This window comes from Coregonus lavaretus (genome assembly GCF_964263955.1).
Source record: "Coregonus lavaretus genome assembly, chromosome: 7".
In the NCBI taxonomy this organism is placed as follows: domain Eukaryota; kingdom Metazoa; phylum Chordata; class Actinopteri; order Salmoniformes; family Salmonidae; genus Coregonus; species Coregonus lavaretus.
The window spans coordinates 41,555,799-41,627,887 of record NC_139994.1 but is presented as its reverse complement, the minus strand read 5'-3'; the positions used below and the strand labels follow the sequence as shown (position 1 = coordinate 41,627,887).

Sequence of the window (72,089 nt, the reverse complement as noted above, 5' to 3'; positions counted from 1 at the left end):
GGAGACTGATGTAGTAATATTCAGTACCAGTCAAAAGTTTGGACACAACTACTCATTCAAGGCTTTTTCTTTATTTTTACAATTTTCTACATTGTAGAATAATAGTGAAGACATCAAAACAATGAAATAACACATATGGAATCATGTAGTAACCAAACAAGTGTTAAACAAATCAAAATATGTTTTATATTTGAGATTCTTCAAATAGCCACCATTTGCCTTTATGACAGCTTTTCACACTCTTGGCATTGTGTACTTTCCTCAGGGAAATCCACCACCATTTATACTGACTCACGCTATGCATGGGGGGTTGCTCATGATTTGGGTATTCTATGGAAAATTCGGGGGGGTTCTAACCAGTTCTGGCACCCCTATCTCAAATGGTGGCCGTATTGCAGCATTGTTGGATGCTATTATGCTGCTGTCGTATCGAGTGAGTGGTGGCAATTATTGCTGATAAACAAAGGAGTCCGCTCATACTGAATCCTTGATCATAAGTTTATTCAGATCACAAACTTCAGCATAAGTGACAGGTGACATGACACCCGGAGAGCGACGCCTCAGAATGGCTGCTCTGCCTCTCTTCTTCGTTTACCCCTATTTATAAACAATGCAAAAAGATGGGCTCCCTCTTCTGGCCAATCACCAGCCTCTCCTGTCTACAACCCACTTCCTGTCTGTTGTATGTGGCGTTACACTAAAACATTCCCTCTTGATACTAACATAAACAACATTCCATTTCTTCATGAAAAACATTTAACAAAGACATAATCTTCATATACGATATTCCCCCCTTCGAGACAAACTAAAAGTCTCGAAAACAAACAGAATAGGATTATGACAAGTAACAATTTATCTTATTGAGTATCTTTAACATTAAACCAAAAACATTCTCCTCTAGAGTGTAAATACCTTTCTATGAAATATGAACAACTGTTTATGAAGTGTGAATACATTACTATGACATATGAACAAATCTCTATGGAGTGTAAATACATTACTATGAAATATGAACAAATCTCTATGGAGTGTAAGAGCGAAAAACTGTCCGGCAACCTTCCATCCATCAATCAAGACAGTAAAATTCTCTCACGGTCCCTCTGCCCCAGGCAACCACCTTCGGTACTCCAGATAAACTCATAAACCATGTAAATGCATTTGAAACTATGATGCAATTAAATACACATGTAAGCCCCTGCAAACAAAATCCTATCCAATAAATATCCATTGTAAGGCTGGTCAACCCATTGGACCCTACAGTGAACCTCTCCCTGCCTAAATTCCCTGTCCCTAAACATCACCGAACTAAACAAAAACATCTAAGATCCTCACATGTATTCAATAACATCAAACATCATTCTACAAAAATTAATACCTAAGAATATGACACAATTATGTATTACACATGTCTATATTTCATTGCAGACACTGGAATGTTGTCCACTACACTTCATCTCCCCGTAGTCTCCTCTTCCAATGGACTGTTGATGATGGAATCGGCCACACCCTCCTTGTTTCATCTCCTCCAGTCATATTGTCCCTTCATATTGTCGTTGTTTGAGTATTTCATTCTCCATATGTTCCCCCAAATGCTTCTGAAAGAAAAGGAAAGACCAAACAGTATCTTTTGCAAAACAACACTTTCAAATTGACCATCAATATCAACTAAGAATATAAAAATGATATATAAATGATGTATGAATCACATTAACCTCTTCCCCCCTTGATTCATAAAATCATACCAACATCACCCTAATATAAAAAAAAAAAAAAAAAAAAAAAAAAAAAAAATCATCAAATAATCAAAAATGATATTTATCCATTCAGTTCTACTTGTCCATCTTCATCCAGATCAGGAACAGTCAACACCGGCATCTGAGTGTTGTCTCCAGGCATCACTCTCCAACCTATCTCAATATCATAGCTTTCTCAAAGGTCAGTAACAAATTACAAACATCACACAGTGTTATCAAAGCTGCCATTAAATGTAACCCATCACTGCCCCTACTGGCCTACCTGATCTTGCAACCAAATCCTCTCAGATCTCCCAAACGCATCCCTTATATTCTTCAATGCATATATAACCCTAGTGATAATATTTGAACTATCTGGACTCAAAGCATAACTAACCTTATGTTACACCATACCATGGAAAAAGTCCCCCCTTCTCCCTTAGATTTATCCTTCAATGATAGGCTTGAAGACTATGACATGTAGCCATGTCTCTTTTCATCCAATTTCAAATATAGCTTCAGATTTCTGTGTCCGGTGCTACCCCTCTTATAATGGTAGAAACCTCATATGGAAGCTTCAACGTTGACATGTAACAACATCCTGTCTATCCATAGGGTAAGAATATATATGCTTTATCACCACAAACCCTCCAAATATCTCTAAAATTCCCCATAGTCACATTGTCAGGCAAAAGCTAATCTTTTAACCATCAAAGTCCTGCTGTTCTTACTACCTGGTACATAAAAAGTAACATATTTCTCATTACTACCCTTAAGGTCATGCATACCCAAAGTTATCATATAACATCACAATCTGATATTCCCATAAACATACCCCTTACATCATATGTTTTATTAGAACAAAAACAACTTTTAGCCCTCAATGGTTACACCTCAAATGCTTCAGGGTTTGCTGTTACCTGATTTTCCTTCCCATCTAACAAATGCACACAAGTTAATTCACTTAACCTAATAACACCTAACCCTAGGCTTAAACAAATGTTTTGACAATGACATTATTTTATCTGTTACTGACTGTTGCTGATACCACAGTCATGACAACGCATAAGATTGACACATACTTGATAGAGGTCGAGCGACCGTCTCTAACATGTTTGTTGCTGGAATTCTCAACAGACATGGACCCTCAAGATTCCTCACTGATCTTCCAGAATGAGTTAACCGCTGGAACCAAAGATTCCTACCTGCCATCTATCTCTAATCTTCACAACAGAAGAATCAAACCACTCCCTTTAGTTTCTCTCTTCCCTAACGAGCGGTACTGATCAGATACCTCTCCTTGTCTGTCATTAAAATCAAAGACCTCATCCTGTACCTCCATGATGAATCTATATTCTCTCTACTACTATCTGTTCTCCTATTTTAACATAAACCCTTGAGTCCTTCTTGCTACCCCTTTAATTTCAGAAAAGTTGTTGTTGGTGTCATACTTCCTACATTTGCTATTGCCATCGTATCATTAATCCCTTCCAAAGTTACCATTAAAGTAGTTGATTTAATTGCTGTATCAACCTTAATTACTTCTAGTGCGAAAGTTCCCGTTATCCTCTGTGTATTATCTACTGTTGGAGTGGCTACTGTAATCTACTCCTCCTGAACTCCCTCAATGACTGTGGAGGCTACAACAGACCTCAACTCTTCCATTATAAGCGTTACTTTATGAATTACATAGCCTTTTAACCAATAATTCTTAACCGGAACAAATTTTAATGCTTGCACTAGATAAGTACACATATACTCTCCCTGACCTTTCTCTGTAACATTACGCCAAATAAGTGAACAGTCACTCCTAACCTCTTCCACTTCATATCGTTGTACAAACTATCCCTCCTTTGACTAGGGGACACCGCTTCTACATCTGGTCCTGATAACAATACTTATTCTCCATAATTATCTCTCCATATGGGAGGAACGTCCCCATCCTAACCCTAATAAGTATTTTTTCCCCTAAAATTGGTGATGGAGCTATTGGTTCCCTTATAATCAAATGCGATATATTTATGGCTTTAATAACTATCAATGTTGAAAGAGTTAAATTGCTTCTCACTGTTGTTTTAATAGACTGAAGTGTTAATGTCCTTAGTTACTTCTAGTTTCCCCAAAGAAAAGTTGTCTTTGCTTGTACTTCCATCTATCACCACTAGTGTCACTTTTTCCCAACTCTCAGTCCTATCTCTAATCCCTGACTTTCAAACTTTTGATTATAAAAAATACACCTATAATTACCTTGATCTCCCTGCTGGGAACTGTAACTATAGATACTCAATCACCCTCAATCTTCTCTTATCATTCAGCAACACATACTTTCTCAATGCATCTGCTCCTAACAGATCTAAACTCCTACCATATCTTCCCACTAAACTTTAAAATGTCCTTCACTACTGTTCTCTCTCTCTTACTACTAACTTTGAAACTTAGCTTACTGTCTTAGAGTTCCTTCAACCTAGTTCTCCTAACTTATTTTAATCTAATCTTTTCCTCCTAACCTTTAAAAACCTTTTCCACTGATTTATTCACAAAATCCCTTTACCACCAAATTTTTAGAATATGTGATTGGGAAAGTCCCCACCTGCTTCTGACTTTTTTTACACACAGACTTGGCAAACGACTAAACACCTTTTAGCCTAGCCTGAAATCTCTTGGTGTAAGAATGTAACCCAGAATAACAGTCACCCCTTTTAACTTTTTTCAGACAGATTGTCTAATAGGCAGTCTAACAGATTATCATCCTTCCTATGATATTATCTTTTTAAGCCAATATGATTCCCAAAAACCCTACTTTTTAAAATCTTCTACCAGACAGTCGTCTAGTGTACATCCTATTGTACAGTTCAATTTAAACAATGCATCTCTTCCCAACAATGCAATAGGTATATGCTCTAATATTAGTATCTTAAGAGTAATTAACTGTTTTACTACCTCAAATCCCTATCCTAATTAGTTAATTTTACATAGTGAGATGTTTAACCTCTTTAGGCTGAACACAGATACGTTTTTCCACTATTCACCATCACTTCTAATGGTCGGTTGTTTTTACTTCAATTGTTGGATATTTTGTCTTCTTCTCTAATCGGTGCTATCAGCTGGCACCCCCCTCGTATCTTCTAGGCACTCTAGAATCTTTAGGGTTCACCTGGAGAACAGGTGATCTTGAATTGCCCCTGTATCTTCCTTAAAAATGTTCTCTGTTTTTCCTCCTGACTTGTTGCACTCACAGGTAAAGTACCCAAACTGTCCATAATTATAACAGTCTTCTGAAAGTTGCTGGAAGTGTAGCTGAAATCTTCCTCCTCCTTCTAAGCCTTCTCGTCCTCTTCCTCTCCAATTCTGTGTCTGTCCAGAAACTGGCTGTGGATATGGAACATTTGGTACCCCCCTTGGCTAGTACAATTGCATTTGATATTGTTCAGTTGAAGCTGTAACAGTGATTGTTGATTTGGTTCACTCTGATTCTTCATAACCAAAACTTATTTTCTCCTTCTCCAATTCTTGGGATCCTTTTCTCAGCAGTTTCTCCTCTTCTGTATCTTCAGCTGTGTTACTTCTTCTAAACTATTTGCTTTATCCAGGCATGATAAACATCGGTATATATCTCTATTTCTTCTTTGCTAGTCATTGTAGGATAAAATCCTCTTGAACATAAAGCACCTTTAATCTCCAAATCTTCATCGCTTTCTTCATCTTTGCTTTCATCAGAGATCAAATCTCGTGTATCCTTCTTCCTTCAACTTCCATCAGAGATCAAATCTCTAGTATCCTTCTTCTTTCCTCTCTTGCCAACTTCCTTCTGATCACAGAGTCATATCCACCCATGACCTCTTCTCAATCACTCATCTTCATCATCCTCATCCTCTTTAAGTTCCATCCTCCTTAACCTCCCTCTTTTCTTCCAGACATCACATTTTCTTCCTTCTGGAGTTTTGATTCATCTTCATCGTCGTTTCTGCTTGTCCTCTATCTATTATTCATCTTCATCTCTAATGCAACAATCACCCTCCTGGATGATCCCTGGAAACTGAGGATAAACATCCCTAAGCTCTCCTTCCCTTCTCATAAGGTGGGTGTCATTTTGCTGAATCCGTATGTGAGAAAGGTGTACTAACTTCTGCCATTAGTTTTTCTAACCCTACTTTAGTTAAAGGATTACTATTTTTTCCCCTATATCAACCCTTCTATATTCCTTTATCGTGAATTATTTTATTTTAGACTATATAGCTTATGGCTTCCCCCCTTAAATTATTTAAATTAATCAATTAAAAGTCATGAATAATTAAAACCAATTTTTATTCCTATATCCTATGTCACCAATTTATCAATTAATGTTGGCTATCTTACCACAACCCATCAAATGCAAGTAAATGTAAATTAGTCAACTTCAAAGCAATCCCAAAAACAAAGCCTGTAACCCCTTGCTCTATAACCCCTAATTATCTTAAATTTACAGAATAATGTCAGTCCTCGATTCCCAACACAACTCCAATCAAACCCCAGTGATGCACAGAGCCTCCAAAATGCAATTTTTAATGAAATAGTATTTGCCAAGCCTATGTGAAATGGTCATAACATCAAATATTTTGTAAGGGATGATTTTGTGAACTAGCCTGATATCTGATCCTCTGCCTCTTCACACCTTGTCACGTGACGCACGTCAGTCACACGTTAGCCCCTCCTCTCTCCTGTCGTATCGTCCTATTGCTCCTCTCATATGACAGAAGAACAGAGACACAGAATAACATTTTAGTAGTTAATGCAATCACTGAGTTATTTCAAGCATATTCAATATTCCTTCGTTCATATTCGCTCTAAGACTTAATTTAATTCATTACGTATTTTATTTTAATCCGTCATTTAACTCAGGACTAAATAGATCGCTCAAAAACATTTTTATTTTATTTTAATCCGTCATTTAATTTAATTCATTATACTTCGCCAACATATATTTAATGTATAAATTCACTACATCTCAACAAATAGTTTCATGTTCAAACCCCAGCCACTTTACACTATAAGATTCGTGTTAAAATCTCTCCTCTTTGTTCCCACGTCTGTGTCTCCCTGTCTCCCCCTGCAGTGTAACAGATGTGTTGTTTAGTAAAATCCCACGCATGCGCGATACATTCAAAAATACTTTTTCATTCTTAGACCTCTCCCCAACCCAAATAGACGGTTTAACAGTCCGGCTGTAACTCCCGTTTCCCCCTCATAGTCAAACAACATTTAACGGCACTCACAAAACATAGAACCGAAATTCCACATACAAACATAATTTAAGAGGCTTTATTACCATCGCAGTGGACCTCTACGGTCACATGTTAGCATGCAGCATATTAGCATTTAGCCTTAGCATTTAGCCTTAGCCTGTATGCACCCTGTAGCATAAAAACAATGTACCCGACATTGCGTCTTTAATTACGTTTTCATTTGTCCTAAATTTAGGCTGCCGTGAGTATGGATATTTATATGAGCGGTCCCCCCCACGCAAATATCCCGTCGGACAGAGGATGGGCAAGCAACCCCCAAATAAATCTTCAACCAAACCCCAGTCTAAGACTGACCTGAAACCCATAACGCGTTCCCAGGATTTTATGGCCCACCATGCGGTCGCCCCGTTTGTCACGAGGGCTTATCAAATCCTGCAATGTCCTAACTTGTATACATATCTTGGCCCCGATTGTTCTTGACTTACTATTCAAGCAACACATCTCTATAAACAATCCATAAACTCTACCCACTTTTGCGCTGTTTTTAAAATTTTATAATGATTAGCCAGACCCCCCAGTCATCAGCAAAAACGCCACCCGAGGCACAGTCGTAATGGTACATTCCTCCAGTGTACAATCACATAGCATCCAAAACTAACAATCTCCAAAGCTGTGAGGAAAACTCACCCTTTTCTGGCACTTCAGACCGAAGTTAGCTTGGCGGCTACGAATGAGCAAAGGAGGATTGCAGACCAGCCCCACGTTGGGCGCCATTTGTCGTATCGAGTGAGTGGTGGCAATTATTGCTGATAAACAAAGGAGTCCGCTCATACTGAATCCTTGATCATAAGTTTATTCAGATCACAAACTTCAGCATAAGTGACAGGTGACATGACACCCGGAGAGCGACGCCTCAGAATGGCTGCTCTGCCTCTCTTCTTCGTTTACCCCTATTTATAAACAATGCAAAAAGATGGGCTCCCTCTTCTGGCCAATCACCAGCCTCTCCTGTCTACAACCCACTTCCTGTCTGTTGTATGTGGCGTTACACTAAAACATTCCCTCTTGATACTAACATAAACAACATTCCATTTCTTCATGAAAAACATTTAACAAAGACATAATCTTCATATATGATACTGCCTTGGCAGATTGCTATTGTAAAGTGTAAAGCTCACACTCAAGGACATGATGTTGATTCACAAGGCAATGCCAGAGCTGATGCAGCTTTTAAGACAGCTGCTCTGGCAAACCCTAGGGGGATGTGCCTACAGACAGTTTCTGTTCCTTTTCCTGACCTAATTTCTGTGAATGATGTGGCTCCCTTACAAGACGCTACTGATAATGAAGTGAAATTGTTGGGTTACCTTGGACGCATGTATCACGGGCGGCAGGTAGCTTAGTGGTTAAGAGCGTTGTGCCAGTAACCGAAAGGTCGCTGGTTCTAATCCCCGAGCCGACTAGGTGAAAAATCTGTTGATGTGCCCTTAAGCAAGGCACTTAACCCTAATTGCTCCTGTAAGTCGCTCTGGATAAGAGCGTCTGCTAAATGACGTAGATGTAGATGTATCCCGGTGTGTCGCATGTGTCCAAAGGGGTAATGATCACCGCACAAATATGTGCCCAATGTCTAATTTGTCAAGAACACAACTCAGGAAAGCAAGTACCGACCTCTTTGTCTAGCCTACCTGTCCCCTGGGGCCCTTTTGTAAATATGCAAATTATTCACATGCCTGCCTGTAAAATGAAAATATATATGTTGGTAATGGTTGACAGTTACTCCAAATGGATTGAAGCCTTCCCCACATCAAATGAGTAAGCCAAGACTGTGGCTAAGTGCCTGTTACAAGACATTGTTCCACGATTCGGTGTACCACAAAGTTTAGATAGCAATAGGGGGACACATTTCACCTCAAAGATAATGAAAGAACTGTGTGACATGATGCAAGTTAAGAGCAATTTACATGCACCATTTCACCCGGAAAGTTCTGGACTTGTAGAACGCTATAATGGTGTTCTGAAAGGCTCTGTCCAAATTAGGTACTGATGGCTCGTCCCATGAGGACCCCTGCGTCACAACCAGCTGCAGTCCCTGATCTCCATCTGTGGATGACACTATGATGAAGTACTGTATAGCTCTGACTAACTATATTCGAGCTGTTCACTCACAGGTCTCTGCTGCCCAAACTCCCCCAGACAACCGTCCTCATCACGATCTCCAGCCTGGAGATTCGGTAATGATCAGGAGGCACGATAGAGGTAAAGAACCTTTGAAACCAAGGTGGAAAGGACCACATTAGATAGCCCTCACCACCCCAACGGCGGTGAAGTGCTTGGGGAAAGACATCTGAATATGTACAGTGCCTTCGGAAAGTATTCAGACCCCTTGACTTTTTCTGCATTTTGTTACGTTGCAGCCTTATTCTAAAATGGATTAAATAAAAAAATGTCCTCTGCAATCTACACACAATAACCCATAATGACAAAGTGAAAAAAGGTTTTTAGAAATTTTAGCAAATGCATTAAAAATAAAAAACTGAAATACCTTATTTACATACGTTTTCAGACCCTTTGATATGAGACTGGAAATTGACCACAGGTGCATCCTGTTTCCATTGATCATCCTTGAGATGTTTCTACAACTAGATTGGAGTCCATCTGTGGTAAATTCTATTGATTGTACATGATTTGGAAAGGCACACACCTGTCTATATAAGGTCCCACAGTTAACATTGCATGTCAGAGCAAAAACCAAGCCATGACGTCGAAGGAATTGTCCGAGACAGGATTGTGTTGAGGCACAGATCTGGGGAAGGGTACCAAAAAATGTCTGCAGTATTGAAGGTCCCCAAGAACACAGTGGCCTCCATCATTCTTAAATGGAAGAAGTTTGGAACCACCAAGACTCTTCCTAGAGCTGGCCCCCCGGCCAAACTGAGCAATCGGGGGAGAAGGGCCTTGGTCAGGGAGGTGACCAAGAACCCGATGGTCACTGAGACGGGAGAACCTTCCAGAAGGACAACCATCTCTGAAGCACTCCACCAATCAGGCCTTTATGGTAGAAAGCCAGACGGAAGCCACTCCTCAGTAAAAGGCACATGACAGCCCGCTTGTAGTTTGCCAAAAGGCACCTAAAGACTATCAGACCATGAGATGAGAACCTAGATTCTCTGGTCTGACGAAACCAAGATTGAACTCTTTGGCCTGAATGCCAAGTGACACGTCTGGAGGAAACCTAGCACCATCTCTACAGTGGTGGCAGCATCATGGTGGTGGCAGCATCATGCTGTGGGGATGTTTTTCAGTGGCAGGGAGACTAGTCAGGATCGAGGCAAAGATGAACGGAGCAAAGTACAGAGAGATCAATGATGAAGTCCTGAGCTCTCTGGAGTAGGTTCTCAGACTGGGGTGAAGGTTCACCTTCCAACAGGACAACGACCCTAAGCACACAGCCAAGACAAAGCAGGAGTGGCTTCGGGACAAGTCTCTGAATGTCCTTGAGTGGCCCAGCCAGAGCCCGGACTTGAACCCGTTCGAGCATCTCTGGAGAGAACTGAAAATAGCTGTGCAGTCACGCTCCGCATCCAACCTGACAGAGCTTGAGAGGATCTGCAGAGAAGAATGGGAGAAACTCCCCAAATACAGATGTGCCAAGCTTGTAGCGTCATACCCAAGAAGACTCAAGGCTGTAATCGCTGCGAAAGGTGCTTCAACAAAGTACTGAGTAAACGGTCTAAATACTTATGTAAATGTAATATTTACTTCTTTTTTTTGGTGTGCAAAAATGTCTTAAAAACATGTTTTCGCTTTGTCATTATGGAGCATTGTGTGTAGATTGATGAGGAAAAAAAACAATTTAATAAATGTTTGAATAAAGATGTAACATAATAAAATGTGGAAAAAGTCAAGGGGACTGAATACTTTCCGAATGTACTGTAGCTTGGACTAAAAACAAACAAAAGAGAACTATTGTAAAATATACTGTGTCCATGTAATGTATATAATATGTATAAGTTGCAAGTAGAAGCCTATGTGTTGTTGTCAATTAGTTTACTCCAATTAGGGGAGGGGTGGTAGATTTAGGGGAAAATATTAAAGAAGGAAAATATATTTAAGCAATAACGTCCGAGGGGGTGTGGTATATGGCCAATATACCACGGCTAAAGGCTGTTCTTAAGCACGACGCAACGCGGAGTGCCTGGATACAGCCCTTAGCCGTGGTATATTGGCCACATACCACAAACCCCTGAGGTGCCTTATTGTGATTATAAACTGGTTACCAATGTAACTAGAGCAGTAAAGATATATGTTTTGTTATATCCGTGGTATACGGTCTGATATACAACGACTGTCAGCCAATCAGCATTCAGGGCTCAAACCACCCAGTTTATAATAAAAAAAATATATATTTTATATATACACTAACAGTCAAAAGTTTGGACACACCTACTCATTCAAGGGTTTATCTTTATTTTTTACTATTATTTACATTGTAGAATAATAGTGAAGACATCAAAACTATGAAATAACACATACGGAATCATGTAGTAACCAAAAAAGTGTTAAACAAATCAACATTATTTTATATTTGAGATTCTTCAAATAGCCACATTTTGCCTTGATGACTGCTTTGCACACGCTTGGCATTCTCTCAACCAGCTTCATGAAGTAGTCACCTGGAATGCATTTCAATTAACAGGTGTGCTTTCTTAAAAGTTAATTTGTGGAATTTCTTTCCTTCTTAATGCGTTTGAGCCAATCAGTTGTGTTATGTCAAGGTAGGGGAATGTATACAGAAGATAGCCCTATTTGGTGAAAGACAAAGTCCATATTATGGCAAGAACAGCTCAAATAAGCAAAGAGAAATGACAGTCCATCATTACTTTAAGACATGAAGGTCAGTCAATACGGAAAATGTCAAGAACTTTGAAAGTTTCTTCAAGTGCAGTCGCAAAAACCATCAAGCGCCACAGGAATGGAAGACCCAGAGTTACCCGTGCTGCAGAGGATAAGTTCATTAGAGTTACCAGCCTCAGAAATTGCAGCCCAAATAAAAGCTTCACAGAGTTCAAGTCACAGACACATCTCAACATCAACTGTTCAGAGTGGACTGTGTGAATCAGGCCTTCATGGTCAAATTGCTGCAAAGAAACCACTACTAAAGGACACTACTAATAAGAAGAGACCTGCTTGGGCCAAGAAACACGAGCAGTGGACATTTGTCCTTTGGTCTGGAGTCCAAATGTGAGATTTCTGGTTCCAACCGCCGTGTCTTTGTGAGATGCGGTATGGGTGAACGGATGATCTCCGCATGTGTAGTTCCCACCGTAAAGCATGGAGGAGGAGGTGTTATGGTGTGGGGGTGCTTTGCTGGTGACACTGTCTGTGATTTATTTACACTTAACCAGCATGGATACCAGAGCATTCTGCAGCGATACGCCATCCCATCTGGTTTGGGCTTAGTGGGACTATCATTAGTTTTTCAACAGGACAATGACCCAACACAACTCCAGGCTGTGTAAGGGCTATTTTACCAAGGAGAGTGATGGAGTGCTGCATCAGATGACCTGGCCTCCAGTCGGACCTCAGAGTGAAGGAACAGCAGCCAACAAGTGCTCAGCATATGTGAGAACTCCTTCAAGACTGTTGGAAAAGCATTCCAGGTGAAGCTGGTTGAGAGAATGCCAAGAGTGTGCAAAGCTGTCATCAAGGCAAAGGGTGGCTATTTGAAGAATCTGTTTAACACTTTTTGGGTTACTACATGATTCCATATGTGTTATTTCATAGTTTTGATGTCTTCACTATTATTCTACAATAAAGAAAATAGTAAAAATAAAGAAAAACTCTTGAATGAGTAGGTGTTCAAAACTTTTGACCGGTAGTGTATGTGTGTGTGTATATATATATATATATATATATATATATATATATATATATATATATATATATATATATATATATATATATATATTCACTTTGTCATTATGGGGTATTGTGTGTAGATGGGTGACAAAAAAATATATATATTTAATCAATTTTGAAATCAGGCTGTAACACAAAAATGTGGAATAAGTCAAGGAGTATGAATACTTTGTGAAGGAACTGTAGATGTAAAAAATAAAATACAATAAACATTTCTTAAAGAGATAACCTCATGACATGATGGAAGACAAACAGACACTAAAAAGGCACAAGGAAAGGAGGGGAAAATATTTTAATAGTGTCGACACAAAAAATATTTTCATAAAATGTTACATTTTAAAACATTGGTATTACTGCAGTAATTTGTAAACACGTAAACTTCTTTCTACACAGTAACATGATAGTTTAACCCTCACGCACCCTGAATGAACAGTTAGGCCGGGGTTCAATCCGAAACCGCGTTGTAGCACACTTTACATTTAAAGGCAATTTCCCATTGAGCCAACCTCTGCAGCGTTTACCGTGAATGCGATCTCTTGCAACATTGCCTTTAAAAGGATTGAATCCCGGCTATCTACATCTAACAACAGACCTCATTACAAAACAACCATTGGCCGCCGAAGCAAGCATAGTGAGACAAAGACAAAGGCTGTCCCAATGGCACCCTATTCCCTATATAGTGCACTACTTTTGACCATAGTGCACTAAATAGGGAATAGGGTGTCATTTGGGACAGAGACAGTGATACAAAGGACAATGAATAGTAAGTGGTGCTGTTCTAGAAAAGTAGTCACACAGATAGGAGACAAATGGTTAGGAAGAGATCGAGAGAAGAAATCTGACTGTCCAAGTACAGTGAAATACCTTTCTTGATTGCTCTTTTCCCACAATGCAGTAATCAATATCAGTAGTACTATAAAAAAAAAGTCGAAGTAGAACAAAAACACACAAGAAAGTAAGAAAGCTATGTACAGAGTCAGTTCCAGGGTCAGTGCCAAATCCCTTGAATGCGATCTCTGCAAACGCGGGGATATTACCTTTAAAAGCTGCATTGTCTACAAGCGGGATCGGATTGAATCCCCAGCCCAAGTCTCCTCAATAGAAAATAACATTCTTGGTTTCTAGTGAAGGCATGCAGAGGTTGCCTCAGGTATAAAACGTTTGACGGATGTATTGTTGTTCTTGTGCTTCTAGAAGATAGAAAGAAAAAGACGTGGTGAATGATGCTATATACAGTAGTGTGGGTTTGATGCTATATGTATATGTCCTACGCTGAGTGGGATTTATCAGTGTGTGTGTGTGTGTCTGTCTGTGTCTGTGTGTGCAAGCCATCTGATGCACATATTGGTTTTGTGTCCATCTCCATCATCCATATAACTCTCAGCCTTGCGTGTGTTCATCTGTGTTCGTATTTGTGTGTGTTCGTATGTGTGTTCTTGTGAATGTTTGCCTTCTGTCTTTTCATGTCTTTTCATGTGTTTTCGTGTGTGTGTGTGTGGGTGTGTGTGTGCGCGCAGACAGCACTGTGTCATCCATAACCCTGTATCACCTGTGTGTGATTAAGCTTACAGTAGTTATGTTGTTCTATTGTTCCTTTTGTACTACACAGTGTTTATTAGTGCGCATATTAATATGTGTGTGTATAGGAATATATTTGTGTGTTTTTGCGCATGCGCTGTGTGTGTGCGTGCATGCATGGGTGTGTATATAAAATATTAGGGGTGTAACGGTGGCGGTACAGGGACCTCGGTTCGCACTGTGAACCCGAATTAATACACTATTTTGTATTAAAAATAAATAAATAGGCTATGCCTACGCTGCGATGTATGCCTCGAGTAAACCTGTACTGAAAAAACATTTCAGGCTATTCCCTTAAAACAACTACAGCCTATGCGCACGTTGTAATCACATTTCAGATCTTAATTGGTGCATTTCAAAACTGTCCTTTTGTGAGGCTCAGCAGGGAACTAGTTGTGTACAATGGCGAGTGGTGGGGTCGATCAACCAGGAGGAAGCGCCATCATCGTTTATCTCTAGTTTGGGAAACGTTTTGGCTCCCCAGTAGATTACAACGGCGATGGACAGAAAGTTGTGGATAAAACGTTAACAGTATGTCGCCACTGCTCAAAGAGAATAGCCTATGCAGCTGCCAACACCTCAAACATGTTGACACATTCACAACGAAATCACCCCAGTATTCCTACCACTGGAGCAAGACTGGCAACACAAGGAAACAACACAACATCATCTCCCCTCTGCATTCAAGCATCCCTTCACAGCTGATATGACCGGGCCAAAGAAATTACAAGAGCGATAGGCGTTTATAGCGTGGATATGCACCCATTCTCGTGGTTGAGAATAGGGGGTATCAGCACCTTGTGAAAGTGCTTGCGCCACGTTACTAACTTCCCTCTCGCACCCATTTCAGCAAACAGGTAGAACCTGCTGTATATAATATCAGCAAGCCAAAGTCGAAGTTGTCAATGAATTGGCCAATTCACCCTGTGTTGTGCTTACTAGAGATGAATGGATCTCCAGGGCTACAGAGCTACTTAACAGTGACAGCCCATCACATTACCTCGGAGTGGGAGATGAGAAGTGCCCCCTTTATGAGAGTCACACAAGTGCACATCTTTTTCTCTTTGTAAGAAAAACATTATAGCTTAGGCCTATACAATGTCTGAGCCATGTTTACACATTGATTTCACACGCATTTTGCACTTTATTTTAATGTTGTTTTGATGAGTAATTGTGTGTTTTCACAATCAGGAATACCAACACCTTGTATTTTCTTAAATAAAAATAAAGTAACTACAGTAGGCTAACTGTTGGCATTTAATTTTCCCGCTGTACCGTAACCGAACTGTGACCCCAAAACTGCAATATATACACCGAACCGTGGGTTTGGTGAACCATTACACCCCTTGTGTGTACATTTCAATGTGTGTGTGAGCGTGTGCGCATGTGTGTGTGTTCAGAGCAGCCTGCCCAGTACCACTCCCTCTCTGTGTCGTGCCTCTCCTCTGATGATCTCCAGGAAGCCTAGTTTAGTCAGGAAGTCCAGCCTCATACGATCTGTAGGCTGCACCTCACAGAACACACCCTGAGAACCTGCAACACACACACACACCACACGTGCACACACACACACACAGAGAGACAAAGAGAGTGAATTAGATGATTGTTGATAGAAATATGAGAGCGAGCAGAGAAGATAAACTAGAACACGAGTCAAACTCATTCCACGGAGGAAAAACCAAAAACCTGCATACTCCGCCATCCGTGGAATGAGTATGACACCCCTGAACTAGAACAACCAGAAAGACAAAGGCTGCCTCCCAAATGGCACCCTATTCCCTACATAGTGCACTACTTTTAACCAGGGTGCTTATATTTGTCCTGTTTCACACAGTGTGTAACCTGTACAAGTGTGCGGTGTCTCGGAGAGTGGGGTCAAGGCCAGGAATCAGCCATTATTGACGCTGACCCTGGAGCATTTAGGGTTAAGTGCCTTGCTCAAGGGCAGGTCGACAGATTTTTCACCTAGTCTGCTCTGGGATTCAAACTAGCAACCTTTCGGTTACTGGCCCAACGCTCTAACCGCTAGTGTTTGTTTTATTATCTTTGACATAGAAGTGGAGGCTTTCTCCTTGAGGAAACCTACTGGAGAAATACTAAAAGAGCACATTTCCATAACTTGTAGGTAGGTAGGTAGGACTGGGGTCAATGCAGATAGTCCGGGTAGCTATTTGGTTAACTATTTAACTAAATATTTAGCAGTCTTTGACATGAAAAAGTCCCTCTTTGACATGAAAATGAACTTAATCCCCCAAAAACATTTCCACTGCATTTCAGCCCTGCCAAAAAAAGGACCAGCTGACATTGTTAGTGATTCTCTCATTAACACAGGTGAGAGTGTTGACGAGGACAAGGCTGGAGATCACTCGGTCATGCTGATTGAGTTAGAATAACAGACTGGAAGCTTTAAAAGGAGGGTGGTGCTTGAAATCATTGTTCTTCCTCTGTTAACCATGGTTACCTGCAAGGAAACACGTACCATCATCATTGCTTTGCACAAAAAGGGCTTCACAGGCAAGGATATTGCTGCTAGTAAGATTGCACCTAAATCAACCATTTATCGGATCATCAAGAACTTCAAGGAGAGAGGTTCAATTGTTGTGAAGAAGGCTTCAGGGCGCCCACAAAGTCCAGCAAGCTCCAGGACCGTCTCCTAAAGTTGATTCAGCTGCAGGATCGGGGCACCACCAGTGCAGAGCTTGCTCAGGAATGGCAGCAGGCAGGTGTGAGTGCATCTGCACGCACAGTGAGGCGAAGACTTTTGGAGGACGGCCTGGTGTCAAGAAGGGCAGTGAGGAAGCCACTTCTCTCCAGGAAAAACATCAGGGACAGTCCTGTGTCATGCCAACAGTAAAGCATCCTGAGACCATTCATGTGTGGGGTTGCTTCTCAGACAAGGGAGTGGGCTCACTCACAATACTTGTGTCATTCTCAACTTTTGACCACGACTGTACAGTACCAGTCAAAGGTTTGGACACACCTACTCATTGAAGGGTTTTTCTTTATTTTTTACATTGTAGAATAATAGTTCAGACATCAAAACTATGAAATAACACATATGGAATCATGTAGTAATAAAAAAAAGTGTTAAACAAATCTTAATATATTTTATATTTAAGATTCTTCAAATAGCCACCCTTTGCCTTGATACAGAATATAGCCCTATTTGGTAAAAGAGCAAGTCCATATTATGGCAAGAACAGCTCAAATAAGCAAAGAGAAACGACATTCCATCATTACTTTAAGACATGAAGGTCAGTCAATACAGAACATTTCAAGAACTTTTAAAGTTTCTTCAAGTGCAGTCACAAAAACCATCAAGCGCTATGATGAAATTGGCTCTCATGAGGACCTCCACAGGAATGGAAGACCCAGAGTTACCTCTGCTGCAGAGGATAAGTTCATTAGAGTAACCAGCCTCAGAAATTTAACTAATCAAACAGAGTTCAAGTCAAAGACACATCTCAAAATCAACAGCTATTTTCAGGTCTCTCCAGAGATGTTTGATTAGGTTCAAGTCCGGGCTCTGGCTGGGCCACTCAAGGACATTCATAGACTTGTCCCGAAGCCCTCCTGCATTGTCTTGGCTGTGTGCTTAGGGTCATTGTCCTGTTGCAAGGTGAACCTTAGCCCCAGTCTGAGGTCCTGAGCGCTCTGGAGCAGGTTTTCATCAAGGATCTCACTGTCCTTTGCTCCGTTCAGCAACTGGCTAGCCAGCAGTTCGTTCGTCTGTCCCTCGAGGATGATGACAAATCCGGTGAACCACAAAATTAAGAGAATAGTGAGTGAAAAGGAGCTGGCTACACTCATACTGTCCCTAACTAATAAACAAAAATCTGATTGAACAACAAACTTCAGTGTCTCAACACTCTTAGTGAACTCTATTGTTGTTCCCCAAGATCACCTCAGCCCAATCTGATCGTACCCCGCCAATATCCTTGGCACCACACCATACATGATGCGAACAGTTCCAGAATGCAGACATGAGCATTGCCACACAATAAACTAAACCCAGTCTTTACAGGGGGTTACACATGCACTACCGTTCAAAAGTTTGGGGTCACTTAGAAATGTCCTTGTTATCGAAAGAAAAGCAAATTTTTTGTCCATTAAAATAACATTGAATTGATCAGAAATACACTGTAGACATTGTTAATGTTGTAAATGGCTATTGTAGAGGGAAACTGCTAATTTTTTATGGAATATCTACATAGGCATACAGAGGCCCATTATCAGCAACCATCAGTCCTGTGTTCCAATGGCACGTTGTGTTTGCTAATCCAAGTTTATCATTTTAAAATGATAATTCATCATTAGAAAACCCTTTTGCAATTATGTTAGCACAGCTGAAAACTGTTGTGCTGATTAAAGAAGCAATAAAACTGGCCTTCTTGAGACTAGTTGAGTATCTGGAGCATCAGCAATTGTGGGTTCGATTACAGGCTCAAAATGGCCAGAAACAAATAACTTTCTTCTGAAACTCATCAGTCTATTCTTGTTCTGAGAAATGAAGGCTATTCCATGCGAGAAATTACCAAGAAACGCTGTGTACTACTCCCTTCACAGAACAGCGCAAACTGTCTCTAACCAGAATAGAAAGAGGAGTGGGAGGCCCCGGTGCACAACTGAGCAAGAGGACAAATACATTAGAGTGTCTAGTTTGAGAAATAGACGCCTCACAGGTCTTCAACTGGCAGCTTCATTAAATAGTACCCGCAAAACACCAGTCTCAACGTCAACAGTGAAGAGGCGACTCCGGGATGCAACAGGACAATGACCCAAAGCACAGCTCCAACCTATGCAATAACTATTTAGTGAAGAAGCAGTCAGCTGGTATTCTGTCTATAATGGAGTGGCCAGCACAGTCACCGGATCTCAACCTTATTGAGCTGTTGTGGGAGCAGCTTGACCGTATGGTATGTAAGAAGTGCCCATCAAGCCAATCCAACTTGTGGGAGGTGCTTCAGGAAGCATGGGGTGAAATTACATTTACATTTACGTCATTTAGCAGACGCTCTTATCCAGAGCGACTTACAAATAGATCTCTTCAGATTACCTCAACAAATTGACAACTAGAATGCCAAAGTTCTGCAAGGCTGTAATTGCTGCAAATGGAGGATTCTTTGACGAAAGCAAAGTTTGAAGGACACAATTATTATTTCAATTAAAAATCATTATTTCTAACCTTGTCAATGACTGCATTTCCTATTCATTTTGCTATATTTCCTATTCAAACTCATTTCATGTATGTTTTTATGGAAAACAAGGACATTTCAAGTGACCCCAAACTTTTGAACGGTAGTATACATATCTGTTTCACCGTTTAGAAATGAAAGCACTTTATGTATCTATTCCCTCCATTTGAAAGTGTCATGAGTATTTGGACAAATTCACTTATATCTGTATTAAAGTAGTCAAAAGTTTAGTATTTGGTCCCATATTCCTAGCATGCAATGAGTACATCAAGCTTGTGACTCTACATCTTGTTGGATGCATTTTCAGTTTGTTTTGGTTGTGTTTCAGATTATGTTGTGCCCTTTTATTGTAAATAAGAATAGAATATGTTTCTGAACACTTCTACATTAATGTGGATGCTACCATGATTACGTATAATCATGAATGAATCGTGTATAATGACGAGTGAGAAAGTTACAGAAGCAGAAAGATCACACTCCCAAGACATGCTAACCTCTCACCATTATCAATCACAGGGGAGGTTAGCATTTTTGGGGGGTATACTATTTATCTATGTGATGAAGTTGAATCAACGTGGAAAACTAATTGGATTTGCAAAATGTCATCAACGTAAGGGCATTTGATCTTTTTTTCACCCAACTTTTAAACCATATCCAATGAAATAGTGAAATGTTTTGTTGATTTCAAGTTGAATTCACATTAGTTGACAACTCAAACAAATGTAAATCAAAACTAGACGTTGAATTTACGTCTGTGCCCAGTGGGAAGCTTGATGTAGTCATTGAGTGCTAGGAATATGGGACCAAATACAACACTTTTGACTACTTTAATACACATTTATACCACAGCATTGTTGAATACTTGTTTCTGATTGGCTAGAAGGGCATTCTAGAATGGACATTAAAACCAGATAACGGGACAGTTGGAAAAGATATCGGGACACCTTGCAATCATGATCCAATATGCGCCTACTCATGCAGACTGTACTTGCTACAAAGTTACAATGAGGAAAAACGTAGCTAGCTAGCATTGATTTGTTTTTGAGCGTCTGATGACCTAAGATGGTGAGTGATGAACATGAATTTCTCTGGTCCCTACTGTTGCAGTCATGACGCAAGTGGGGCTTTGCTGTCAAATGTTTCTAGTTTGTAGTTTGACCAGCTGTTTTCAGCAACTGGTATTTTTTTATTTGGCAGTCATATTGGCAGGTTTGCTAGCAACAAACTATTTAGCTAGCTTCTAGCCTAGTGTTTGATATGCAATGCGATCTCCTCGTAATGAACAGTGTCGAGTGTCCTGACGAGAAGGCAAACTTTTCTAGCTAAGCCAGGCAAAATCGAGCATCAGCTCATTGTTATGGATGTATCCAAATGAATGTCAACAGAAAACCGCTTAAACAAACTCAAATGCAGCTACTTCGCTGTAATTCTGGCTGCAGAGGTGACTGTGTTAGCCGTAGCTAGTTGGCTAGCTAGGAAGCAAGGGTCAAGAACGTAACATATAGAATGAAAAACCATAAATATCAACGACTGGGTCGCTTCTCTAGCAACCAAAAGATGAGAAAGTATCAATTCTCTTATTAAAATGAAAATATCAACACAAAATGTTTATTTCTACCCGTAAATGTGTGCTTTAGTGTTGTTTTCTTTGTCAACTGTGGTATAAGCGGGACAAACACCTCCCTAATGCACATTACCTTGGAAAAATGTACTCCGCAAAGGGACTCGGCTTCGCCTCGTGCCGCTGTGTCGTCCATTATTTCCAAGGTAATGTACAGAACGTTGGCGTTTATCCCTTACATAAGTGAATTTGAACTGATGACACCTTCAAATGGGGGGACTAGATACATAAAGTGCTTTCATTTCTAAAATATAAAAAGGTGCTAATATGAAATGATCTCAAATCCAAAATGCTGGAGTATAGAGCCAAATTAAAAGTTTTAGCTTCACTGTCCAAATAAATACGTAGGGGAGTGTATAACCAATAAATCATTTGATCAATCCTTGTAACTTTTTATACCTGGGCCTAAACCATCGAGGACAGACAGTTGTCCTCAAAAGGCAAAGTCTGCACGCACCACGCACACACACCGTTGGCTTTGAGTGAAGTGAATAGAGCTGTCAGCAGGCAGCGGTTCACACTGACGTCCACTTACACACACACACACACACACACACACACACCCCACTCACTCACCCCATCCACACACACTCACCATTGGCTTTAAGTGCAGTGAGTAGTGAGGTTAGCAGGCAGCGGGTCACACTGACATCCATCAGGTCAGGCAAAGCGTCCAGACGGAGCTGGGAGGGAAAGTGGTAGAGAAGAGAGTCTGGGTATTCCCCCTGGTCCCCCTCTATCTGCTGCAACACCTCCTACAGGACAGGAGGGGAACTGGAGTTAGATAATACATAGGAAAGAGGGATGGGGAGAGGAATGGGGAGAGGGGTGGAGAGCAGGATGGAGAGAGTGAGGGATGGGGGAGAGAATGAGTGTGTGTGTGTACGTATGTGTTCTTACCTGCATGTGTGTGTGTGTGTTTGTTTGTTCTAACCTGTGAGTTGGCGTGTCCGGTGCGAGGTGGGTATTTATCTCTCATGGCGGGCATCCAGCAGGCCTGGCAGCGCTTGGCGAAGGAACGAACATCTACGATGCCCAACACACACCCACACACACCCAGCTCATCCTCCAGCACCATGCTGTACTCAGGACACAGAGCAAGGCAGGGCCCCAGACACCTGCAGGGACAAACACACACACACACACATATAAATACACAGGCACACAAACACACATACTGTTGATCATTTGTCCTCAAGCTCGCATGCTCAGAGACACATACCCTTTTCACACTATGCTGCCAACCTGAACCATGCGTAACAAAGCCAGCTCAGTACAGCTTTGTTCGACTCAGTGTGAAAAGTCCTTTGTAGGCCTATACAGTTTACAGAGCATAGGAACAGACACACACACACACACACCTGTCTCCAATGAGGTCAGGATGTGCTGGGCTGGAATCAGGGCTCCCCTGGGTTCCCTGTTGAAGCTGGCGCACCATACGATACAGCTCCACCTAGGGGACAGGAGGTATAATACAATACAATAATATATAACATCTATAATGTATACACACAGAAAGTCACCATACAATACAGTCAGTCAGCTGACAGAACAACGTGTGTGTGTGTGTGTGTGTGTGAAAATGTCCTTTCACCTTGTCCTTGTTGTGGTAGGGTCGTATGTTGTACAGTCGTGAGGTGGGGAAGAGAGGAGGAGGGTGGCTGAACAGTTCACTGTTACTGCCTATAGGGAGAAGCATCTGTAGGACAGAGAGAACATTTCAAACAAGCTGGTGAAAGTAAGCATGGAAAATACACAATAAATGGAAAATGTATTATAAATGAATACGTTTTCTTATACATGCGCTTACATTAAACAACATAATACACACAGACACACACACACACACACACACGCACAAACACACACACTGTCCTACCTGCACCTCTCCGGACACTCCCCCTTTGAACACCCATGGTTCTGACTCCACCCCCAGTAACTCCGCCCCCGTGGTCGTCCCGCACCCTATCAGAGACGAGAACCCACCTGTCAATCACACAGCATTTAAGGAAGACCATGCTCAATTCCATAACGACCCAATGAGGGGTCAGGGTTGAAGGATCAGGGGTCAGAGACAGTGGAGGGGTCAGGGGTTGGGGTTGAGGGATCAGGGTTGAGGGGTCAGGGGTCGTCTCTACTCACAGTGGAAGCAGTTCCTCCAGGAACCCAACGGAGAGCTGTCACTCAACACACGCCCATCTTAGACAGAAAGAGAGAGGGGGGAGGACAGATAAAGGGAGAGGGGGAGAGAAAGAGAGTGGAATATATCTTACACAGTGTATGCTTTATCCAAGTTGAAATGTTTCTTCTCTCCTCAGCCCCTCTCTCTTGCTCTCCTTTTCCCTCCCTCCCTCCTCCCCCACTCTCTCTACTCACCGAGCCAGCAGATGAAGGCCTTGGCCACCAGTGCGGTGTTTCTGAGGTCCCATACGTAAGGGTAAAGGTCATACAGCACGGCCCTGCTCACTCCACTCACCACACTACTGTGCAGCACAGCAATCTCCTCACACACACCTAGGAACCCGGCCGCTCGGCCACGCCACTCCTCCGCCTGCAACACACACACACACACACACACACACACACAAGCATGAAGGCGCACACACGCGGGCGCACACACATGTTCACACACACACACAAACACATTACCTCGTAATTACCTCGTACCCTTGCATATCAACGCGGTACTGGTATACCGTGTTTATAGCTATGTTATCGTTACTCATTGTGTATTTATTCCAAGTGTTATTATCTTTCTATTATTTTCTATTTTTCTCTCTGCATTGTTGGGAAGGCCCCGTCAGTAAGCATTTCACTGTTAGTCTACGATGCATGTTGTTTCCGATGCATGTGACAAATACAATTACATTTTTTGACACACACATACATAGAGTTGAGATACAGTCACATATACAGTACATAGGCACACACAAACACACACACACACACACACACAGACCTTCTGCTGCGGTCCCTTCTTGTCGTTAGCGCTGACCAGGTGGCAGTGTGCTTTGAGCCAGGTGAGGTCCTGTAACAGTCTCTGGGCTGACGGGCCGTGCTCATGGGGAAGGTAGTGGAGACCTACCAGCAGCCGGATCTGGGACTCGCTTAAAGGAGCCTTCCCACCACACAGCACCCTGCCCTGGGCCTCCCTGGGGACTCCCCCTGGACCCCCTGGCTGGCCTGGCCCTTGTCGGAACTGGTTGTTGTGGAGCTTCTTCTCTCTCTCCTCTCCATCTCCTCCCTCTCTCCTCCCCCCTTCCTCCCCCCTCCTCACCCCTTCCTCCCCTTCCTCTCCCTCAGGGCTGGAGGTGGGAGGGCTGTCCCCCTGCGGGGGTTCTCTAGGGGGTTTGGGGCGACCTTCTCTGGTGGTGGTGGTGGGATGACAGTTTGCACTCTCTAGGGTCCCCGACTTTTGACCCGAAGACCTCTGGTCTGCCTGTCTGCTCTGGCGACCTGTGGAGAAATAGAACCAAAATATAGAACCAAAATGAGTAGAATTCTAGAATTTGAATGAGAAGAATTCTAGAATTTGAATGAGAAGAATTCTTGAATTAGAATGAGAAGAATTCTAGAATTAGAATGAGATTATTGAATTAGAATGATTAAAATGATAGATATAGAATGGATACAGATCTGAATCCACATCAACATCTGGATGAACAGTTGAGATCAAGCTTCTGTTTCTTTTGAGTACCTGACACACACACTCACACACACACTACCTGGCTGCAGTGGTTGGCTGAGCTCGTCCATCCAGTCGTGTAGTGCAGTAGACAGCGCCATCTCTGGACAGTACTGGTACTCCTCTGCACACAACATAATACATGTACACACACCATGGTTAGGAACACACAAACCATTGTGAAGAATACACATTCACTTACACACACACCATTGTTAGGAACTTGCACACACACACACACACACCATGGTGAGAAATACACATTCACTCACTCACACACACAAAACACACTCAACAACAAACACACGCACACATGGTTTGTTAAAGTTTATGTGACGCAAAAGTAGTTCAGTCAGACCTTGAGTTAAATGTGTACATGAGGGTAGAGGAAGTTCAGGAGTAAAAACAAACAAAATATAATTATTGTAAAATTGACTATGTCCATAAAATGTACACTACCGTTCAAAAGTTTGGGGTCACTTAGAAATGTCCTTGTTCTCGAAAGAAAAGCAATTTATTTGTCCATTAAAATAACATCAAATTGATCAGAAATACAGTGTAGACATTGTTAATGTTGTAAATGGCTATTGTAGCTGGAAACGGCTCATTTTTTATGGAATATCTACATAGACGTACAGAGGCCCATTAGCAGCAACCATCAGTCCTGTGTTCCAATGGCACGTTGTGTTTGCTAATCCAAGTTTATCATTTTAAAAGGCTAATTGATCATTAGAAAACCCTTTTGCAATTATGTTAGCACAGCTGAAAAATGTTATGCTGATTAAAGAAGCAATAAAACTGGCCTTCTTGAGACTAGTTGAGTATCTGAGTATTCTTGTTCTGAGAAATGAAGGCTATTCCATGCGAGAAATTACCAAGAAACTGAAGATCTCGTACAACGCTGTGTACTACTCCCTTCACAGAACAGCGCAAACTGGCTCTAACCAGAATAGAAAGAGGAGTGGGAGGCCCCGGTGCACAACTGAGCAAGAGGACAAATACATTAGTGTCTAGTTTGAGAACAGACGCTTCCCAGGTCCTCAACTGGCAGCTTCATTAAATAGTACCCGCAAAACACCAGACTGGTGTTTTCAGCTGTGCTAACATAATTGCAAAATGGTTTTCTAATGATCAATTAGCCTTTTAAAATGATAAACTTGGATAAGCAAACACAACGTGCCATTGGAACACAGGACTGATGGTTGCTGATAATGGGCCTCTGTACGCCTATGTAGATATTCCATTAAAAATGAGCCGTTTCCCTCTACAATAGACATTTACATTTATCTGATCTACCCCCCCCCCCCCCCCCCCAAAAAAAGTGTACATCATGATGTCATATTCAAATATAATGAGCCAGTCAGATCATGTATCACACTGGCCTGACCCCTAACATCCTATCGTAACCCTGGTGATAGCGGTTACCCTCCATGTAACTGTGGCGATAGTGCTTACATTACCCTCCATGTAACCGTGGCGATTGTGGTTACCCTCCATGTAACCGTGGTGATAGTGATTACCCCTGGGAGTGTGGAGGCACTGAGTGTTCTGATTCTCAGTCCACTCACACGCTCCAGTCCTCTCTTTATCTCTCTCACTCCCTCAATTCTCTCTTTATCCGTTCTCTTTCTCCTTCACTGCCCATCGCTCTTCCATCCTTCCTTTCTGACATCACTCACTTTGTGTCTTCTTTTCTTCTCCCCTCACTTGTCTTTCTTTTTGAGCTTATGCTTTTGCGCTTACTTTTTCTCTTTCCTCTCTTGAATGTCTCCCTCTTTCCTTCCCTCTTCCTTCTCCTCACACTCTCTCTCCCTAATCACTCTATGATGTTGACACCGTGGATAACACCAGTCTAAGGGTCTGCTGCTCTGATAGTGTCAGTGGACCCAGTCTGTGTGTGTGTGTCAGTAGACCCGGTAATAACATGATCATTAGTGGTTGGATAACACCAGGAACATTACATTATCACATTAAGTCCCAAATTGCACCCTATTCCCTACATAGTGCACTACTTTTTGCCATGGCCCATAGGGCTCTAGTGAACTATGTAGGGAATAGGGTGCCATTTGGGAGGTAACTTGCTCTACTCTTCCCTACTTTCTCCTCTCATCCCATCATCTCTCTTTTATTTTCTTCTCATCTACTCTCTCTCTGTATCTCTACCTCTTTTTCTCTAACACTGTCGCTTATCTGTCCAAATATATTTAGTTGACATAAACCTTCCTCCTCTCTCCCCTCTATCCTTCCTCCCTGCCTCCTCCCTCCCTCACCCACTATCCATCCCTCTCCCTTCTCTCTCCCCCCTCCCTCCCTCCACTATCCATCCCTCTCCCCCCTCCCTCTCACCCCTTTTCTCACCCTTCTTCTCCTCCCTCCCAGTGCGGTACCAGGTCCCCAGCGTGTGCAGGGGTATGTAGTTGGCCTCGAACTCGCAGTTGGGGTTGAGCAGCAGGCCCCGGAGGTGGGTGGCAAGCTGGGGGTAGCGACCCTTGAAGGGACCCAGGAAGAGACGTCTGGAATCATAATCACAATAAGAATCAACCTTATTCTCCAAGCACATTTGCATGTACCAGGAATTTGACACGGTGAAATGGTGCTGACAACACCTTACAACAAACAAAATATACAGACAAAATATAAGATCTTATATTATCTTCTTATCGCATTTGATCTTATCTTACCTGGAGTCGTAGTCATTTGCGTGCAGGTTGTCCCACACCAGTGGGGGGCGCTGTAGGACAGACTGTACTTCAGACAGACCCTCTACACTCAGCTCTCTCGAGATCACCTTACTGCCTGGAGCGGAGAGAAGCAAAATGGCATATATTATATATATTATTACAATATATATTACATATATAGCCAGGTCCATCATTATTGGCACCCTTGATAAAGATGAGCAAAAAATATGATAAAATCAATTACACAAATACTGAGCTATATTGTATGCCCAAACAAATTGGGAAATTGCATTATTTTATACTAATATCACTGCTTCAGAGAAAGAGATTTAAACAATAAAAAGTAATAATATTGACACCCGAGTTTTCAATACCTCACCTTGCGAGGATAATGGCGCTGAGCATGTTTTATGAGATTGGAGAACACATTGTGAGGGATCTAAGAGGTCAGCAACACTGAGAAATCTTACTGCTGATAGGTACTTAGCACAGTAGGAGGCCGTTCCATCTCTTGCTAGAACAAAATACGTACTGTGCTGGGTACCAACCTGGTACCGACGAACCTGCAGTTTCTACTTGTAGAATCGCAATGCTCGTCAGTGGCCGATAAATTGACTTTGAGCCTATCAGAGAGCAAAAACCTCCACATGAGAGAGCCGACAGGAGTGACAACAAAAAGGGAAAAAAAAAAGAGTGCACCTTTCCCAGTGTAATCCACCCCATCATCAGAAGGATAGGTAGCTAATGAACTCCCCTGGAGTATAGATATACTGTAGAACAGCTAAGGTAATGAAGCAGAGCCAGACGGAATACTTGCCAAGCGCAGGGATGAGAGCGCATCATTGCACCTAATTGAGTGGTTTTGCACACACGCAACCCATTATTTGCCCTTATGATTCAGAAGCATATGAAAACATTGAAACTGGAAATAAGTTTCTCTCAGTAATATATTCAAACAACAAAGAAAATCTTTGTATTTCAAGCCCAGATTGAAGTAGAATTCATTTAACTCTGATCAATCCATGATAAGGACATGCACTTGAATCTGCAAGGAAGATCCGAGGGAACTAATGAATAAATTGAGGGAACACATTTTTATATTGAGGGAATTATTAATTTTTTTAAACAGAGGGAACAGATGAAAAAAAACAGAGGGAATGGATTAGCCTGGCCTGTTTTTTTTTTCTCTCACTGAATGGGCTCCGTAGAATTGTTCTTACTAAAACAATAAAGCTGCATAATACTTTTTTTTTTAGAGCAAGTCTTTACATCTAGCTAAGGAGTTAAGTGTTTGAAGAATTATTTTTCTGTTAGGTTTGATAAATGTGCACTAGTTCATTAGTTAGCTTGCAAGTCATACTTCACATGAAACTAATGGGGTGGCAAGTGCAGCACAATGCACACAACACTAAATGCTTTACCAAGCTACTATCTAGCAAGATGAAGAAATAATTGAATTCACTCTCTATTATCCCATACTCCCAGTGCTAGTTCGCTTGCTAGCTAATGTTAGCATCGCCATTTGCCAGTTAGCACAACATAGCTAGCTAGCTACTCCACTGACTCTCGGTAGCTAATAGACAGCTGCTTCATTCAAAAACGAATCCAATGTGATATAATTAGAATGTTGCTAGCTAGGCTAGTTATCTACTTGTGGCCATCTGGCTAGTATCAACAAGGGCTTTATACAAATTATTGCTAGCTAGCAACAACATTAGCGCAGCTTGCTAGTTAGCTCACATTAGCTTTCTACAGCAGGTGCAAGCCAAACAAGCTACTGCCTCCTTGTGGTCTGGAGTATTTTAACGAGGCTGATCGGTGGTTGATTTGTGCAGTTGATCTGTGCGATGTGAACAAAAACATAGCGGGAAGTAGGGGTGCTGAAGGTGCTGCACCCCCCCCCCCCCTGAAAAACCGTAATAACAAAACATTATATGTGATAAAAAATAAAAATAAACGATTTCATGTATATTACGCTACTTTCCATTATGTGGACAGTATGTGTTACTACATTACACAAGCTGATGTTTTTAACACATAGAATTGGTGGGAATTACACATCCTTTTTACCTAAGATTGGTGATGTTAGTATAAAAGTTTATAGTCAACACGATGACACAAGATCAATTACTTTGGTTTTGTACTGTTGATTTTGTCACACGCTGGGGGTCGCAAGACTTAGAACGCAGCTATAATTTTCTTTCTCAAATGGAACAAATCATTTGGGGCAGTCTCTCTATTGAAGTTGCTGGCCACACACCAATACATAGATTTGAAAGTCAAACTATCACTTAAAAAAGAAAGGTGGAGGTGTATGTTTCATGATAAACTACTAATGGTGTGATTGTGGTAATGTGCAGGAACTCAAGTCATTTTGTTCTCTTGATCTGGAATACCTCACTATAAAATACCGAACTCATTTACCCCCCCCTGAGAAATCTGAGGAAAACGCTACCAAAATTGTATCAACATCCCCTGTGCAACACGCTCATCAAGCACTCTTGATCCACTGCTACACCCCCTTCCGGGATGGCAACAAGGCAAATCAGATCATACCTCAATTTTCCACCTCCCCTCCTATGAGCAGAAACTTAAAACAGCAGGTACCTGTGGTAAGGACAAAGTTGGTCTGACCAATCGGAATCTATGCTTCAAGATTGTTTTGATCACGCGGACTGGGATATGTTCCGGTTTGCCTCTGGGAATAGTATTGACGTATACACTGACTTGGTGACTGAGTTCATCAGCAAGTGCATAGAGGACGTTGTTCCCACTGTGACGATTATAACTTACCAAAAACGGTGCATAGATGGCAGCATTCACGCAAAACTGAAAGCGCGAACCACCACATTTAACCACAGCAAGGTGACTGGGAACTTGGACGTGTACAAACAGACCAGATATGCCCTCCGTAAGGCAATCAAACAGGCAAAACGACAGTACAGGGATAAAGTGAAGTCGCAATTCAACAACTCAGACATGAAAAGTATGTGGCAGGGACTCCAGACAATCACAAATTATAAAGGGAAAGCCAGCCACGTCGAAGACATTGTCCTCTTGCTCCCGGACAAGCTAAACACCTTCTACGCCTGCTTCGAGGAAAACAGTGCCCCCAACGCAGGCCACTGCCGCTCATGAGGACTGTGAGCTCTCATACTCCATGGCCATTGTGAGTAAGACATTTAAGCATGTTAATCCTCGTAAGGCTGCCGGCCCAGATGGCATCCCAAGCCGCATCCTCAGAGCTTGTGCAGACCAGCAGGCTGGCTGGAGTGTTTACGAACATATTCAATCTCTCCCTATACCTGTCTGTTGTCCCCTCTTGCTTAGTATTTTATTAGAAAACCCAATACTCTTCCTGGGGTCCAAACAGGATACAAAACACAACAAATAAAATAAATAAAATACATAACACAATACAAAATATATAAAAAGGTCTCTCTTCACAGACCCTGTTCTTTTATCTAGTTTTTGAATCTGGTTTTATCGCTAGCTTGAGTTACCTGGGGTGGCAGAGAGTTCCATGTAGTCATGGCTCTATTTAATACTGTGCGTTTCCCAGCCTCTGTTCTGGACCTGGGGACTGTGAATAGACCTCTGGCTGCATGACTTGTGCAGTACCGATGAGTGTCCGGACTGTGTGCCAACTGCTTGAACAGACAGTTCGGTACCTTTAACCTATCAACAACTTGCACAAAGACCAATAGTAATGCAGTCAATCTTTCCTCAACTTTGAGCCAGGAGAGATTGACATGCGTACAACTGATATTCGCCCTCCGTGTACATCTAAGTGCAATACGTGATGCTCTGTTCTGGACCAACTGCAATTTTCCTATGTCCTTCTTTGCAGCACATGACTACACAACTGGACAGTAGTCAAGCTGCGACAAAACTAGGGCCTGTAGGACCTGCATGGTTGATTTAGATGTTACGAAAGCAGAGCAACGCCTTATCATGGACAGACCTCTTCCCATTTTAGCAACCATTGAGTCTATATGTTTTGACCATGACAGCTTGCTATCTAGGGTTACACCCAGCAGTTTAGTCTCCTCAACCTGCTCAATCGCCACGTTATTCAGTAATAGATCTAGATGAGGTTTAGGGTTGAGTGAATGATTTGAGATATTTAGCACCAGCCTATGGCTAGTTACCCATTCTAAAACAGACTGGAGCTCTATGTTAACGGTGTCAGTTATTTATTTTTGTGTCGTAGCTGACGTGTATACGGTTGAGTCGTCAGCATACATAGACACACATGCTTTATTCAAGGTCAGTGAAAGGTCATTAGTAAAAACAGAAAACAATAATGGCCCAAGCCGGCTGCCATGCGGTCCACCCCACTCAACCGAATATGCAGTAGAGAAGCTTCCATTAAAGAAAACCCTCTGTGTTCTATTAGATAGTTAACTCTCAATCCATAACACCTACGTTTTTTCAGAAAAAGGTTATGATCGATGATATCAAAAGCTGCACAGAAATCTAACAAAACAGTTCCCGCACACTTCTATATTATCAATATCTTTCAGCCAATCATCAGTGATTTGTGTCAGTGCTGAGCATGTTGAGTGCCCTTCCCTATAAGCATGCTGAAAGTCTTTTGTTAAATTTGTTTTCTGTAAAATAACAATTTTCCTTTGCCTTCCCCCAGGCCTGAGGGCACACACAGTCTTCTAGGCTTAAATTGAAGATGTGGCAAAAAGTAGTCACAATGTATTCCGCTACCAACTTCAGCAATTTACCATCCAGGTTGTCGGTACTAGGTGGCTTGTCCTTATTTATAGCTAACAATAATGTCTTCACCGCTTCCACACCAACTTTTAAGAACTCAACTACTGTGCTTGTATTTCATTATTTAGTCAGTTATGCATGAATATGAAGGCTCAGCATTTGTTGTTTACATGTCATGCTTAAGTTTAATAACTTTTTTTGTTGACAAGATTAGTAAAGTGGTTGGCAATATCAAAGGGTTTTGTTATGAACAAGCCATCTGCCTCAATGGAGGACGGAGCCGAGTTCGCATTTTTGGCTAAAGTTTTATTTAAGGTACTCAAAAGCTTTTTACTATCATCCTTTATATAAAAATAAAATAAAATAAATATGCCATTTAGCAGACGCTTTTATCCAAAGCGACTTACAGTCATGCGTGCATACATTTTTACATATGGGTGGTCCCGGGGATCGAACCCACTACCTTGGCGTTACAAGCGCCGTGCTCTACCAGCTGAGCTACAGAGGACCACATATCTACCAGCTGAGCTACAGAGGACCACATATCATTATATCATTTATCTTTGTTCCATAGTACCGTTTTTTTCTTTTTGTTAAGTTACAGTGCATTCGGAAAGTATTCAGACCCTTTCCCCTTTTCCACATTTTGTTACGTTGCAGCCTTATTCTAAAATTGATTAAATAATTTTTTCCCCTCATCAATCTAAACAAAACACACCATAATGACAAAGCGAAAACATGTTTAACATTTTTGCAAATGTATTAAAAATTAAAAACAGAAATACCTTATTTAGATAAGTATTCAGACCCTTTGCTATGAGACTCGAAATTGAGCTCAGGTGCATCCTGTTTCCATTGATCATCCTTGAGATGTTTCTACAACTTGATTGGAATCTACCTGTGGTAAATGCAATTGATCGGACATGATTTGGAAAGGCACACACCTGTCTATATTTACATTTTACATTTACATTTACGTTATTTAGCAGACGCTCTTATCCAGAGCGACTTACAAATTGGTGCATTCACCTTATAGCCAGTGGGATAACCACTTTACATTTTTTTTTTTTGGGGGGGGGGGGGGGGGGGGGTGGGGTGGGGTGGGGTACGGGGGGGTAGAAGGATTACTTTATCCTATCCCAGTTATTCCTTAAAGAGGTGGGGTTTCAAATGTCTCCGGAAGGTGGTGAGTGACTCCGCTGTCCTGGCGTCGTGAGGGAGCTTGTTCCACCATTGGGGTGCCAGAGCAGCGAACAGTTTTGACAGGGCTGAGCGGGAACTGTGCTTCCGCAGAGGTAGGGGAGCCAGCAGGCCAGAGGTGGATGAACGCAATGCCCTCGTTTGGGTGTAGGGACTGATCAGAGCCTGAAGGTATGGAGGTGCCGTTCCCCTCACAGCTCCGTAGGCAAGCACCATGGTCTTGTAGCAGATGCAAGCTTCAATTGGAAGCCAGTGGAGTGTGCGGAGGAGCGGGGTGACGTGAGAGAACTTGGGAAGGTTGAACACCAGATGGGCTGCGGCATTCTGGATGAGTTGTAGGGGTTTAATAGCACAGGCAGGGAGCCCAGCCAACAGCGAGTTGCAGTAATCCAGACGGGAGATGACAAGTGCCTGGATTAGGACCTGTGCCGCTTCATGTGTAAGGCAGGGTCCTACTCTCCGAATGTTGTAGAGCATGAACCTACAGGATCGGGTCACCGCCTTGATGTTAGCGGAGAACGACAGGGTGTTGTCCAGGTTCACACCAAGGCTCTTCGAGGAGGACACAACGGAGTTGTCAACCGTGATGGCGAGATCATGGAACGGGCAGTCCTTCCCCGGGTGGAAGAGCAGCTCCGTCTTGCCAAGGTTTAGCTTGAGGTGGTGATCCGTCATCCATACTGATATGCCTGCCAGACATGCAGAGATGGGATTAGCCACCTGGTTATCAGAAGGGGGAAAGGAGAAGATTAGTTGTGTGTCGTCTGCGTAGCAATGATAGAGGCCATGTGAGGATATGACAGAGCCAAGTGACTTGGTGTATAGCGAGAATAGGAGAGGGCCTAGAATTGAGCCCTGGGGGACACCAGTGGTGAGAGCACGTGGTGCGGAGACAGCTTCTCGCCACGCCACTTGGTAGGAGCGACCGGTCAGGTAGGACGCAATCCAAGAGTGAGCCGCGCCGGAGATGCCCAGCTCGGAGAGGGAGGAGAGGAGGATCTGATGGTTCACAGTATCAAAGGCAGCAGACAGGTGTAGAAGGACAAGAGCAGAGGAGAGAGAGTTAGCTTTAGCAGTGCGGAGAGCCTCCGTGACACAGAGAAGAGCAGTCTCAGTTGAATGACCAGTCTTGAAACCTGACTGGTTTGGATCAAGAAGGTAATTCTGAGAGAGATAGCAAGAGAGTTGGCTAAAGACGGCACGCTCAATAGTTTTGGAGAGAAAAGAAAGAAGGGATACTGGTCTGTAGTTGTTGACATCAGAGGGATCGAGTGTTGATTTTTTGAGAAGGGGTGCAACTCTCGCTCTCTTGAAGACGGAAGGGACATAGCCAGCGGTCAAGGATGAGTTGATCAGCGAGGTGAGGTAAGGTCCCACAGTTGACAGTGCATGTCAGAGCAAAAACCAAGCCATGAGGTTGAAGGAATTGTCCATAGAGCTCCGAGACAGAATTGTGTCGAGGAACAGATCTGGGAAAGGGTACCAGAAAATCTCTGCAACATTGAAGGTCCCCAAGAACACAGTGGCCTCCATCATTCTTAAATGGAAGAAGTTTGGAACCACCAAGACTCTTCCTAGAGCTGGCCGCCCAGCCATACTTCACAATCGGGGGAGACGGGCCTTGGTCAGGGAGGTGACCAAGAACCCGATGGCCACTCTGACAGAGCTCTAAAGTTTCTCTATGGAGATGGGAGAACCTTCCAGAAGGACAACCATCTCTGCAGCACTCCACCAATCAGGCCTTTATGGTAGAGTGGCCAGACGGAAGCCACTCCTCAGTAAAAGGCACATGACAGCCCGCTTGGAGTTTGCCAAAAGGCACCTAAAGACTCTCAGACCATGAGAAACAAGATTCTCTGGTCTGATGAAACCAAGATTGAACTCTTTGGCCTGAATGCCAAGCGTCACGTCTGGAGGAAACCTGGCACCATCCCTACGGTGAAGCATGGTGGCGGCAGCATCATGCTGTGGGGATGTTTTTCAGCGGCAGGGACTGGGAGACTAGTCAGGATCGAGGGAAAGATGAATGGAGCAAAGTACAGAGAGATCCTTGATGAAAACCTGCTCCAAAGCGCTCAGGACCTCAGACTGCGGCTAAGGTTCACCTTCCAATAGGACAACGACCCTAAGCACACAGCCAAACAACGCAAGAGTGGCTTCGGGACAAGTCTCTGAATGTCCTTGAGTGGCCCAGCCAGAGCCCGGACTTTAACCCGATCGAACATCTCTAGAGAGACCTTAAAATAGCTGTGCAGCGACGCTCCCCATCTAATCTGACAGAGCTTGAGAGGATCTGCAGAGAAGAATGGGAAACACCCCAAATACAGGTGTGCTAAGCTTGTAGCGTCATACCCAAGCAGACTCGAGGCTGTAATCTCTGCCAAAGGTGCTTATACAAAGTACTGAGTAAAGTGTCTGAATACTTCTGTAAATGTGGTATTTCAGTTTTTTATTTTTTATTTATAATTTGCTTCGTCATTATGGGGTATTGTGTGTATATTGATAAGAAAAAACATTTAAAATCAATTTTAGAATAAGGCTGTAATGTAACAAAATGTGGAAAAAGTCAAGGGGTCTGAATATTCTCAGAATGCACTGTATTCCACATTTTGTTGTGTTACAGCCTGAATTCAAAATGGATTAAAAAAATAATAATCTCACCATCTACACACAATACCCCATAATGACAACGTGAAAACATGTTTTTAGAAATGTTTGCACATGGCCTCCCGAGTGGCACAGCTGTCTAAGGCACGGCATCACAGTGCTTGAGGCGTCACTACAGACCCGGGTTTGATCCCAGGCTGTGTCACAACTGGCGGTGACCGGGAGTCCCATAGGGCGGCGCACAATTGGCCCAGCGTCGTGAGGGTTTGGCCAGGAGGGGCTTTACTTGGCTCATCGCACTCTAGCGACTCCTTGTGGTGGGCCGGGTGCCTGCAGGCTGACTTCAGTCGTCAGTTGAACAGTGTTTCCTCCTACACATTGGTGCAGCTGGCTTCCGGGTTAAGCTGGTGTTAAGAAGTGTGGTTTGCGGGTCATGTTTTAGAGCACGCATGACTCGACCTTCGCCTCTCCCGAGCCTGTTGCAGCGATGAGACAGAATCGCAATTGGATATCACAAAGTTGGGGAGAAAAAGGGGGTAATTAATTTTCTTTAATAAAGAAAAGGTTGCTACATTCATTACAAATTAAATACAGAAATCTAATTTACATAAGTATTCACACCCGAGTCAATACTTTGTAGAAGCACCTTTGGCATCGAATACAGCTGTGCGTCTTTCTGGTTAAGTCTCTAAGAGCTTTCCACACTTGGATTGTGCAACATTTGCCAATTATTATTTTCAAAATTCTTCAAGCTCTGTCAAATGAGTTGTTAATCATTGCTAGACAACCATTTTCAGCTCTTGCCATAGATTTCTAAGTAGATTTAAGTCAAAACTGTAACTCGGCCACACAGGAACATTCACCGTCTTCTTGGTAAGCAACTGTATATTTGGCCTTGTGTTTTAGGTTATTGTCCCGCTGAAAGGTGAATTCATCTCCCAGTGTCTAGTGGAAAGCAGACTGAACCAGGTCTTCCTGCAGGATTTTGCCTGTGCTTAGTTCCATTCCGTTTATTTTTTATCCTGAAAAACTCCCCAGTACTTAACGATTACGAGTATACCCATAACATGATGCAGCTACTGCTATGCTTGAAAATACGGAGAGTGGTACTCAGTAAGGTGTATTGGATTAGCCCCAAACATAACACTTTGTATTCACGACAAAAAGTTAATTACTTTTTCACATTGTTTTGCAGTTTTACTTTAGTGCCTTGTTGCAAACAGGATGCATGTTTTGGAATATTTTTATTCTCTACTGGCTTCCTTCTTTTCAGTCTGTCAATTAGGTTAGTATTGTATTGTTACTACAATGTTGTTGATCCATCCTCAGTTTTCTCCTATCACAGCCATTCAAGTCGCCATTGGCCTCATGGTGAAATCCCTGAGCGGTTTTCTTCCTCTCCAGCAACTGAGTTAGGAAGGACGCCTGTATCTCTGTAGTGACTCCCTGGTCTTTGTGGTTTAATCTGTGTTTCAAATTCACTGCTTGACTTAGGGACCTTACAGATAATTGTATGTGTGGGGTACAGAGATGAGGTAGTCAATCAAAAACACTATTATTGCACACAGTGTGAGTCCAAGCGACTTATTTGACTTAAGCAAATTTTTACTCCTGAACGTATTTAGGTTTGCCATAACAAAGGGGTTGAATACTTATTAACTCAAGACATTTCAGCTTTTAATTTTTAATTTAATTAATTCATTTGTGAATACTTTCTGAAGGCACTGTGCGTGTTTTTTCAATTTACTGTACATTTGCCAATCTGCTGTGTTGTCATACTTATTTGCTATTCCCTTTGCCTCATTCCTCTCAGCCATACAGTTTTTAAATTCATCATCTATCCATTAGGATTTGGCAGTTCTAACAGTCACTTTCTTGATGGGCGCATGTCTGTAAGTAACCGCAATAACTAATTTCCTAAATACTTCAAGTGCGGCATCAGGTTGTTCCTCATTACACACATCAGACCATCAAATACTTTTCACATCTTTGAAATGCGAAACCTCTTGTATGATCACTTATACACCACTTTAGGTCTAGTCTTTGGAACTTTGTTTTTTCTAGATATAGCTATTATATTATGATCACTACATCTGATGGGTGTGGATACTGCTTTAGAGAAGATTTAGGCCACATTAGTAAAGATGTGGTCAAAACACGTGGATGATTTAGTTCCAGTTCTGTTTGTAAATACCCTGGTAGGTTGACTGATAACCTGAACCAGATTGCAAGCATCATTTACAGCTTGAAGCTTATATTTGAGTGGACAACTTGGTGACAACCAGTCAATATTTTGGTCACCCAGACAATATACCTCTCTGTTAATATCACATACATTATCGAGTACTTCACACATAGTCCAAATACTGACTTTTAGCACTCAGTGGTCTATAGCAACTTCCTACGAGAATAGGCTTTAGGGGAGGCAGATTAACCTGTAGACATCTGACATGAGATCCTCTCTCAGCCTAACAGGAATATGACTCTGGACATACAGTATCTCACAAAAGTGAGTACACCCCTCACATTTTTGTAAATATTTGGAGTATATCTTTTCATGTGACAACACTGAAGAAATGACACTTTGCTACAATGTAAAGTAGTGAGTGTACAGCTTGTATAACAGTGAACATTTGCTGTCCCCTCAAAATAACACAACACACAGCCATTAATGTCTAAACTGCTGGCAACAAAACTTAGGGGTGTACTCACTTTGGTTGCCAGTGGTTTAGACATTAATGGCTGTGTGTTGTGTTATTTTGAGGGGACAGCAAATTTACACTGTTATACAAGCTGTACACTCACTACTTTACATTGTAGCAAAGTGTCATTTCTTCAGTGTTGTCACATGAAAAGATATACTCAAATATTTACAAAAATGTGAGGAGTGTACTCACTTTTGTGATATACTGTATATAGCAACACCTCTTCCATTTGCATTTCTATCTTTCCTGTATATTCTATAACCATGTATAGCTACTACTGCATCAAATGAATTATCTAAGTGTGTTTCAGAGACGGCCAGAATATGAATGTTTTCTGATATTAGTATGTTGTCAATTTCATGAACCTTGTTTCTCAGGCTATATGCATTCGGAAAGTATTCAGACCCCTTGACTTTTTCCACATTGTGTTACGTTACAGCCTTATTCTAAAATTGATTAAAATGTTTTTTTTCCCCCTCATCAATCTACACACAATACTCCATAATGACGAAGTGAAAACATGTTTGCAAATTTATAACAAATAAAAACCGAAAATCACATTTACATAAGTATTCAGACCCTTTACTCAGTACTTTGTTGAAGCACCTTTGGCAGTGATTACAACCTCGAGTCTTCTTGGGAATGACGCTACAAGCTTGGCACACCTGTATTTGAGCAGTTTCATCTCCGCAGCTCCTCTCAAGCCCTGTCAGGTTGCATGGGGAGCGTCGCTGCACAGGTATTTTCCGGTCTTTCCAGAGATGTTTGATCGGGTTCAAGTCCGGGCTCTGGCTGGGCCACTTGAGGACATTCAGAGACTTGTCCCAAAGCCACTCCTGCGTTGTCTTGGCTGTGTGCTTAGGGTCGTTGTCCTGTTGGAAGGTGAACCTTAGCCCCAGTCTGAGGTCATGAGCGCTCTGGAGCAGGTTTTCATCAAGGATCTCGCTGTACTTTGCTTCGTTCATTTTTCCCTCAATCTTGACTAGTCTCCAAGTCCCTGCCGCTGAAAAAAAACATCCCATGCTTCACCGTAGTGATGGTGCCAGCTTTCCTCCAGATGTGACGCTTGGCATTCCGGCCAAAGAGTTCAATCTTGGCTTCATCAGACCAGATAATCTTGTTTCTCATGGTCTGAGAGTCCTTTAGATGCCTTTTGGCAAACTCCAAGCGGGCTGTTATGTGCCTTTTACTGAGGAGTGGCTTCCGTCTGGCCACTCTACCATAAAGGCCTGATTGGTGGAGTGCTGCAAAGATGGTTGTCCTTCTGGAAGGTTCTTTCATCTCCACAGAGGAACTGTGGAGCTCTGTCTGAGTGACCATCGGGTTCTTGGTCACCTCCCTGACCAAGGCCCTTCTCCCCCGATTGCTCAGTTTGGCCAGGCGGCCAGCTCTAGGAAGAGTGTTGGTGATTCCAAATTATGGAGGCCACTGTGTTCTTGGGGACCTTCAATGCTGCAGACATTTTTTGGTACCCTTCTCCAGATCTGTGCCTCAACACAATCCTCTCTCAGAGTTCTACAGACAATTCCTTTGACCTCGTGGCTTGGTTCTGACATGCACTGTCAACTGTGGGACCTTATATAGACAGGTGTGTGCCTTCCAAATCATGTCCAATCAATTGAATTTACCACAGGTGGACTCCAATAAAGTTGTAGAAACATCTCAAGGATGATCAATGGAAACAGGATGCACCTGATCTCAATTTCGAGTCTCATAGCAAAGGGTCTGAATAGCAAAAATTCTAAAAACCTATTTTCGCTTTTTCATTATGGGGTATTGTGTGTATATTGATGAGGAAAACATGTAATTGAATCCTTTTTATAATAAGGCTGTAACGCAACAAAATATGGAAAAAGTCAAGGGGTCTGAATACATTCCGAATGCACTGTATGTTAAGATGGGCTATTTTTTGTATATTTCTGAGTTGTTTGTTTGTTTTTAGTACTATTCTGAGAGGCTGACCCAAGGCAAATATGTCAGTGACATTTACATTCGAGCCAATGGTACAGAGTGGGCTGCCCACAGTGTGCCTCTTCCTAAGGCAGACAGTTTCAGTGCAAATCAGTGGAATTCAATTCTATGGGTATATGATTATTGCTGACAATACCCTCGGAGCTCACAGTTAAAGGAACATAGATTAGGTTACTTACATTGACTGCAGTACCATTTCTCCAGGATTTAATATGATTTCCATGTCCTCTGTCTGTTGCTTATTATGATAGGGAGCACTGGAGCGCTACCAAACCCAGACAGTTCGTCTCTTAAGCAGTTCGCTATGTTGATGGAAATAATTTGGGAACCCCTTCGGTTAGGGTTAATCCCGTCTCCTTTAAAAGAGTGTTGGTTGCCCCCACAGCAAGTCAGTGGAGTGTTTACGGACATATTCAATCTCTCCCTATCCCAGTCTGTTGTCCCAACTTGCTTCAATGTCCACCATTGTTCCTGTACCCAAGAAAGTGAAGGCAACGGAACTAAATGACTATCGCACCGTAGCATTCACTTCTGTCATCATGAAGTGCTTTGAGAGGCTAGTTTAGAATCAGATCTCCTCCACCTTAACCAACACCCTACAAATTGAGGTGGGACTGATCCTCAACACAGGTGCATCAAAGCTGGGACCGAGAGACTGAAAAACATGTACAGTACATAGTAATTGAACACTGGTCACTTTAATAATGTTTATATACTGTTTTACCCACTTCATATGTATATTCTGTATTCGAGTCAAGGCTCATCCTGTACAACTACTGCTGTACAAACCTTTTCTATTCATATACTGTCCATACTGTCCATTCACACAATCATATACACTGCTCAAAAAAATAAAGGGAACACTTAAACAACATAATGTAACTCCAAGTCAATCACACTTCTGTGAAATCAAACTGTCCACTTGGGACAACAACACGCTGTTGTGCAAATGGAATAGACAACAGGTGGAAATTATAGGCAATTAGCAAGACACCCCCAATAAAGGACTGGTTTTGCAGGTGGTGACCACAGACCACTTCTCAGTTCCTATGCTTCCTGGATGATGTTTTGGTCACTTTTGAATGCTGGCGGTGCTTTCACTCTAGTGGTAGCATGAGACGGAGTCTACAACCCACACAAGTGGCTCAGGTAGTGCAGCTCATCCAGGATGGCACATCAATGCGAGCTGTGGCAAGAATGTTTGCTGTGTCTGTCAGCGTAGTGTCCAGAGCATGGAGGCGCTACCAGGAGACAGGCCAGTACATCAGGAGATGTGGACGAGGCCGTAGAAGGGCAACAACCCAGCAGCAGGACTGCTACCTCCGCCTTTGTGCAAGGAGGAGCAGGAGGAGCACTGCCAGAGCCCTGCAAAATGACCTCCAGCAGGCCACAAATGTGCATGTGTCTGCTCAAATGGTCAGAAACAGACTCCATGAGGGTGGTATGAGGGCCCGACGTCCACAGGTGGGGGTTGTGCTTACAGCCCAACACTGTGCAGAACGTTTGGCATTTGCCAGAGAACACCAAGATTGGCAAATTCGCCACTGGCACCCTGTGCTCTTCACAGATGAAAGCAGGTGCACACTGAGCACGTGACAGACGTGACAGAGTCTAGAGACGCCGTGGAGAACGTTCTGCTGCCTGCAACATCCTCCAGCATGACCGGTTTGGCGGTGGGTCAGTCATGGTGTGGGGTGGCATTTCTTTGGGGGGCCGCACAGCCCTCCATGTGCTCGCCAGAGGTAGCCTGACTGCCATTAGGTACCGAGATGAGATCCTCAGACCCCTTGTGAGACCATATGCTGGTGCGGTTGGCCCTGGGTTCCTCCTAATGCAAGACAATGCTAGACCTCATGTGGCTGGAGTGTGTCAGCAGTTCCTGCAAGAGGAAGGCATTGATGCTATGGACTGGCCCGCCCGTTCCCCAGACCTGAATCCAATTGAGCACATCTGGGACATCATGTCTCGCTCCATCCACCAACGCCACGTTGCACCACAGACTGTCCAGGAGTTGGCAGATGCTTTAGTCCAGGTCTGGGAGGAGATCCCTCAGGAGACCATCCGCCACCTCATCAGGAGCATGCCCAGGCATTGTAGGGAGGTCATACAGGCACGTGGAGGCCACACACACTACTGAGCCTCATTTTGACTTGTTTTAAGGACATTACATCATAGTTGGATCAGCCTGTAGTGTGGTTTTCCACTTTAATTTTGAAGGTGACTCCAAATCCAGACCTCCATGGGTTGATAAATTTGATTTCCATTGATAATTTTTGTGTGATTTTGTTGTCAGCACATACAACTATGTAAAGAAAAAAGTATTTAATAAGATTATTTCATTCATTCAGATCTAGGATGTGTTATTTTAGTGTTCCCTTTATTTTTTTGAGTTAATTTTGCAGGTTTTCCTACTTACAAAGAATGTAGAGGTCTGTAATTGTTTTTATCATAGGTACACTTCAACTGTGAGAGATGGAATCTAAAACAAAAATCTTGAAAATCACATTGTATGATTTTTAAGTAATTAATTTGCATTTTATTACATGACATAAGTATTTGATACATCAGAAAAGCAGAACTTAATATTTGGTACAGAAACCTTTGTTTGCAATTACAGAGATCATACGTTTCCTGTAGGTCTTGACCAGGTTTGCACACACTGCAGCAGGGATTTTGGCCCAATCCTCCATACAGACCTTCTCCAGATCCTTCAGGTTTCGGGGCTGTCGCTGGGCAATACGGACTTTCAGCTCCCTCCAAATATTTTCTATTGGGTTCAGGTCTGGAGTCTGGCTAGGCCACTCCAGGACCTTGAGATGCTTCTTACGGAGTCACTCCTTAGTTGCCCTGGCTGTGTGTTTCGGGTTATTGTCATGCTCAAAGACCCAGCCACGACCTATCTTCAATGCTCTTACTGAGGGAAGGAGGTTGTTGGCCAAGATCTCGCGATACATGGCCCCATCCATCCTCCCCTCAATACGGTGCAGTCGTCCTGTCCCCTTTGCAGAAAAGCATCCTCAAAGAATGATGTTTCCACCTTCATGCTTCACGGTTGGGATGGTGTTGTTGGGGTTGTACTCATCCTTCTTCTTCCTCCAAACACGGCGAATGGAGTTTAGACCAAAAAGCTCTATTTTTGTCTCATTAGACCACATGACCTTCTCCCATTCCTCCTCTGGATCATCCAGATGGTCATTGGCAAACTTCAGACGGGCCTGGACATGCGCTGGCTTGAGCAGGGGGACCTTGCGTGTGCTGCAGTAGCCAACACGGCTACTCCTACTGCTCTCTCCTCGTCTGACCATGTGTTCTCGCATACCCCGAGAGCATCTGGTCAGAGGGGTGGTGGTACAGGAATCCTCATCTCTCCCAAGTGGACATTCTCAATTTTTCCCCTAACCCATCTGTCTATCTCCTCATTTGAATTCCATGCTGTCACAGTCACTAGCCCATTTAAGCTTAATATCCTTGTCATCTATCGCCCTCCAGGTTCCCTTGGAGAGTTCATCAACGAGCTTGACGCCTTGATAAGTTCCTTTCCTGAGGATGGCTCACCCCTCACAGTTTTGGGGGATTTCAACCTCCCTATGTCCACGTTTGACTCATTTCTCTCTGCCTCCTTCTTTCCACTCCTCTCCTCTTTTGACCTCACCCTCTCACCGTCCCCCCCTACTCACAAGGCAGGCAAAACGCTTGACCTCATCTTCACTAGATGCTGCTCCTCTACTAATCTCACTGCAACTCCCCTCCAAGTCTCCGACCACTACTTTGTTTCCTTTTCTCTCTCGCTCTCCTCCCACACTACTCACTCTGCCCCTACACAGATGGTAATGCGCCGCCGCAACCTTCGCTCTCTCTCTCCCACTACTCTCTCCTCTTCCATCCTATCATCTCTTCCCTCTGCTCAATCCTTCTCCCTCCAATCTCCTGATTCTGCCTCCTCAACCCTCCTCTCCTCCCTTTCTGCATCCTTTGACTCTCTGTGTCCCCTATCCTCCCGGCCGGCTCGGTCCTCCCCTCCAGCTCCGTGGCTTGATGACTCACTGCGAGCTCACAGAACAGAGCTCCGGGCAGCGGAGCGGAAATGGAAGAAAACTAAACTCCCTACCGACCTGGCATCTTTTCACTCCCTCCTCTCTACTTTTTCTTCATCTGTTTCTGCTGCTAAGGCCACCTTCTACCACTCTAAATTCCAAGCATCTGCCTCTAACCCTAGGAAGCTCTTTGCCACATTTTCCTCCCTCCTGAATCCTCCTCCCCCCCCCCCCCCTCCTCTCTCTCTGTGGATGACTTCGTCAACCACTTTGAAAAGAAGGTTGACGACATCCGATCCTCGTTTGTTAAGTCTAATAACACTGCTGGTCCTGCTCACACTGCCCTACCCTATGCTTTGACTTCTTTCTCCCCTCTCTCTCCAGATAAAATCCTGCGACTTGTGACTGCAGGCCGCCCAACAACCTGCCCGCTTGACCCCATCCCCTCCTCCCTTCTCCAGACCATCTCCGGTGACCTTCTCCCCTACCTCACCTCGCTGATCAACTCATCCTTGACCGCTGGCCATGTCCCTTCCGTCTTCAAGAGAGCGAGAGTTGCTCCCCTTCTCAAAAAACCAACACTCGACCCCACTGATGTCAACAACTACAGACCAGTATCCCTTCTTTCTTTTCTTTCCAAAACTATTGAGCGTGCCGTCTTTAGCCAACTCTCTTGCTATCTCTCTCAGAATGACCTTCTTGATCCAAACCAATCAGGTTTCAGGACTGGTCATTCAACTGAGACTGCTCTTCTCTGTGTCACGGAGACTCTCCGCACTGCTAAAGCTAACTCTCTCTCCTCTGCTCTTGTCCTTCTAGACCTGTCTGCTGCCTTTGATACTGTGAACCATCAGATCCTCCTCTCCACCCTCTCCGAGATGGGCATCTCCGGCGCGGCTCACTCCTGGATTGCGTCCTACCTGACCGGTCGCTCCTACCAAGTGGCGTGGCGGGAAGCTGTCTCCGCACCACGTGCTCTCACCACTGGTGTCCCCCAGGGATCGGTTCTGGGCCCTCTCCTTTTCTCCCTATACACCAAGTCACTTGGCTCTGTCATATCCTCACATGGTCTCTCCTATCATTGCTACGCTGACGATACACAACTAATCTTCTCCTTTCCCCCTTCTGATAACCAGGTGGCGAATCGCATCTCTGCATGTCTGGCAGACATATCAGTATGGATGACGGATCACCACCTCAAGCTGAACCCTGGCAAGACGGAGCTGCTCTTCCTCCCGGGGAAGGACTGCCCGTTCCATGATCTCGCCATCACGGTTGACAACTCCGCTGTGTCCTCCTCCCAGAGTGCGAAGAGCCTAGGCGTGACCCTGGACAACACCCTGTCGTTCTCCGCCAACATCAAGGCGGTGACCCGCTCCTGCAGGTTCATGCTCTACAACATTCGGAGAGTGCGACCCTGCCTTACACAGGAAGCGGCGCAGGTCCTGGTCCAGGCACTTGTCATCTCCCGTCTGGACTACTGCAACTCGCTGTTGGCTGGGCTCCCTGCCTGTGCCATTAAACCCCTACAACTCATCCAGAATGCCGCAGCCCGTCTGGTGTTCAACCTTCCCAAGTTCTCTCACGTCACCCCCCTCCTCCGCACACTCCACTGGCTTCCAGTTGAAGCTCGCATCCGCTACAAGACCATGGTGCTTGCCTATGGAGCAGTGAGGGGAACGGCACCTCTGTACCTTCAGGCTCTGATCAGTCCCTACACCCAAACGAGGACATTGCGTTCATCCACCTCTGGCCTGCTGGCTCCCCTTCCTCTGCGGAAGCATAGCTCCCGCTCAGCCCAGTCAAAACTGTTCGCTGCTCTGGCACCCCAATGGTGGAACAAGCTCCCTCACGACGCCAGGACAGCGGAGTCACTCACCACCTTCCGGAGACATTTGAAACCCCACCTCTTTAAGGAATACCTGGGATAGGATAAAGTATTCCTTCTAACCCCCCCCCCCCCCCAAATTGTAAAGTGGTTATCCCACTGGCTATAGGGTGAACGCACCAATTTGTGAGTCGCTCTGGCTAAGAGCGTCTGCTAAATGACGTTAATGTGCCCTTGAGCAAGGCACTTAACCCTAATTGCTCCTGTAAGTCGCTCTGGTTAAGAGCGTCTGCTAAATGACTAAAATGTAAATGTAAATGTTAATCCATGACGGCATAGTGTGTTACTAATGGTTTTCTTTGAGACTGTGGTCCCAGCTCTCTTCAGGTCATTGACCAGATCCTGCCGTGTAATTATGGGCTGATCCCTCACCTCCCTCATGATCATTGATGCCCCACAAGGTGAGATCTTACATGGAGCCCCAGACCGAGGGTGATTGACCGTCATCTTGAACTTCCATTTTCTAATAATTGCGCCAACAGTTGTTGCCTTCTGACCAAGCTGCTTGCCTATTGTCCTGTAGCACATCCCAGCCTTGTGCAGGTCAACAATTTTATCCCTGATGTCCTTACACAGCTCACTGGTCTTGGCCATTGTGGAGAGGTTGGAGTCTGTTTGATTGAGTGTGTGGACAGGTGTCTTCTATACAGGTAACGAGTTCAAACAGGTGCAGTTAATATAGGTAATGAGTGGAGAACAGGTGGGCTTCTTAAATAAAAACTAACAGGTCTGTGAGAGCCGGAATTCTTACTGGTTGGTAGGTGATCAAATACTTATGTCATGCAATAAAATGCAAATTAATTACTTAAAAATCATACAATGTGATTTTCTGGATTGTTGTTTTAGATTCCGCCTCTCACAGTTGAAGTGTACCTATGATAAAAAAGTACAGACCTCTACATGCTTTGTAAGTAGGAAAACCTGCAAAATTGGCAGTGTATCAAATACTTGTTCTCCCCACTGTGTGTATATATATATATATATATATATATATTCCGAACTCTGACATTGCTCATTCTGATATTTCTTAATTTATTTTGTGTGTATTGTTTTGTATTGTTCAGTATTACTGCACTGTTGGAGCTAGAAACCTAAGCATTTCGCTGCACCTGCAATAACATCTGCAAAACACGTGTACACGACCAATAACATTTGCTATGGCGGGTCGTGATTTGTTGAATTTAACCATCCCGCTAGCCATGATTGGCTGAGATAATGAGTGGGCTGGACATGCCAAGAGATTAGTTCGGATTGGTCTGTCATGTAGCTCGCTTCTGTCCATAACATGAGCTGGTCAGTATGAGTAGGTAATCAGGAGGAATCTGGGAGAAAGAGAGCGCTTGTTTGAAATGGAAAAGCGTTGCGGTAGCTATTGATAAAGAAGAACATCAAGACGAAGCAGCTGATTTACAAGTGGGATGCACTGTCACTTTCCCATGTTACTTTCCCATGTTCCTCAACTGTAGTGTATGATATACAATTTCCTTGGGGTTCGTGCTGATTGTACGGAGATTGTGACAGCCAGTTAAATGGCGTCTCTTGACAAGTCAAGAACAAGATGTATGTCAGGAGAAGTGCAGTATTATCATAAGAGTTATACTTGGAATACGGAGGAGGAATGGAGGGGAAAAGGGAGGCAGGGGAGGTCTAAGAGAGAGGGAGGAAGAGGGTGAGCTTGAATCAGTTAAAAATGGTGGGAAAAAGGGAGATGGTTTGTTAAAGAAGAATGGTAGAAAGTGAAAGCAGAGTGAGTTGAAGACAGGTGGAGAAATGGAAGTGAATGAGGGCGAAGTATCGGAGGTGGTAGGTGTGGTAAAGTTCTCGGAGCCCGAGGCTTGCACCGAAAGTCAGGATAAAGATGAGTCTAACAGTAGGAGTGAAGTTTCTGGAAAAAGTGAACCCTTACCTTTTGGCTGATCCATTTGTGGTTTCAGGGTGGGTGAAAACAGAGTTGGGTGCTGTGGAATCGGTGAGGGTAACAAGAAGTGGTCTTGTGATAATTGTTAGTGTTTCTGCTGGTCAGAGGGAGAAGGCGCTCCGTGTTAAAAGAATGGGGGCAAGAGATGTGAATTGTTTTGCTCTCAAGAAAAAGGGGCCATTGAAAGGAGTGATTACTGGGGTAGCGGTAAATGTGAAAGCTGACCAACTGAAGGGGAAGATTCCCGGTGTTTGTGATGCTCGTCGTTTGGTGCGACGCAGACACGGTGGTGTGAGTAGAGAAACATAAGAGTCATTGTCTGTTCTTTTGAGTTTTGATGTTGAGTCTTTGCCCGACAAAGTGATGTTAGGATATTTAAGTTATCCTGTACGAGGTTTTGTGCCGAATACATTACGTTGTTACAGGTGTCAAGCTTATGGACATGTGGCAACAGTGTGTAGGAGGGAGGTTCCTAGGTGTGAGAAGTGTGCATAAGACAAAGGAATGTGTAACATAGGGAAAGTAGTGGTACAGTGTGTGTTAATTGTAGGGGTGGCCATGGGGCTGGGGATCAGAAATGTGCGAGAGAGGCAGGTTAAGGTTTCCAGGGTTAAAGTAGTGCAGAAGTTGTCATTTTAATATATTTTTTAAACAAAGTATAAAGGAGTTATACTCCAGTCTAGTAGGTGGCGGCAATGCAACATTTATTGGAGGCCAACCGCCGTTAAACCTCATCGAAGATGAAGGGTAGGTGATCCTTTCTAACGCAGCTTTTTTGAACGATATCACGTGGTAGAATTGCATAAGTGTTGCTCTCCACTTTCTGGAGGAACGTGTTTTGAAATCAGTGGAATTAGAGTATGATAGCTAAGGAGATGGAGAAAATTCTGCCGTTTGATTGCAAATATGCAGACGGAGTTGAAAAGAGAACACACAGAAGGCTGTATTGGATAAAACACCACTCTCCGGATTACATCTTCAAACTGAGGGCAAATATGGCATCCGCGACAGAGAGGGAGAAGCGTCCATCCATGTATATGGGTAAGATAGTCTAGCTAGCTAAATTTTCAGATATTACACGTTCCTAATTTTGTCAGAGAGTCGTTTTCATTTCAAGTTAAAGTGTACTGTTAGCTAGCTAACGTTAGCTGGCTGGCTGGCTAGCTAGCGTTACGTGTATGATCTGTGTAGGAAATATTATTCGTATCTCAGAGCCATTTGCATTGCTAGTTATAGCCTAATGTTAGCTAGCTAACATTGGACCTGGTTGGTTAGCTAGCTGCAGATTCATTCAGGGTAGTAAAGTTATGAGTTGGGATTATGGTTCATTGTTTAGCTAGCTACATGTCTTAACAAAAGACTCCACTATGCAAGTAACTATTTCAATAGAATGTTTATGATGTCACTGCGACAACTGTCGATAGACGTAGTTGGTAAATTCGCTCTGGCTATCTACTCCAATTTCAGAGCACTCTCGTCTGAGTGTGCCAAAGAGCAGAATAACTGACAAATTTACGAACGCTCAACACCCGTTGAATATGGCCGGTGTCAGTAAACGTTGGCAAAAAAGCGTAATGAAATAGTTGCCAGCAGCACAGTTGCAGTCACCAACGCTCTGGATAACATAAACACAGCCTAAGCTGCTCTGCTAGCGAGTAAAATGGTCAGAGTGAGCTGTTCTCTCGCAGTGACAACTCTCTCTCTCTACCGCACCTGCTATTTCAACCTCTAAATGCCCGGCTATAAAAAGCCAAGTGACATTTACTCCTGATGTACTGACCTGTTGCAACCTCTACAACCACTGTGATTATTATTTGACTTTGCTGGTCATCTATGAACGTTTGAACATCTTGGAGAAAAATGTGGCCTTAATGGCCATGTACTGTTATAATCTCCACCCGGCACAGCCAGAAGGGGACTGGCCACTCCTCAGAGCCTGGTTCCTCTCTAGGTTTCTTCCTTCTAGGGAGTTTTTCCTAGCCACCATGCTTCTACATCTGCATTGCTTGCTGTTTGGGGTTTTAGGCTGGGTTTCTGTATAGCACTTTGTGACATCTGTATGTAAAAAGGGCTTCATAAATACATGAAAAAAAAAATGTGATTGATTGATTGATTCTCACATTTGTGTCTGGAAGTAGCTAGCAAGCTAGCCAATGTTAGCTTGGGTGCTTGACTGCTGTTAGGTCAGAATGCTCGGATCAACCCTACTCCTCGGCCAGAGCGTCCAGTGTGCGCTCTGAACGCTCTGAGACCGAAACGCTCTGAATTTACGAATGGACAATCTGACAACGCTCTGAGTTTACGAACGCCCAGAGCACACTCTGGCACTCTAGATTAAATTTACGAACACACCTGTAGTATAAACCAGCCTTTAGTCTTGAAATCTTTGGTTGTTTAGTACATAGCATCACATGTGAGTCCTTAAAGAGATGGGTGGGGCTAAAGCTTAAGAGGGTGTGAACGATGCTGAATGGGTGTAGACAAAGAAGAGCACTCCAGTAGGTACAAAAACATTGAAGGACCATTTTCTCAAAAGTGAGGTTACAAGTTTATCAACTTTCAAAGCAGGATTACTTTCCCATGTTCCTCAACTGTAGTGTATGATATACAATTTCCTAGCTCCGAGTCTCTACTTTTATCCAATGTAAAAAAAAAAAAATAATTCAAATGTTGCTACATAAGACTGAATCGAGCCGGTCGGTCACATATGTCTTGTCAACAGGAACCAGCGATAGTATAATTTCCAATTTACGTTTTAGGAATATAAATGGAACTTTCTCAACATTAATTTCCAATGGTATTGTACTTAATCAGGTAAAAACTGCTGTCCAAAAACATGTTGTGATCTATTTATTTTTATGATATCCCAGAAATAACCAAAACGGATTTGACCTACCTACTAAGTAGTGTTGCACGGTATACCGAAACTTCGGTACTTTTTCGAGACTAGAACATGAAAAAACTTTCGGTACTAAAATGTGTTACTTTCGGTACTTCTGTCAAATGTGTCTCACAGATCAGTACGTCTGTCAAATGTGTCTCACGGATCGACTCATCAGCGCAGCTGATGTCCCCCTTGTAGTGCGAAAGCACCGTTCCTGCGCCACTTAGCCTGCACTGGGAGTCTGGGCTTCATCATGTTAGCTCCCCACTTATGCTGCACACAAGTTAACACACTTGAATAATGCAACACTACATTTAGAAATGTTTAAACTGTTAATTACTGTTCGCAAAACAATTTCCATACAGGCTAGAACACTTTACAATGCATGAAGATCCCAGTAGCGTCCAGCTTTGTAGACTTTTGCTGCTAGCTTACAGCTGAAGCCATCATCAATTCACTACCCTGGGACTTAGTTTGTGATAAAATCGGTCTCTCTCTCACATCTCTCCCAAAGATTATCTATTGCTTCAGCAAACTGACTCCGGGCCACCCCCCTCTTGCCTTGTGAATGACTGTCATTACTGGTTAAAGAGACAGCGCACACTTTAATCAAATAAGCTACTTCTATGCAGCCAAAAGAAGCTCAATAACTCAATGCATGCACACACTCATGTGTGCATTCATGTGAATAGGCCTAGGCTACATCTTGATTTACCCAGTTTAACAATAGAGATTTATCATTTACATTTTAGTCATTTAGCAGATGCTCTTATCTAGAGCGACTTCCAGTTAGTGCATTCATCTTAAGACAGCTAGGTGAGACACCCACATATCACAGTCATAGTAAGTACATTTTTCCTCTAAGGTAACTCTCAGCAAAGTCAGAGCTAGCGAGAGGGAAAAGAGTAAAGTGCGAGTGTTAGTCCATGAAAGGCTTTTTATTTGTATAAATGATTACCATTATGTTGTTATGTAGTTAGATTGGTAAAAAAAAAGTCTAATTGATTGTACGATTGTATAATTGATTCATTAAAGCATCCATGGCTGTCTCAGAAAGATTGTGACGCAACAAATGTCAAATGTAATGATATTGAACTCATTAGCTGCCCAACGATTGAACAGAGCCAGAGCTGAGTTTCTGTCTGGATCAAGTGCCATTATTTTTTCTTTTTATAATTTTTTTAATTTGTATTATTTTACCCCCAATTTCGTGGTATCCAATTAGTAGTTAGTATGGGAGTTGCAGCGCTGGGACAAGACTGACTCGGGAGAGCCGAAGGTCGAGAGCCGTGCGTCCTCCGAAAGCCTTTCCTCCATAAATAATATTTTCTGCCCGCTGGTAGGGCCCCGTGTAGCTGAGTTGGTAGAGCATGGCACTTGCAACGCCAGGGTTGTGGGTTCGATTCCCACGGCGGGCCAGTATGAAAATGTTTTAATAAATGTATGTAATCACTAACTGTAAGTCGCTCTGGATAAGAGCGTCTGCTAAATGACTAAAATGTAAACATGTAAATGTATGCATGGCCAAAGAGCTCTATTTTGATGTTATCCAACAACTTTAAACAACTGGAATTTGCTAAATAGCATTGGCACTTGGATTTTAACCGGTGATATGGTCAGAGTACATGAATATAGAGCTCTTTGGCCACACACACCAGTAGTGGGTTTAGCGTCGAAATAAGGATACATAAGAATAAAGGAACCCCATATTTACTGTAAAATATGGTGGTGGATCTTTTGTGTTATCTTCTGTTTTGCTTCCACTGGTCCTGGGGCTTTTTTTGTAAAATGTTTTATGAGATTGGAGAACACGTTGGGAGGGATCTTAGACTATTCCTCCATTCAGAATCTTTCCAGATCCTTGATATCCTTTGTCTGCTCTTATGGACTGCCCTCTTCAATTCAAACCACAGGTTTTCAATGGGGTTCATGTACGGAGACTGAGATGGCCATTGCAAAATATAGATTTTGTGGTCCATTAATCAATTTCTTTGCGGATTTTGATTGCTGCTTGGGGTTATTGTCTTGCTGGAAGATCCAATTGCGGCCAATTGTCAGCCTCCTGGCAGAGGAAACCAGGTTTTTGGCTAAAATGTCCTGGTACTTGGTAAAGTTAATGACACCGTTGACCTTAACAAGCGCCGCAGGACCAGTGGAAGCCAAATAGCCCCATAACATCAAAGATCCACCACCATATTTTACCGTAGGTATGAGGTACTTTTCTGCGTATGCTTCTGTTTTTCAACGCCAAACCCACCACTGGTGTGCGTGCCCAAAGCCCTATTTTCATGTCATCTGACCATAGTGGGAGGGAGGACGGAGGGAGGGAGAGTGAGAGAGGGAAGGGAGTGGGAGAGAGAAAGAGGGAGATAGAGATTGGGAATTATCATGCCATATCATTGTAATTTACAGAATATATATATGTATATTTTTTTTTATCAGAAGAATAGAAAGCCTGTCTGTCTCACCGGTCCATATGATAGAGATGTTATGCAGCAGGTCCTCTCCAACAGTCATCAGATATGGAGACTTAGATACACTGGGAGAACACAGAGATCCACAGTACTCTAGAGAGAGGAGAGAGGGAGGGTGAGCGAGGGAGAGATGGAAAGAGGAGAGTAACATAATATCAGTATCCAATGTATGCAATTACTTTATTAGAAGAGAAGCAGTGGATGCTCCTCAGAGGAGGAAGAGGAGGACCATCCTCCTCAGTGATTTTCAGAATTGTTTTAAATTGTAAAACATTTAAAAAGTTATACTTTTTAGATAAAACTATACCTAATATATTCACGTCACCAAATAATTGATTAAAACACACTGTTTAGCAATGAAGGTCTACAGTAGCCTCAACAGCACGCTGTAGGGTAGCACCATGGTGTATACGGAAGACAGCTACCTTCCGTCCTCCTCTGGGTACATTGACTTCAATACAAAACCTAGGAGGCTCATGGTTCTCACTCACTTTCATAGACTTACACAGTAATTATGATAACTTCCGGACGACGTCCTCCAACCTATCAGAGCTCTTGCAGCATGAACTGACATGTTGTCCATCCAATCAAAGGATCAGAGAATGAATCTAGTCCTAAAAGCATAAGCTACAGCTAGCTAGCACTGCAGTGCATAAATGTGGTGAGTAGTTGACTCAAAGAGAGAGAAAGACTATAGTTTAACAGTTTTGAACAAATTAATTTATTCCAAAATTAAGGAAAAGCAAGAGAGAGAGACAGACTGTCTTTTTTTCACTTTCCGTTTCATTTACTTAGCTAGCAAATGCAGCTAGCTAGTTTAGCCTACTCAAACACCCTGCTCAAACAGAGGGATGCTATGTTAGCTAGCTGGCTATGACTATCCAACACAACACTGGAACTCTTCCAAGTCAAGGTAAGCTTTTGGTTTTACTAACTTATTGCCACCGGGGCCCGCCGGTGTAAGTGCTAAACTGCTTACTGACTGTACACTAACGATACTGCATGATTATAGCGGGTTTACTAACGCGTTAGTTCTGACTATGTTACTTTAGCTAATATGGTGACAACGATGTAGGCTGTGTGTAGCGGTTATGATATGGTTTGGCTTGGAAAGGTTTTTTCACCTGGTTACATACAGCTGATGTGTTGTGCATTGAAGTCTACAAGCAAAGGGAAAAGGTGAAAGGAGGAAAACGAATAGATGCGAGAAGGAATACAACGTGGCTGCTATGAAAGTGAACTGTGTTTACGCGTGATCAGGGGTGTATTCATTCCGCCGATTCTGTTGAAAACATTTCTTAAATGGAAGCAAACGAAACAGGGATAAACATACCTGACTTTGTCCGGTAGAAACTCTCGTTTGCAACTATTGTACTAATGATTACACCCTAGATCAGCTAGATGCAGTCAAGAGTGTGCAAGGCGGTATTGAATTTGTCACTTTCTGTCCTTTCATTCATAGGCTAAGTTGTAGAAACCTCATGATGGGTATAGGGAAAATCTGAGTATCATGAAGTAGGCTTAACCTATTGCTGTTACATTGAACTGGGTGAATGGAATATGAATGAGAGAAAAAAAATCATCCTTCATCTTAAACGGCACTGACTGCCACTGAACAATAGGATAGTAAGAAAAGAGAGGCGAGAGAGAGAGAGAGAGAGAGAGAGAGAGAGAGAGAGAGAGAGAACACACATCTCAACTACACACCTGTTGGACAGAACAGGAAGACAGGCGGTTCTCCCAGGAATCGGTAGATCTCATTGGCCACTGAAACCTGGGCGTGAGCGAATGAGGAGAAGGCTTGACTGTCAGCCTGACACAGGGAGTGGTCTATGTCATCAAAAAGGATCGCAAACGCCTGGCAACCCAACTCTGACACCTACAGAGAGGAGAGAGAGTAAGGCAGGGGTGTAGGTGTGCGTGCGTGCGCATGCCTGTGTGCGCATGCAAGTCTGTGTAGGTGCGTGTGTGTACCTGTCGTAGCTTGCGTTTAAGCAGGGAGAGGTCACAGGAAGAAGAGAAGACAATGTCTTGACCAGGAGACAGAGAGTACACGAACCTCAGACCTCTCTTCTCTGACTCTACTATCAAAGTACGCAACTGACCTGCAGGAGGAGCGAGGAGGAGAGGAGAGAACCAGGATTGCACCAGGAGAGATACATTTACTTCAAAGCAATAGTGAGAGAGATGGAGGGATTAAGAAAAGGACAGAGCGAGGAGAGATGAGGGTATGGGGAGATGGAGGGGTGGGAAGTTGGACTAAAAGAGAGATGTAAACAAATAAATGAAGGGATGAAGAGATGGATAGAGTGAGGGATGAGGAGATCCCTTACCCTCCTCTTCAGGGGAGTAGACCTCTCTCCAGAGTAGTCTGTGTTTCAGATCATCTTTAGGACCGTACAGATAGGTGTTCAACCCCCACCTCTGCATCCTAACAGACAGAAAGGGAGAGAGTGTTATTGATCCAGTGTCAATCTCAGTTTCTGGAAATCATTTTGATATTACGGAGTCCTTGCACCAATAGCTCGGTCTATACATTTGAGAGTTGTTACATTTCTCCTGGCCCATCCCTCAGCTTTTTACCAAAACAAAGTCAACCACCGCTTTGTTTTTGTTTCAACTGCGGATCATACTCACTCCCTCCTTATCCCTCTCCATGTCCTCCTATGTCAACCATACAGATGTAGGATCTTACTTTGAGCTAGTTTGCTACAGCAGAAAAATTATCCTGCAGCAACAGGAAATTACAATCTTCAGAAGCCTTTTTAAACCTCTAATACACAACACGTTTAAAATGTCATGCATTGCAGGAAAGTTATCCTGCAACAAGGTGATCAAATTAAGATCCTACATCTGTATGTTACCTTTCTGTACGTCACCTTTATGTCACTAAGTACTCACCACTGGAAAAGGACCTTCCTCTGCTCCATAGACCAGGGCCTCCCATAGAACCCTGAGAAACAGACACACACGAAAGAGAGAGAAATGAATGCTAGTGTACAATTAAGCAGTGTTGCCATTCAGACCTATATTCATATTAGTACATTGTTCACAGACACGTATCGGTGAAGTGGCCATATAGATTTCTTACCCTGGTGGAACCAGCCTGATCGCTGCATTCACCATTCTATTTCACTTGACATATCAGTCTGGCCTTTCTCCAATAGACGGGCGTTTGGAATAAGTTAAAAAATGACCGGTCCAATCAGCATCCTCAGAAACAATGTGTTTAGGACAAAATCCCACATGCTCAATCACTGTGCTTTGAATTAGGCTATTCATCCTCTGATTGGTTAAAGGTGATCCGATCACAGACAATTTAGTTTTGAATAATGTCCCTCATTACAGACCGTTTTATTGAGGAGGAATGCCAGACTGGTGAAATGAAATGGAATGGTGAACACAGCGTTAAGGCTACTTCAACCACACTAACAAATTCCTGCCTATAAGGCAACCTCTCATCTGCAAATACAGCACAGAGCATGCCATACAATTCTTCATATAGAAATGGGAGCAACATAACATTCTGAGAACCATAGGTTTCTTAGAGCTTGGTGAGAGCATGGTTGTCCTATGGTTATTTTGCATACAACCTTCCCACAACTTTCTGGGAATGGTGCAGGATAGGTGCTTGGTTTTGGAACATTCTCAGCACATTTAAGGAATTTAAAAAGGAATGACTTTGGGCAAAAATAACAGCTTTAAACTGTATAAGTGATCAATGCACCATCATAACATGTCATTTAATGCTTAAAAACAAAATGAATGAACGAGATTTGGCTACAGAAGTGCCATTTCTTACCGATCTCAACAGCTTCCGTCTAAAAATAAATCCTCAAATGACGTCAACAAATACTGGAGGAGTGGGTGCAGCAGACCCTGAAAAGGGGGAGACGTGAATCTGACTTTTACTTCTCTCTCTCCACCCAGATACTAGAGCAGTGGAATCAGCTAAGGTAAACTCATCTTCGTAGTACCAAAGACAGTGAGGTTGTACTAGCTACTAACTTTAGGTTAGCTAACATTAGCCAACTGGCTAGCTACAGTGGCTAGCTTAGCTAACGAACTAGCTAGCTACGATAGAAAACCTCCGGTGTCAACTAATACAGTTACTTTTTCTGGCGAGTACAGCAACTTATCGTCGTCAGATGAACCACCAAAGGCACACCCCATTTCTGTTTCAAAATTGAGAAAGTGGCGGAGGTTGACAGTTTTTCATTCCTAAAGTCAACCTTTAACCAATAACTTTATTTTCTTGGTATTTCATTACTTTAACATAACGTTTCCTAAAAGTTCAAACATGGTTACATTTCATTTCAATTTTGGTAATGTTCTAGGAACGTTCTCCAACTGGTTTGACATTGGGAATGTTCTCAAATAGTTCAGAGAATGTTAAGAAACAACGTTCTTCTGTGGGAATTTCAGTATGTAATTGTACACATTAACATCAATAAGCTCTAAATTCCATTCTTATAACATAAAGAAAACTTTCCATAAAAACTTATACATTCTGCTCTCAGCATCAACAAAACTCTCTCTATCCTCTATCTTGTTCAAGTGAAAAACTCACAAGAAGCGGGTGGGCGTAGCAAGCAGAGCGAGGCAGGTGGAAAGGATGGGACAGGCGGAGCAGTAACCTTATGCTAGCAGGATAGTACATATCTCCAATCATTTTTGCTGATAGCGATGTTGTCTTTCCATAAGCAGATTAATTGGTCTAATTTAGCATGTATGTAAAGCCTCAATCTTAGCTACCTCTTCCAATTCAAATGAGCTAGAAAAAAAATGTGAATAATGACAACATTTTGATTATTTTGTGTGACTGCAGCGCCAGCAGTAAAACGCAAAAATAAAGACATGTTCTAATTGAGCTAGGCATCAAAGTGGACAACCCTCCGGCCGGCTTCGGTTGGGTCATTATAATTTCAAACAATGTATTCTAAAATAAATCACTCGCATGCTCAGCTATGGCGAGTTTAGGCCATAAGTGTGAGCAGGTGTGTTGGCCACGCCCACTAATTAGCCACACCTAATCTTAATGAGTGCTTGTTTCTTTGAAATGGGGTCTGGGAATAGACTAAAATCAACAGCTTTGTATGTGTAAACATGGTGGCGCAGTGGACTAATTCCATGGATAGTGAACAGAACATCATAGGTTCAAATCTCACTGATGCCGTGTCACAATAAAAAAGAAATGTGTTCGCATGAATAATGTCTAAGGAAATACATTTTTGTGTGTCCCATCTGTGCTTGGAGTAAAACAAAAAGTGAATCATAATAAGCAAGCATGTTACTAAAAGTCTTACTGAAATATTCAGTTAAAGTTTTAAGAAAGTTATTAAAAATAACCTATAATTTCCGTTCTCAGAGCGTTAATAAAACCTCCCAGGAAGATTTAAGAACCAGAGTAAAATGTTCTCAGAACCTCCCTGCAACCTAAAAATAAACGTTTCCAGAACAGGCTACATTTTCACTTCTGTTTTTGTAACATTTAAAAAACGTTATGTTTTACAGGTCAGGAAACGTATGACTTCGTTCTCACAACCAATGTGAAACCAAAAACATAAGTTCCCATAACTTCAAAATAACAAAATGTGCTAGCTGGGTAGTGTGACTGGCCACTGCTCTTTAAATACACCACTCATTGCTTTAAGCCACACCTCGCCACCAAACGGGAGCAAATGTACCTCAAAGTCTGTTCAAGTACGTTTTGGATAAACGTGTCTTTCAGTACAAACCGTTCCGCAACGTAGCAAACGTCCAAGCGAACTGAACGAACCTCAGGTGTTTTTGTCAAAAGCTACAACAAAAATGTGTGCTGTAGGGGATACTCGAGGACTGGAGTTGGAAACCACTGGACTGGCTGGCTGACAGGCTTGCTAGATGGCTGACTGGGACACCAATGATGACACAATTTAAGATGATTATTGATGATGATAAAGATGAATATGTGAACCGTCTGTGATATGAGGTTATGCCTGATTGATCACAGGGCTACAATAGCTACCACATCTCAAAGCTTTACAAACACAGAAAATATTGTGTTTCTTTATGGATGGTATTTAATTTGAACTTCTCCTCCGTGAAAATTACAAGATCTTACAAGCAGATAACCAGACGACCATTGTCCTTACCTTCCACAACCCCGCAAAGGAACTCGCTGCTCCCGTCCATTTTCTCTGTCTGTGTCGCCCCTGCTTCCACCGTGCGCCTCGCCTCTCTCCAGCAATCCAACCAGCCGGAGCAGTAGCCTAGCCTACCGAACGCTTTCCTAGTACCGTCTTTCAGGTCAGACACCGGGGTTGTTCTCCATTTCCATCCTTTCCATCGGTGCCACCACGGCTGGCTCTCCCTGCTCAGCTAGCTCAACCCCCGCACAGGCGCACTCGCCTCCTGCACGCAAATGCAAGGTGTGAGGACTGGAGGATACTATTTCGTCGTCTGTGAGCGCTTCGATGTGAAAAATGTGTAATCTTCAAAATGCCACGCTATTTGTTATTTATACGAGTTATGTTTAATTTATACAAACGAGCTGTATGTAATAAAAATTGCAACGTTTATTGCCTAAGTAAACGGTTGTCTGGCAAATACGCCCGCTGGAGACTTGATAGTAGGGCGATTGATTGTTTGTTGCGCTTTTTAGCGGATGTTTACGGTAATAAAATGTGAAATCAGATCCCTGAACCGTGATAATGATGGGTCAAAGTTCGGCAGCGGGGCAGATGCGGTCAGTGGAACATTTGTAACATTGTAACTCCCGGCTAGGACTGATCCATGTAGTTATATTGTATAATGCTGTCTTTACGATCTTGATTATTTTCATTTTTAGGGAACGTGTAGCTCAGTTGGTAGAGCATGGCGCTTGCAACGCCAGGGTTGTGGGTTCGATTCCCACGGGGGGCCAGTATGAAGAAAAAATAAATAAATGTATGCACTCTAACTGTAAGTCGCTCTGGATAAGAGCGTCTGCTAAATGACAAAAATGTAAACGTGACTTCCCTGTAGAATTGTGTTGTCGGTGTTGTTGTCTTGGCAACAAGGGAACGTTTTGACAAACGTGAAGGTGAGACATCTAGCTGTTTGCTACTTTTGTAGCTATCAAATTAGACTTTATAGCTAGGTGTATTCAAAGCTATATGTATACCCAATGAAAAGTTGATTTTGATAGAGAGCTAAGCCAACAAATGCGAACAGCACAGTCAGCCAGCGTTGAGTGTAGTCTGATCAGTGATCATTACTGATGCTGATGCGGTTAGCTAGCTAACTAACTTGCAGCGCTTCGGTGCCCCAGGGCTCTCTGGTAAGGGGTTTGTTAACGGGCGTGGGCGGCGATATGGTGGGCTCATTCTAGGCTACTGGTGAGATGTGGTGGGCAGCAAAGCAGCGATATGGAACATGATGATGATGCGCATTCAATCAAATGTCACTGTTTCTGCAAAGAATGGTCCCTATAGATGACAAGTGTGTGTGTGTGTAGGCTACTAGAATGCCCCCTAAGAAGAAAGGAGAGTCTGCCCTTAAGCAGAATACTGCTGGACAAGGAGTAGAGGACTCAGAACACCCGGGGTCTGACAGAGAGGCTCTGCTACAGAGAGAGTGAGATATGTCTGTCTGCCTGCCTGTCTATCTGTCTGTGACTCTCTCTCCCTCTCTGCCTGCCTCTCTGCCTGCTTGTCTGTCATCATGTGACTCTGTACTTCACTTCCTGTAACCTACAGGTATGACAAGCTAACCGACACCTTGAACAACCTCAAGAGGAAAGTGGAAAAGTTGTATCCTTTAAATCACAAAGTTCAACACAGTGACAGAGTGAAACCAGAAATCGGCCCGGGCATTTCTAACACATCTGCCAATTCAATTTAGACAGACCCACTGGCCTAAAGATGAACCAGAACATGTGGCATTTGCTTGAACTGGCATTAGCCTTTATGGCCAATCTGTTTCTGCCTCACTAGAGCAGGCACTGATAAAGCCACATTATGAACACTATTCCTGGAAGTTGGGGAGTGGTTTTTGGACACTGCGGATCCACATTCCATCTGCACAAGACCACCTGTTCAGAAAGTCTGGCAGATGGCGTCCCAGTCCAAGACGATTCCCAAAGCTTTCACTTTGCACACTGCAGGTAGACAGCCAGGATTTAGTTGTCACAGTCACACACAAGACCGCTAAATTGTAAACTGTTGTGGATTGATCTGCATCCATTTTTGTTAAAGTGAAGGGCCCTTTAAAATTGTTACCCTCCGTTCCAGGATTGGGGTCAATTCGAATTGAAAGCATTTAAATCAGGAAGTAGTCTGAATTTTAAAAATGTAGAAACGTTTGAAATAAATAGCTTCTACATTACAGTTATCATTGAAAATAAATATAAAAATGCCCTTTTTTAATGTTTGAATTGGAATTTCATTTTACTTTTTTTTACTGCCTTCAATTAGAATTGACCCACCCCGCCTCTGTTCATGTGATAGCTATAGCTTCTCTACAATACTTTCTTAACTTCCCTTAACTCCGCTGCTGTACCAGACGGCGTGAGAATGAGTTCCTACAGAATGAGGCCAACCAGACTCGCATGGAGAGCGTGAGTGACAGTAAAGGCAGACACTCTCTCTTTCTCCCCATCTCTCTTCCCCATCTCCCTCCCAATAAAATAAAAAATAAAAATATTTGTCACATGTGCCGAATACAACAGGTGTAGACCTTACCGTGAAATGCTTACTTACAAGCCCTTAACCAACAATTCAGTTAAAGAAATAGAGTTAAGAAAATATTTATTAAATAAACTAAAGTAAAAAATAAAATAAAAAGTAACACAATAAAATAACAATAAAGTGGCTATATACAGGGGGTACCGGTACAGAGTCAATGTGCGGGGGTACATGTTAGTCGAGATAATTTGTACATGTAGGTAGGGGTAAAGTGACTATGCATATAATTCCTCATCCCTCTCCTCCTGGCCCCATCTCTCGCCCTCTCAGCAAGAGTACATGTCGTACATGTCCAAGCGGACACAGAAGCGTCAGAGTGCCATCGTCACCCTTAGCGACCAGAACCACCAGGAACTGGAGGCCCTGAAGAGGCAGAGGGAGGAGACTCTGAACAAATACCAGGAACAGGCCAATGGTGAGTCAGCTGGAAGCGCCACGGGCCAATGGGGAGAGAGCAGGAAGAGCCAGGAACCAATGGGGAGAGAGCAGGAAGAGCCACTGGCCAATGGGGAGCGAGCAGGAAGAGCCACTGGCCAATGGGGAGTGAGCAGGAAGAGCAAGGGGCCAATGGGGAGAGAGCAGGAAGCTAACTCTAACCTAACCTATCCTAACAGAGCTGAAGAAGGAGATTCTGGAGAAGGAGAATGAACTGGCGCTGTTAAATATTGAGATTGCTGAGCTCCGAGAATTCAAAGTATGACACTTCCTCCCCCTCTCCTCCCACACCCCCCTCTCGCCTCCTCTCGTCCTCTCCTCTACCTTCTCATCTCCTCTCCTCCCTCTTCTCTTCCCCCTCCTTTCCTCTCCTCTGCTCACACACCACCGAGTGTACAGAATATATGATCTACTAATATTGCACATCTTATTATAATCTTATATCAGATTAGTGGTACCTTTGCATGCTGTATGCATATGTGAGTGTGTGTGTATACTGTATATACATGGCTGTTTGTGTGTGCTTTAATATTGTGTGCGTGTGTGTGTAACAGAGCCTGCAGCAGCAGCAGCTGGGGCGTATAGCAGAGCTAGAGAGGGAGGTGACCAGTATGCACTGCCGTCACTCTGAATCCCTGCAGGCCCTGAAGGCTGGCTTCCTCAGTGAGAAGGAGAGGTAAATGAAAAAAAAGTGTGTGTGCATGACTGTAAATTCCTTTGTTTAAATGTATTATTATTATTATTATTATTATTATTGTTATTGTTATTATTATTATAGGTACGAAGCACAAGCCAAACAAAAAATACAGGCCCTAGCCCTCGCAGCTAATAGGGTGAGTAACACACACATACATAGACATGCACGCATGCGTACGCACGTCCACAAGAACACGTGTACACACACACAGGTCAAACATACCTCCACACCCACCTCTCCCCACCCCCTCTCCTCCCTCTAGGAGGCGTCTCGCTGCCTATTGTCCCACACTAGAGCGGTGTCCCTGGAGAACCAGCGCCTGAGGGAAGAGCTGCAGCAGCTGATCCAGGTATAGCCAGAAGATGGATGGATTGATTGATTGATTGATTGATTGATTAATTGATGGATTGATTCATTGGTTGGTTGGTTGGTTGATTGATTGATTGATTGATCCAGAGAGCCCACTCCCTGAGGGGCCTCCAGGATCAGCTCCAGGACCAGAGGCAGCAGCTCCTACTGGAGAGGGAGTATGTCAGGGAGCTGAGGCGCCTCCGAGGCACCCCGGGGCCGACCCCACCAGGGTCCCACACTCGGCCACTGGGGGGGGGCGGAGGGAGAGAAGACACAAGACACCACCGCACAGCAGATACCTGAGAAAGAGAGAGACACACACACATCTGCAGAAGCCACTCTTTACTTTTTCCACATTTTGTTGTTGCATACTGAATTTAAAATTGATTCAATTGAGATTTTGTGTCACTGGCCTACGCACAATACCCCATAATGTCAGTGGAATCATGTAAATGAGATATTTCTGTATTTCATTTTAAATACTTTTGCAAACATTTCTAAAAACATGTTTTTACATTGTCATTATGGGGTATTCTATAGATTGTTGAGAAAAAAATAATATTTAATACATTTAGAATTTAGGCTGTAATACAACAAAATGTGGACTAAGTCAAGGGGTATGAATACTTTCTGAAGGGACTATATTTACACTATCAGTCAAAAGTTTGGAAACACCTACTCATTCAAGGGTTTTTATTTTTTACTATTTTCTACATTGTAAAATAATAGTGAAGACATCAAAACTATGAAATAACACATATGGAATCATGTAGTAAACAAAAAAGTATTAAACAAATGAAAATATTTTTTATATTTGAGATTCTTCAAATAGCCACCCTTTGCCTTGATGACAGCTTTGCACATTCTTGGCATTCTCTCAACCAGCTTCACCTGGAATGCTTTTCCAACAGTCTTGAAGGAGTTCCTACATATGCTGAGCACTTGTTGGCTGCTTTTCCTTCACTCTGCGGTCCGACTCATCCCAAACCATCTCAATTGGGTTGAGGTCGGGAGATTGTGGAGGCCAGGTCATCTGATGCAGCACTCCATCACTCTCGATCTTGGTAAAATAGCCCTTACACAGCCTGGAGGTGTGTTGGGTCATTGTCCTGTTGAAAAACAAATGATAGTCCCACTAAGCCCAAACCAGATGTGATGGCATATCGCTGCAGAATGCTGTGGTAGCCATGCTGGTTAAGTGTGCCTTGAATTCTAAATAAATCAGTGTCACCAGCAAAGCACCCCCACACTATAACACCTCCTCCTCCATGCTTTATGGTTGGAAATACACATGTGGAGATCATCCATTCACCCAATTTTACACCGGTCTAATGTCGATTGCTTCTGTTTCTTGGCCCAAGCAGGTCACTTCTTCTTATTAGTGTCCTTTAGTAGTGGTTTCTTTGCAGCAATTTGACCATGAAGGCCTGATTCAAACAGTCCCCTCTGAACAGTTGATGTTGAGATGTGTCTGTTACTTGAACTCTGTGAAGCATTTATTTGGGCTGCAATTTCTGAGGCTGGTAACTCTAATGAACTTATCCTCTGCAGCAGAGGTAACTCTGTGTCTTCCATTCCTGTGGCGGTCCTTCTGAGAGCCAGTTTCATCATAGCGCTTGATTGTTTTTGCGACTGCACTCAAATAAACTTTCAAAGTTCTTGAAATGTTCCAGATTGACTGACCTTCATGTCTTAAAGTAATGATGGACTGTCATTTCTCTTTGCTTATTTGAGCTGTTCTTGCCATAATATGGACTTGGTATTTTACCAAATAGGGCTATATTCTGTATACCCCCCTACCTTGTCACAACACAACTGATTGGCTCAAACGCATCAAGGAGGAAAGAAATTCCACAAATTAACTTTTAACAAGGCACACCTGTTAATTGAAATGCATTCCAGGTGACTACCTCATGAAGCTGGTTGAGAGAATGCCAAGAGTGTGCAAAGCTGTCATCAATGCAAAGGGTGGCTTTTTTAAGAATCTCAAATATAAAACATATTTGTTTAACACTTTTTTGCTTACTACATGATTCCATGTGTTATTTTATAGTTTTGATGTCTTCACTATTATTCTACAATGTAGAAAATAGTAAAAAAAAAAAAAAAAAAAAAACCTGGAATGAGTAGGTGTGTCCAAATTTTTGACTGGTAGTGTATATTAGAACAATAATATAAACGCAACATGTAAACTGTTGGTCCCATGTTTCATGAGCTGAAATAAAAGATCCCAGATATTTTCCATATGCACAAAAAGCTTATTTCTCTCAAATGTTGTGCACAAATTTGTTTACATCCCTGTTAAATATTTCTCCTTTGCCAAGATAATGCATTCACCTGACAGGAGTGGCATATCAAGAAGCTGATTTAAACAGTATGATCATTACACAGGTGCACATTGTGCTGGGGACAATAAAAGGCCACTAAAATGTGCAGTTTTGTCACACAACACAATGCCACAGGGAGCGTGCAATTGGAATGCTGACTGCAGGAATATCCCCCAGAGCTGTTTGCCAGATAATTGAATGCTAATTTCTCTACTTTAAGTTGTTTTCTACTTTCAATGTTGTTTTAGAGAATTTGGCAGTCCAATCAATAGAATTTACCACAGGTGGACTCCAATCAAGTTGTAGAAACATCTCAAGGATGATCAATGGAAACAGGATGCACCTGAGCTCAATTTACGAGTATCATAGACGAGGGTCTGAATACTTTTTTTCTATTGAACTACATATTGCCTACATCAGACTGAAATAGAGAATAAGTGATCTGAATAAATTAATGAATGTGACTCATTAGATTTAAAGAGTTGCCATGCTATAGAGTCAGTACAAGCAAAAACGTTCCACTTGCTTGCCAGGATGTGTTTAATATTCGATCTCACTGAGCTAGTGGTTAGTGCCACAGTGTCAAACATGCGCTTCAACGTGAGCCAAATGTGGCCTACAGGATATTTTAATGGCCCGCCATGTGTCCAGCTGCTAACAATCACTGAAACGAAAGTTAGACACTCAGGGATTATGGAAAATTCCAAAAATGTCGGAAAGGACCATATTTTTTGCAAATTGTGGTGGTAGAGCCGAAGACCGGGCTTTAATCCAAGGTGCGTTGTTGACTTTTAAAAGTAATTTACGCTTGATCCGCAGTTTACTGTGATTGCGATCTCCGCAAACAAAATAAAACGCTTTTTAAAGGCACATTGTTGACGGTGCAGTGTGCAGTGCGACTTTGATCTAACAACGGCTGAAGGTTCCTACTGAGATACTGTTGATATGCTCCACCTCTCTCTCTGGAAGAGATGAGGTCTCAGGTGTTTGTGTGTGTGTTTGTGTTTATTCTGTACAGGCTTCCTTCTTTTCACTCTTGTCAATTAGGTTACTATTGTGGACTACAATGTTGTTGTTGATCCATCCTCCGTTTTCTCCTATCACAGCCATTAAACTCTGTAACTGTTTAAAGTCACCATTGGCCTCATGGTGAAATCCCTGAGCAGTTTCCTTCATCTCCGGCAACAGAGTTAGGAAGGACGTACTGATACACCATCCAAAGTGTAATGATTAATTTCACCATGCTCACAGGGATATTCAATTTTTCCCTCTTTGCGAGGCATTGGAAAACCTCAATGGACTTTGTGGTTGAATCTGTGTTTGAAATTCACTGCTCGACTGAGGGGCCTTACAGATAATTGTATATGTGGGGTACAGAGATGAGGTAGTCATTCAAAAATCATGTTAAACACTATTATATTGTGAATGCTTTCTGAAGGCATAGGTATTCCTTTTGTCGAGGTGGGTGTGGACAGTGTGGAGTGCAATAGAGATTGGGTAATCTGTGGATCTGTTGGGTTGGTATGCGAATTGGAGTGGGTCTAGTGTGTCTGGGATGATTGTGTTGATATGAGCCATGACTAGCCTTTCAAAGCATTTCATGGCTATAGATGTAAGTGCTATGAGGAAATAGTCATTTAGGCAGGTTACCTTGGCATTATTGGGCACGGGGACTATGGTGGCCTGCATGAAACAAGATGGTATTACAAATAGGTTGAAAATGTCAGTGAAGACACTTGTAGATTTTGAGTCTGATAAAGCCTCATACTGACCCCTGGTGGTAAATATGGATAATTACATTATTTAAGAGTTACTCTTATCTTATATTCCTTTTTCTAGTTTATCTTTTATTTTAGGCACTTTTAAATTATTTTGTTTTGAAAAGTGCTTTAAAAATGTAATACATTATTATTATTATTATTAGTAGTAGTAGTTATTTCTTCTTCCGGACGCCAAGCGGTACTGGTGCATCAAGTTTGACATCAACAGGCTCCTGACCAGCTTCTATTCCCATGCCATAAGACTGCTAAATAGCTAACAAAATGGCTACATGGACTATCTGAGTTGACCTTCATATTTTATTCTTAATTTTGCACTGGCACTATGCACACTCAGCCCTACACACTACACACACTGATACTCCAACACACATACAAACACTCACTTCATAATTTGCTCACACACACATAATATGCACATACATTTATACTGACTCTACACACATCCACTCTCACACACAATCATCATATATCCTGATGCCTAGTCACCTTACCCCTAAACATATCTACTTCTATCGATCCAGTATCCCTGCACATTGTATGGTACTGGAACTGACCCTGTATATAGTATGCTTACTTACTTTATTGTGTTCTTCATGTTTTTATATATCGTGTGTTTTTGTTCTACCTTGTTACTTTTAGTATTATATTGTTATTGATTACTGCATTGTTGGGGTTAGAGCTTGCAAGAAAGGCATTTCACTGTACTTGTGCATGTGACATTAAAACTTGAAACTTGAGTAGTATCTATTTAATACCAAGAGAAGAAGAACAAAAACAAAGAATGAAAATGAAAAGCTATTTGTCGTCTACGGTTTGATCGAACATTGCGTCAATCAGTGACAAATCTTTTTTATTTTATTACTGCATGCTCTGGTTTAGTGCACACACACCACAGTCCAGACAGCAACAATCCCATAATTACTCCAAAGTAAAAATACAGAGAACATTTATGACGATTCTGCTGACTTAGGTGGGGTAAGTACGTCACTAAAGTAAAAGTTAAGTGGAGAAAACATCCTTCAGTTTGTTGAACCTGCTCCTTGATCCACACCATTCTACTGACTATCCTGTTCTTGTGAGCCTGATTAATTCTAAAAACAACCAAGTGAACACACACACACTCCACACACAACTCCTATGGACATATTTTACCGTTGGAAATGCCCTTTTTAAATAAAATGTTCCTGACGTTCGCTGAGATGGCATTCATGGTAATTAATGCCGGCTCAAACTTAAATGACCTTTGAAAGTCAAGTGCAGTGAACATTTCGACGATGCGCCTTCGATTGAATACCAGCCTTGGGATCCATTGAAATCTAGGGGTGAATTGCAGACATCACAACAACAAAATTTTTTGTCTTTTGTTCCCAGATATGGCTGCCCCCAGAAGCCTCCTCTCTGACGATTAGTTTCAGTGCTACATCTGTCTGGATGTGTTCACTGAGCCAGTCACCATCCCATGTGGACACACCTTCCGCAAGAACTGTATCAGTGAAAACTGGGACAGCAGTGACCAGTACAAATGTCCACTGTGTCGGGACTCGGAAGATATTCCATAGAAGACCCAAACTACATGTCAACAAAGCATTCAGAGATGTTGTTGATCAATTGAAAGCAAGACACATTGCTAAATACCCAGACCTGGCCCCTGTCCCCGGCCCGCCCCCAGTGGGTGTGATGTACACTGAACAAAAATATAAACCCAACATGCAACAACTTCAAAGATTTTACAGAGTTACAGTTCATAGAAGGAAATCAGTCAGTTTAAATAAATTCTTTAGGCCCTAATCTATGGATTTCACATGACTGGGCCGGCACGCAGCCATGGGTGGGCCTGGGAGGGCATAGGCCCACTCAATTGGGAGCCAGGTCCACCCACTGGGGACCCAGGCCCAACCAATCAGAATGAGTTTTTTCACACAAAAGGGCTTTATTACAAACATAAATACTCCTGGTGGACATTCCTGCAGTCAGCATGCCAATTGCATGCACCATCAAAACTTGAGACATCTGTGGCATTGTGTTGAGTGACAAAACTTCACATTTTAGAGTGGCCTTTTATTGTCCCCAGCACAATGTGCACGTGTGTAATGATCATGCTGTTTAATCCGTTTTTTGATATGCCATACCTGTCAGGTGGATGGATTATCTTGGCAAAGGAGAAATGCTCAATAACAGGGATGGAAAAAAAATGTCTGCACAACATTTGAGAGAAATAAGCTTTTCGTGCATATGGAACATTTCTGGGATCTTTTATTTCAGCTCATGAAACATGGGACCAACACTTATTTTTGTTCAGTGTACAAGGCCTTGCCCTGCCTTATATTCTCAATATATAGTGTGGAGTGATTTGATTGAACACCTTTGGAAGGCATTGCTTGTCACTCAAAAGCAGCCGACCAATGTGCTGCTGTAGCTGGTACTGTACTACTGCACCGCCATAGCTCTGCGTTGTGTGTGTGATTGATTGATTGAGACTGAAGATGTGGACTTCGGAGATCAGGCTGTTTTAATGTATCAGAGTCCTCTGATGAACAAAACATTGCTGATTAGATCTAACTTCTCTGAAGAAAACTGAAAAAGCATGCCTACCTCTCTCAGTGCATCAAAATGATTTGAGCACGAGCACAGAGGGGTAAAACGTAAGTACGAGTTGGATGCAGGCTGCATGCTATCAAATCAACATGCTATATGAATATATGAACCTGGTGAAATTCAAAGTATTTTAACACAACTGTTACATTCACCGCTCTTGAATTTCTCCAACCTTGTAAAACAAAACAAAAGAGTCTACCAGGCTGAAGGCATGATTCTGAATTCAGCTCAAAGCTTTCCATAGGGTTCAGGGAAAGTGAAGGTTGGTCAGGCCCTCAACTGCCCATTTACACACTATATCAATTCCATTTAATCTTGATCATACAAAAACTCCTCACTTGGTCTGCTTAATAATTAATTTCGCGCAGATAGATTTTGGGTAGAGTCGATCCTATCGCTTCCTCTCTTGTTCTAGTCATTCTATTTATATGGTCTCCTCCCCAACCTCCACTGTACTGTAAAACAACAGCAAAATAGCTACATTATATTAAAATGCTTTTTTATTTTTTTTTACATTTTAGCAGATGCTCTTATCCAGAGCGACTTACAGTGAGTGCATAATTTTTTTATTTTTTTTTTCATACTGGCCCCCCGTGGGAATCGAACCCACAACCCTGGCGTTGCAAACGCCATGCTCTACCAACTGAGCTACATCCCTGCTGGCCATTCCCTCCCCTACCCTGGACGACGCTGGGCCAATTGTGCGCCGCCCCATGGGTCTCCCGGTCATGGCCAGCTATGACAGAGCCTGGATTCGAACCAGGATCTCTAGTGGCACAGCTAGCACTGCGATGCAGTGCCTTAGACCACTGCGCCACTCGGGAGTTATTAAAAACATACGTTTTGATTGAAACCCCTGCCTGTGTCCCAAATGGTGTAGCGAAATGCTTGTGCTTCTAGCTCCAACAGTGCAGTAATATCTAACAATTTCCCAACATACAGTGGGGAGAACAAGTATTTGATACACTGCCGATTTTGCAGGTTTTCCTACTTACAAAGCATGTAGAGGTCTGTAATTTTTATCATAGGTACACGTCAACTGTGAGAGACGGAATCAAAAACAAAAATCCAGAAAATCACATTGTATGATTTTTAAGTAATTAATTTGCATTTTATTGCATGACATAAGTATTTGATACATCAGAAAAGCAG

The 72,089-nt window shown here is 42.8% G+C and overlaps 2 protein-coding genes across 2 annotated transcripts; one reads left to right on the top strand and one right to left on the bottom strand.

Annotated features, from left to right (window-relative positions):
- Positions 1 to 13,150: 13,150 nt before the first annotated feature.
- Positions 13,151 to 60,261, bottom strand: LOC311132974 (protein O-GlcNAcase). The gene is made up of 18 exons (XM_084166376.1): positions 60,181 to 60,261; positions 56,948 to 56,999; positions 56,380 to 56,477; positions 56,021 to 56,151; positions 55,754 to 55,925; positions 54,041 to 54,139; positions 27,638 to 27,752; positions 27,315 to 27,469; positions 24,997 to 25,080; positions 24,231 to 24,727; positions 23,648 to 23,822; positions 23,414 to 23,470; positions 23,151 to 23,236; positions 22,866 to 22,970; positions 22,633 to 22,724; positions 22,206 to 22,389; positions 21,867 to 22,026; positions 13,151 to 15,988 (listed from the first exon to the last, which is right to left on the bottom strand). The coding sequence occupies exons 1-18, from the start codon at positions 60,218 to 60,220 to the stop codon at positions 15,852 to 15,854; spliced, it is 2,439 nt and encodes an 812-aa protein (XP_084022502.1). The 5' UTR covers positions 60,221 to 60,261; the 3' UTR covers positions 13,151 to 15,851.
- Positions 60,262 to 60,383: 122 nt separating this feature from the next.
- Positions 60,384 to 66,476, top strand: ccdc166 (coiled-coil domain containing 166). Its single transcript, XM_084166377.1, has 10 exons — positions 60,384 to 60,456; positions 61,524 to 61,642; positions 61,765 to 61,818; positions 62,570 to 62,624; positions 63,022 to 63,166; positions 63,366 to 63,445; positions 63,741 to 63,862; positions 63,965 to 64,019; positions 64,146 to 64,232; positions 64,340 to 66,476. Exons 2-10 carry the CDS (start codon positions 61,533 to 61,535, stop codon positions 64,535 to 64,537), a joined length of 906 nt encoding a protein of 301 aa, XP_084022503.1. The 5' UTR covers positions 60,384 to 60,456; positions 61,524 to 61,532; the 3' UTR covers positions 64,538 to 66,476.
- Positions 66,477 to 72,089: the final 5,613 nt, after the last annotated feature.

Coding starts and splice junctions, on each gene's coding strand:
- LOC311132974 (XM_084166376.1), bottom strand. CDS start 60,220: ATGGACGGGAGCAGCGAGTTCCTTTGCGGGGTTGTGGAAG. Junction 27,753..54,040: donor CATCTCTATCATATGGACCG/GTGAGACAGACA, acceptor TCTCCGCTCCAG/GCAGTAAGGTGATCTCGAGA. Junction 22,971..23,150: donor GAGTGTCCGGAGAGGTGCAG/GTAGGACAGTGT, acceptor TCTGTCCTACAG/ATGCTTCTCCCTATAGGCAG.
- ccdc166 (XM_084166377.1), top strand. CDS start 61,533: ATGCCCCCTAAGAAGAAAGGAGAGTCTGCCCTTAAGCAGAATACTGCT. Junction 62,625..63,021: donor ACCAGACTCGCATGGAGAGC/GTGAGTGACAGT, acceptor TCGCCCTCTCAG/CAAGAGTACATGTCGTACAT. Junction 63,446..63,740: donor CTGAGCTCCGAGAATTCAAA/GTATGACACTTC, acceptor TGTGTGTAACAG/AGCCTGCAGCAGCAGCAGCT.